This window comes from Mus musculus, chromosome 7 (genome assembly GCF_000001635.26).
Source record: "Mus musculus strain C57BL/6J chromosome 7, GRCm38.p6 C57BL/6J".
Taxonomy (NCBI): Eukaryota; Metazoa; Chordata; class Mammalia; order Rodentia; family Muridae; genus Mus; species Mus musculus.
The window spans coordinates 128,160,687-128,217,168 of NC_000073.6; the positions used below are offsets into that span (position 1 = coordinate 128,160,687).

The 56,482-nt window shown below is 46.0% G+C and overlaps 2 protein-coding genes and 2 long non-coding RNA genes across 6 annotated transcripts; 1 reads left to right on the top strand and 3 right to left on the bottom strand.

Annotated features, from left to right (window-relative positions):
- Positions 1 to 13,246: 13,246 nt before the first annotated feature.
- Positions 13,247 to 44,818, top strand: Itgad (integrin, alpha D). 3 transcript variants are annotated; one of them, XM_006507971.3, is made up of 31 exons: positions 13,247 to 13,338; positions 14,947 to 15,052; positions 17,151 to 17,254; positions 17,393 to 17,463; positions 17,597 to 17,711; positions 21,004 to 21,134; positions 22,287 to 22,432; positions 22,654 to 22,731; positions 24,964 to 25,117; positions 25,214 to 25,364; positions 25,545 to 25,618; positions 28,543 to 28,672; positions 28,759 to 28,901; positions 29,078 to 29,218; positions 29,306 to 29,515; positions 30,181 to 30,311; positions 30,405 to 30,562; positions 31,397 to 31,551; positions 31,784 to 31,912; positions 32,665 to 32,738; positions 32,911 to 33,052; positions 37,422 to 37,535; positions 37,652 to 37,731; positions 37,840 to 37,923; positions 42,269 to 42,347; positions 42,472 to 42,579; positions 42,660 to 42,737; positions 42,911 to 43,024; positions 43,164 to 43,265; positions 43,849 to 43,959; positions 44,376 to 44,818. In XM_006507971.3, exons 1-31 carry the CDS (start codon positions 13,287 to 13,289, stop codon positions 44,487 to 44,489), a joined length of 3,579 nt encoding a protein of 1,192 aa, XP_006508034.1. In that variant the 5' UTR covers positions 13,247 to 13,286; the 3' UTR covers positions 44,490 to 44,818. The 3 variants fall into 3 exon arrangements, with proteins under 3 accessions (XP_006508034.1, XP_006508035.1, NP_001025043.3); NM_001029872.3 differs by having other exon boundaries at positions 13,260 to 13,338; positions 22,654 to 22,761; XM_006507972.3 differs by lacking the exon at positions 22,654 to 22,731.
- Gm39091 lies at positions 19,271 to 23,410 on the bottom strand. Its single transcript, XR_869957.3, has 3 exons — positions 23,322 to 23,410; positions 22,331 to 22,550; positions 19,271 to 21,198 (listed from the first exon to the last, which is right to left on the bottom strand). It is a non-coding gene; the product is annotated as a predicted gene, 39091 (long non-coding RNA).
- 4931431B13Rik (RIKEN cDNA 4931431B13 gene) lies at positions 31,364 to 42,642 on the bottom strand. The gene is made up of 3 exons (NR_045183.1): positions 42,453 to 42,642; positions 32,653 to 32,775; positions 31,364 to 31,523 (listed from the first exon to the last, which is right to left on the bottom strand). It is a non-coding gene; the product is annotated as an RIKEN cDNA 4931431B13 gene (long non-coding RNA).
- On the bottom strand, positions 44,749 to 45,680 carry Cox6a2 (cytochrome c oxidase subunit 6A2). The gene is made up of 3 exons (NM_009943.2): positions 45,537 to 45,680; positions 45,214 to 45,350; positions 44,749 to 45,126 (listed from the first exon to the last, which is right to left on the bottom strand). Exons 1-3 carry the CDS (start codon positions 45,607 to 45,609, stop codon positions 45,043 to 45,045), a joined length of 294 nt encoding a protein of 97 aa, NP_034073.2. The 5' UTR covers positions 45,610 to 45,680; the 3' UTR covers positions 44,749 to 45,042.
- Between the last annotated feature and the right edge of the window lie 10,802 nt (positions 45,681 to 56,482).

The window sequence follows — 56,482 nt, forward strand, 5'->3', positions numbered from 1 at the left end:
TCAATGGCAGATCCTCCAGGATTCGCCACTGGAGAATTTAGATTTAATATGGCTTATAAGATTAGGATTCTAGTTGTTGCACTAAGTGATTGAGCTATCATTGTTTCTGAACTAAGTTTGTATTGTGTTTTCCTTCACATGGCAGCTCAACTGGGTTCCAGAGAGAAAGGTATGGAGGTAAAGTGTGGGTTTGCCTGAGGTGCACCACAAAGGCCGTGGGAGTTTTGAAGCATGGGGCTGGCGTGGTAGCGACCGACCATGGGAACTTAGTGAGCTGAGTGGAGAGATTTTGGAGCTCTGAGTCAGAAAGTCTCCACAAGATAAGATCAGGCCGGCCATTGCCCGCCGGTGCATGGCTGACCAGCCCGCGGGGCAGAGAGTAGCTGTGATTAGATTGGGATGGTGCCATTTATTTAATATTTCCTTCAACACGGAACCAGACCAACGACTCACTGCAATGATCACTTGCAAGGGTGGAAGTGTGGACAAAAGGGTATACTGTGGGACACATTGACATACTACAGCTTCCACAAATGAGATTCTTTTTTCTTTTGGGGGAAGGTTCCTTTCTTTTCTTCTTTCTTTCTTCCTTTCTTTCCTTCTTTCTTTCTTTCTTTCTTTCTTTCTTCTTTCTTTCTTTCTTTTCTTCTTTTTCTTTTCTTTTTTCTTTCTTAAAAGATATATATATATATATATATATATATATATATATATATATATATTTGGTTTTTTTTTTTTGAGACAGGGTTTCTCTGTGTAGCCTTGGCTGTCCTGGAACTCACTCTGTAGACCAGGCTGGCCTCGAACTCAGAAATCCGCCTGCCTCTGCCTCCTGAGTGCTGGGATTAAAGGCATGCACCACCAATGCCCAGCTTTTAAAGACATTTAATTAGGACTGGATTACAGGTTCAGAGGTTCAGTCCATTATCATCAAGGAGGGAACATGGGGGCATGTTACAAGAGGAGCTGAGAGTTCTACATCTTCATCTGAAAGATGCTAACAGAATACTCACTTCCAGGCAACTAGGACTAGGGTATTAAAGCCCACAGCTACAGCGACATACCTACTCCAACAAGGCCATATCTTCTAATAGTGCCATTCCCTGGCCCAAGCATATACAATCCACCACATTCCAATCCTTGGCCCTCCTAGGCTTGTTCAAACATATGAATCTTGGGGTCCATACATAAAAATAGCATAATGCAAAATACATTTGGTCCAACTTCCAGAGTCCCCATAGGCTATATCTGTCTTAACAATGTTAAAAGTCCAAAGTTCCAGGTTTTTTTCTGAGATTCATCTGATCACTTAACTGTAATTCCCCAAAGCAGACAGGAAACCAGCTGGACAAACTTCAAACTCTGCATCTCCACATCTGATGTCAGAGCAGTCTTCAGATTTGCAACTTTTACAGTTTCTTGTTCCAATGTCTGAGCTCCACACATGATCTTCTGGGCTCCTCCAAAGGGCTGGCATCACTTCTTCAGCTCTGCCCTCTGTAGCACTGTAAGCTCATGTTGATCCACTCCACTGCTGCTGCTGTCCTTAGTCCCATGGTACTAGCATCTCCAATACACTGGGTCTTCCACTGCAACTAGGCTTCACCAATGACCTCTTATAGGCTTTCTTCATGGTGCCCAGCCTCAACTCTTCTGCATGACCCCTTCCGTTCTGGGCCATCAACTGCAACTGAGGCTGCACCTTCACCAATGGCCTTCCCTGGCCTCTCACAGTACCAAGCCTCAGCTGTTCTTCATGACCCCTTCATGCCTCAAAACTTGTACCACTTGGGTGATTCTTAAACATTACCAAATACAGCCACAGCTGGAGGTACAACTGTGGCTCTCTCTGGAACACAGCTTTTTGTGCTCTCAGAAAACACTTCCCAGAAGATTTCACCTCAGTGATGCTAGTCTTTTCTTAATCACCACTAATTTCTTAGCTCCAGCTAACCAGCATCAAGAGTATTCCTTCTCTTGACTGTAAAGCCAGAGACACATGGCTGAAGCTGCCAAGTTCCGCTGCTTGCAGGAGCTGGAACATGGCCTCCTTGTTCTATTACTAGCTTTCGATTTTCTAACTCCTTCACTACCTTAGCTTGCCTGTCCTGGATCTTGCTCTGTAGATTGACCTTGAATTCAGCACACCTGTCTCCTAGGATTAACGGTGTATTCCACATGCCTGTATTTAAGCTTTTCCTTACCTAGAACTTGCTCTGTCTTAGGTTGTCCTTAAAATCTGAGATCTGCTTGGCTTTATCTCCTGGGACCAAAGGTGTGCACCATCATGCCTGAATCTTGCCCCAAGATCATGACTCCCTTAATTCAATTTAATATCCTTGAACACAGGATTTAGCTCCATTTCACTCCCTGGTGCCTTTAATACTATAACCATATATTTTATATTTTCCCTTTCTCAGATTGCTATGCTTGTTTAAAATGTTCTTCATGAGACTTCACCAGGGAACGAAATCTATGATGGGTGTCTCTGAGATTTCCTTTGTCAGTGCAATTAATCTGAGACTCTTCACCTTAGACTTAGGCAGACTCTTCATACAGGGTAAAAATTAGCCATATCTTTCACCCAAATACCACAAAAACAGTCTCTATTGAAATTCTCCACTGAAACCTCTTGGGCCAGGTCAGCACAATTCAAATCACTCATAGCAACAAAGTCTTATAGATTCCTACTAGGATGGCCTACTAAGCCCCATTTAAAGCATTCCACTGCTTTCTGCCTCCAAAGTCCTCAAGTCCACATTCTTCCAAACAAAAGCATGGTCAGGCCTATCACAGCAGTACCTCAGTCCTAGTAAAAATTTCTGGCTTACAGTTTTGCTGCTGTGAACAGAGAGCATGACAAGGCAACCCTAATAATTCAGTTGGGGCTGGCTTATAGGTTCAGTCCATTATCATCAAGGTGTGAACATGGCAGCATCAAGACAGGCATGGTACAGGAGGAGGGGGAAGATTTCAAGGTCAGAGGACAGGTATGAAGGGGTGGGAAGATGAGTGGGAATGGGATGCATGATGTGACAGTCACAAAGAATCCAAAAAAATGTTAAATTTAAAAAAAAAGAAAAAAATTGAAGAAAACATCAGAAGATGAGTCACCCATGTTCACGGATCAGTAGGATAAGACAGTGAAAATGGCCATCCTACTGAAAGCAATCTACAGATTCAGTAGAATCTCTACTGAAATTACTACACAATTCTTCACAGAAATTGAAAAATCAGCCTTCAATTTTGTATGGAAACACACACACACACACACACACACACACACACACACACACACCCCAAGATAGCTGAAACAATCCCCAATAATAAAAGAACCGAAATACTACTACCCCTGGTTTCAAGTTGTATTACAGAGCTATCGTAATAAGAACAGCTTGGCGTCGGCATAAAAAAGGCATGTTAATTCATGTAATTGGGCTGAAGACCAGGACATGAGCCCACATATATATGGACACCAAAAATACACTGGAGCAAAGGCAGCATCTTCAACAAATTGTGCTGTTCAAAATGGATGGCTGCACACAGAGGAATGCATATACATTTCTATTTATTTCCTGCTGAAGACTCAACTCCAAAATAGACTTGAACATAAGTCCACACACTCTGAGGATGTTAGAACAAAAAGTGGGAACAGGCTTGAGTTCACTGACACAGGAAAAGACTCTTTGAATAGCTACCCAATGCACAGGCACCAAGGCCAATAATCACGAAATGGGACCTCATGAAACTGAACAGCTCTCTAGGAAGGAACACCATCATTTGGGCAAAGTGGCAGCCTACATACAGAATGGGAACAGTTCTTCACCAGTTACACAATGACAGAGGGTTAGTATCTGCAATATATGAAGAAGTTAAAAATAGGGTACAAAACTAAGCAGAGATTTCAGAAGATGAAACTCAAATGACTGAAAAACACTTAAAGAAATGTTCAACATCCTTAGCCATCAGGGAAATGCAAATTAAAACTGCTTTGAATCTTCATCTTATGCCTGTGTGTATATTGTGGCATTTTTGCCCATTCTGAAGCTGTAGCATGAAGCTGTAAAACTTCTGAGTCATTTCAAAAGAAGAGAAAAATACCTCTCAGGAAAGGATCAGAAATGTGTTAAAATGGAATAACACAAAATGTAGCCCCTGAGCTCGGTTAGCATTAGTGCTAAGCATGGAGGGCCACAGAGCTGTAGCAGCCTAGAGCAGAGACGCTTCTCCAGCAAAAATAGGAAAAGTCGCACACCCCCAGCTCGGGAAGACTGCTTGTAGCTACAAGTGGCAGACAGACAAGTGAAGAAGAGTATAACTGCTTAATACATGGGTCTGTTAATGCGCTGGCTCAGGAGTGATGTTAAATGCAGACTGCCCCAAGTGCCCGTGGTTCCAGACATGTGGGAGGCTGAGGCTGGAAGGTTGCTTGAGTTCAGGGTTTGTGAGTCAGGCTGGGCAACCCTGGAAACCCTTTCATCCCCTCTCTCACCAAAAAGAAAAAAGAAAAAGAAAAAAAATACCACATTATTTCAATTTAAAAAATATTTTAAGATTTTTATTATTTTCTGTGTCTGCGTCTTTTGCCTGCATGTGTGGCTTGCACCACATGTGTGCACTGCTCACAGAAGCCAGAAAAGGGTGTGAGATTCCCTGGAACTGGTTTTATAGATGATTGTGGGCTGCCATGTGGGTGTTGGACTTGAACCTGTGTCCTCTGGAAGAGCAACCAGTGGTCTTAACCACTGAGCTACGTCTCTAGTCCTATTCCCAACGTTTAACCACCTTTTTTGTGAGCTTCTGTCCTCACCAGTCCACAAGAGCCACAATAGTTCCAGGCAACTAGTCTTAAAAACTGGACCATAGACAAGAGGAGCAGTTTCTCCTCTTTCCTCCTTCATCCGAGGTAATTTATTTGCATATATTCTCATATCCTCTAGGCCAGTATTAATTTTGTCCTCTTATTATGTGGAGTTCTGAGAAGGTGCTCATCTGATGTCTGTAGCCATAACTAGAGAGACCTGGGCAGACACCTCAGAGTTTGATCCCTAGCATCGTCTACAAATCCAGCGCTTGAGGGACAGACACTCAGAAGGTGCCTTGGGTTTATTGGCCAGGCGGCCTGACCTTAGTGGCCTCCAGGTCCCAATGAGAGACCGTGCCTCAAAAATTAATGAATGGTTCCTGAGGAACAGCAGCGGAGGCTGACTTCTGGCCTCTGTGTACATGCACATATGTGTACCCTCCTAACATGAACACATGCATACAACTGCATGTACACACTTGTGCACACACACACACACACACACACACTCACACTCTGTGTGTGTGTGAGAGAGAGAGAGAGAGAGAGGCAAATACACAATAAAAACAAGTTAAAGAGGCAGCTGTTTCTGGCAGGAAGAACGTAAGTGAGCTGATGGTGCAGTGATCACAAACACATCCTAGGCTTAACGTTATCTTAGTCAAATAGCAATGACTGCTGTTTGTGAGGGGACTGTAAATAAATGTGTTACTTCACACTGAAGTCTCAATCGGCTCAAAGCTTTCTGTCGAGCAGAAATGTGGGAGAAGGTAAAATGGTGGCCATTGGGCAGTCACATTTTCAGTGTTTTTGTGGAGCAATAAACAAATAGCAGACTACTTTTCACATTAATGTTAAAGAGAAAGATGGCCACTTGGGATTACAATATGGGGGACCTTTTTAGTTTGGCTTTATGTCTTATTTTATTAATTTTTTAGGAAGTATAGAAAACAGTGGTTTCATGACAATATTATCACTAATGTATAGAACTCCACTTTGCCCACACTCGCCCCACCCCCCGCCCCGCTACCCTCTCACCCGCCTCTTGCTCCCATTGCCTGCCTTCCTCACCTCTGATGTTATGACTCATATATGTAAATATGTCACATCCAGATACCGCACGCGAAAGAAACACATACCCTGCCTTTCTGTCAGCCTTTTACCAGTTCTGTTTCTCTCTCCTTCCCCAGAAGTGCCTTTCCTTCCACTAAAGTTTCTCTTCTATTCTCACTAAATGTTTGTAGGCAAGAGATCAGGGGTTCAGGGCCAGCCTTGACTAAATAGCAAATTTGAGGTCATCCTGGGTTACATGAGGTTCCACATAGGAGAGAATGCATTAGTTATCATTCTAAGTCTGGCTTATGTTGCTTAACTGAGAGTTTCCAGTTCCATTCATTCCCAGCAAATGGCATAATTTTGTTCTTCTTTAAGGCAGAATAAGACTCTGCTGTGTGTATATATACCACATAGTCTTTGCCCATTCATCTTCTGGTGGACATCTTGGTTTGATAGAGTGGCTCTTTCTCAGACCCACCAGTGATATGAATAATGACACAGAAGCCTATTAATGTTTTAAAGGTTAGGCCTTAGCTGGGCAATCTTCTAAGTTCTCTATTATGGCCAATCCTGGCCTATGTCCTGCCACATGGCCAGGTCTACCTTTCTGCTCCACTGTGGCCCATCTGTCCACCTACTTCCTTTGATTTCTTCTCCCTATCTCTAATCCACCTTCTAATTCCTGCCCAGCTATTGGCTGCCAGATCTTTATTGAAGCCAATCAGATAAAATTCTAGATTGCCTTAGGCAGGTGAGGAAGGAGCAGATATTTACAAAATATTGTGATCCATAGAAATAACAATACCAAGATCTGGCTAGTATTTAGCTCTCAGAAGGTGCAGAATTACCAATTGAATAGACAGAGACACACCTTCATACAACCTACCCCAATAGTTGTATTTTGGCTGTTGTGTAGAGAGCCACAGCTATTGTTCCTCTTCTGGGGCTGCAAACCCCTTCAGCTCCTTCGGTGGAGGAATACTCTCATAGAAGTGGGGGCGAGAGGGGGGATAAGGGGGCTTTCCAAGGGGAAAACAGGAAAGGTGATAGATAAGACTTGAAGTGTAAAAATAAATAAAATTTAAAGGGGGAGAGAGAGAGAGAGAGAGAGAGAGAGAGAGAGAGAGAGAGAGCAAGCCACAGCCACAGCTAACATGAATGTGAGGTGTCTTTGTGGTATGCTGACTTCAATTCATTCAGATACCTACCCAGACATGGTGAGACCAGAGCATGTATTGGTTAACTTACTGTATGCTGTTGGTGCAGTTATGGGTATGGTATATATGAATATATCAAGATGTACAATTGCTCTGTGTTAAACCTATTTTACAGAAGGAACCACCATACCACCTCCCATAAGGGCTACATAACTTCTCATTCTCTCTCACAGTGCTTGCATGTCTCTACCTGCTCAGGACACTTGTTGCCTCTGTTTCTTCTGCTTCAGTTGCTGCCTCCTAACAAGCAGAAGACATAACACTATAGTTTTGATCTGTGTTTCTCTAATGATTCATCAGGGCGAACATCTTTCTGCATGCTTGTTGGCTATTTGTATATTTTCTTTGAAGAAATGTCTAAGTCATTCCTCCATTTAAAAAATTATTTCTTCTTTTCTATATTACAATTCGATGGTAGCTTCCCCTCTCCCCTCCCCTCCCAGCTTTTCTCCCCCACCTCCTCTCTCTCTTTCATTTCCCTTCAGGAAAGGGGCAGGCTTCCCAGGGATAGCAACCAACGGTTGCTGTAAGACTAGACACACCCTCTCAGATTAAGGCTCTGTTTGTTTGTTTGATTGTTGTTGTTTTTGAGATTGGGTTTCTTTGTATAGAAGGGTTTTCTGGCTGTCCTGGAACTCACTCTGTAGAGGCTGGCCTTGAACCCAGAGAGCCACTCGCCTCTGACTCCTAAGTGCTGGAATTAAAAGCGTGTGCCACCATTGTCTGACCATTTGTCTATTTTTGAATCAGGTCGTTTTTGTTAAATTGTTGAGGTATTATGACTTTTAAAAATACTCTGCATATGAAGGTCGATCACATATCAAATTTGCAAACATCCCCTCATTCTGTTGAATCCTGTGAAGCGTAGATTTTTAGCTTTGATTTGCTCTAATTTATCTAGTTTTTCTTTCATTTCTTCTTGCCATATTTTTCTTGCATTAGCCATGAAATCATTGTCACACCTGACATTCTGAGGAACGGCTGAGCTTTTTAAAAGCTTAGTTTGCGATGCTTAAATCTTTGATCTGCCTTGAAGCATTTTTTTTTTTTTTGTAAAATGGGGTAAAGCAAGGATCCAACTCTAATGTTTTACATGGATTCCCATCCTCTTAATCTCTTGCTTCTAATTCTACATATCCAGGCAACCAATGTGTCTTCTATTGCTCTATATCTGTGTCTCTCAACCTTCCTAATGCTAAGACCCTTCAGTGTTGCGGCCGACCAGCAGCTCGCAACGAATGGTTCAACTGAGATGGCAGCTAGGGCTGAAAGAGAGAAACTAGACCGACGGAAGAAAGAACGGAGCCAAGTCAAGGTCAACTCTGATCAAAGCTCAATTTTACTAAATCAGCACACTGTTATGAAGGAGAGGAAGGGGGGGCAATTCCCGCCAAATAGTCCGGGGGACCAGTAGCAGGGTGACCATGTGGATGGCTCCGAACAGCAAAGCAGCAGGTTCCAGCAGTGGGTGTGGCAGAACGATTGAGCAGGCAAGCTCCATCCAGGTGTAAACAGTGGAACCCTAAGGCTGGGGGAGGGGAGGCTACACTTCAGTACAGTTCCTCATGTTGTGATGACTCCCCCATCATAAAATGATTTCATTGCTATTCATAATTATAATTTTGCTACTGTTATAAATTGTAATGTAAATATCTGATATTTGATATGTGACCCCTAGAAGGGTCATGACCACAGGTTGAGAATCACCACTCTATATTAATTTTCATTTTTTAGAAATTGTATTATTAGTATTAGATCACAAGGGCTGTTCCAGGGGAGGAGTCAGCCATACTTTGTCTAGAACTTTCTCTCAGCTGCCACACTCCCAGCATGTATTAGCCTCAAGGTAGGGTGGAATAACAAGATGAATTCTCTCAAGTACTGCTTGTTGTTTTATTTAATTCTTCCCTAATCTTCTAAGCTCACAGACCCTTGGCTTTCTGAAGTATATAAGCATAAGGGTTCTGTGTTATTCTGAGTTCTTGCTGTTGCTGGCTCTCCACATTCCAGCTCTCTTGCTGCAAGTGGCTGGTGTCATTAAAGGGCTGATTGCCTGAAATCTGTCTCAGAGCATCTATCTGTTGAATCTACACAGAATCTTTATTATTTAAACCCAAGCAGAATGATATGATATTTGCCCTTTTTGTTTTCCTTTTGTGTGATATATTTGAATTACGAGTCTGTAGTTTCTTCTGGGGTTGAAGAATTAGCTATGATTGACAGGAGACCTGAACCACTGACATGAAAGCTTAACTTTCCTGGGTCAATGTTTACCCTAACTTGCTGGTTACATGTTGTATGCACAGTTGAACTATTGTATGAATACTATATGTCAGAAAACAAGCAAAAGAGGGCAAATAAAAGAGAAGAAACAAAGCATTGAGCGTGGCCTTTAAGCTGTGGGAAACTTATGAATCAGACTTCCCACTGCTGGGCAGGCATGGCTCGTGCTGGTGAAAGGTTGCAAAAATACTCCCAAAGGTCATTAAATATGCTGTGTGCTATTAAAACTACTTCTGTGGCCAGGCTGTGGTGGGTCATGCCTTTATTCCAGCGCTCAGGAGGAGACTAGCCTGGTCTATAAAGTGAGTTCCTGGACAGCCAGGCCTACACAGAGAAACCCTGTCTCAAAAAAGAGAAGAGAAGAGAAGAGAAGAGAAGAGAAGAGAAGAGAAGAGAAGAGAAGAGAAGAGAAGAGAAGAGAAGAGAAGAGAAGAGACAAAACCATTCTTGTGCATTGGAGATTGAACTCAGGGCCTCGCATAGACCAGGCCAGTGCTGTACCAAGAGGTGCATCCAGTACTTGCCTTCTCTGTGACAATCTTCTGTGTAACTCAGACTGGCCTTGGATTTCCCATCTCCCTGCCCCAACTTCCTAATGACCAGGATTTCAGATATGTGCTCCTTACCTTGCTAGGGTTTGTGGCTCTCATGGTTATGGTGCCTCCTGAAGTTCCCTGAGGAGGCTGAGTCTGAGGGATAACGCTGGAATGGTTGTGGGCGTCAGACTCCTGCTTCTGGAGAGAGATGTTTTCACAGGGTATGTGGTGCCTGAGAGTATGTGAATATTACATTTCACTCTCGCTTTTTTTTTTTTTTTTTTTTTTTTGTCAACTTGACACAACTTAGACTCATCTGAAAGAGGGGGCCTTAATTGAGAAAATGTCCTTCCCAGACTGGCCTATGGGCACATCTATGGGGGATTTCTTTGATTACTGATTGATGTGGGAGGAGTCAGCTCACTGTGGGTGGTGGTGCTCCTGGGCTGTATAAGAAAGCAGGCTGAACCTGAAAAAATGTTCAACAACCTTAATCATCAGGGAAATGCAACTCAAAACAACCCTGAGATTCTACCTCACACCAGTCAGAATGGCTAAGATCAAAAATTCAGGTGACAGCAGATGCTGGCGAGGATGTGGAGAAAGAGGAACACTCCTCCATTGTTGGTGGGATTGCAAGCTTGTACAACCACTCTGGAAATCAGTTTGGTGGTTCCTCAGAAAATTGGACATAATACTACCAGAGGATCCAGCAATACCTCTCCTGGGCATATATCCAGAAGATGTTCCAACTGGTAAGAAGGACACATGCTCCACTATGTTCATAGCAGCCTTATTTATAATAGGCAGAAGCTGGAAAGAACCCAGATGCCCCTCAACAGAGGAATGGATGCAGAAAATGTGGTACATTTACACAATGGAGTACTACTCAGCTATTAAAAGGAACGAATTTATGAAATTCCTAGGCAAATGGATGGACCTGGAGGGCATCATCCTGAGTGAGGTAACACAATCACAAAGGAACTCACACAATATGTACTCACTGATAAGTGGATATTAGCCCAAAAACTTAGGATACCCAAGATATAAGATACAATTTGTTAAATGCATGAAACTCAAGAAGAACGAAGACCAAAGTGTGGACACTGTGCCCCTTCTTAGAATTGGGAACAAAACACCCATGGAAAGAGTTACAGAGATAAAGTTTGGAGCTGTGAAGAAAGGATGGACCATCTAAAGACTGCCATATCCAGGGATCCATCCCATAATCAGCATCCAAACGCTGACACCATTGCATACACTAGCAAGATTTTGCTGAAAGGATCCAGATATAGCTGTCTCTTGTGAGACAATGCTGGGGCCTAGCAAACACAGAAGTGGATGCTCACAGTCAGCTATTGGATGGATCACAGGGCCCCCAATGGAGGAGCTAGAGAAAGTACCCAAGGAGCTAAAGGGATCTGCAACCCTATAGGTGGAACAACATTGTGAACTAACCAGTAACCCAGAGCTCTTGACTCTAGCTGCATATGTATCAAAAGATGGCCTAGTCGGCCGTCACTGGAAAGAGAGGCCCATTGGACTTGCAAACTTTATATGCCCCAGTACAGGGGAACGCCAGGGCCAAAAAGTGGGAGTGGGTGGGTAGGGGAGTGGGGGGGGGGAGTGTATTGGGGACTTTTTGGATAGCATTGGAAATGTAAATGAGGAAAATACCTAATAAAAAAATTAATTCTAAAAAAAAAAAAGTTTAGTATAGTTTGGATAAAATCAACTAAATTCCAAACTAAACACACATTAATGGCAATTCTTGACTCACTTAGAAGTATTTTAAAAAAAAGAAAGAAAGAAAGCAGGCTGAGCAAACCATAAGGAGCTTGCCAGCGAGCAGCATCCCTGCATGGCCTCAGCTTCCGGGTTCCCACCCACAGTTCCAGCTCTGACCCCTTCGAGGATGTAATGAGACGTGGAACTGTAAGCTGAAACAAACCGTTTCCTCCCTAAGATGCGTTTACTGATGTCGTCTTATCGTGGCCATAGAAACCCTAAGACACTCTTGTTCTCTCAAAATGCTAGAAAACGAAACGCTTTTGCTGAGACAAGTGATAATATAGCCAAGGCAAAGGTGGACATTTGTACAGTTGTTGAAATCAACAAAATGTTGGCCTCAGGCCCAGTTTATAGAAGGAAGTCCAGAATAAACGGTTATGTGTGACGTGAGAACCATTCGGAACTGTGTCCCAAAGATGTGTCGACACAGGAGGAGACTAAGGGCTCTTCATATTTTCACATTAAAGAGAATATTGACCAGGTGTGGTGGTGCACACCTTCAGTCCCATCACTTGCAAGGCAGAGGCAGATGGATCTCCATGAGTTTAAGGCCAGCCTGGTCTACATAGCACATTGCAGGCCAGTCAGGGCTACATACTGAGACCTAGTCTCAAGAAAGGGGGCAAAGGTCGATAATAAAAAATATTTCATAGTTCCAAGCTCAGAAGTTCACCGACCCACAGAGCTGGTGATGAGCTGCGGCTATTGTAGCGAAGACCCAATGTAAGGAGGGACGCTTGTTGCTTTGACCAGAAGGAGCCTCACTGTCATCAGCCACAGTTCTTGGCCTGGTCCCCTGCAAGGGGATCATGCACACAGTTAAATAATCAACATTCTGGCGGTTAAATATCAGTCCAAGTAAGTTAAGGTAACGCTTTTGTTTAGGAAATGATTTTAATAGGTCAGTGAGATGGCTCAGGGGGGCTTGCCGTGCAAATGTAATGCCTGAGTTCAATCCCTAGGGCCCACATAAAGGTGAATGGAGAGAACCGCCACTATGGATATCCTCTGACTTCCACAGGGATGCTCAGCAGCACCCCTCCATCACGCATAATGATAATAGATAAAATTAAGTTTTAAAAAGGGAAGTGGTCGTAGGGGCTGGGTGTATACTAGGTTAGGGCATACTTGTCTCAGACTCACGAGGGCCTGGGGTCAGTCTCCAGCAGAGCAAAACAAAACAAACAACCCCAAGGAAAACAATTTTATACTGCTTATATCTGACACTGAAATAGTCAACTAGGCACACAAAACATAAGGTGTGCTACGGGCAGAGAGAGACCTCTTCACGTGAAAACCCTGAGGCCCCGGAGATCTACACCCCTTTAGTATCAAATCCCACTACCACCTGTCTAACTACAACTGGAAGAGGACAGTTTCCAGGAGAAGGAAGCAAGCTTCTAGTGGGCAACGAGAGGGAAAGCATTGGGCACTTCTTCATGGGGTGTCTTTTGCCTCTGCCCTGCATATCTCTTCTATTAACCAAAGCCCTTTCCCCCACTGAGTCCCTCCTACCACCCCTTGAGGTCCTGAGTCATCATTTTAATTACCCCCAAGGAGGTTTAGCACCGTGCAGGCTCTACAGCTCTCTACTTCCTAATGCACTGCTCAGCTATGGTCCGTGGAGTTGTGATCCTCCTGTGTGGCTGGGGTAAGCCTTACAGCAGGGCAGGGGGTCTGTGGGTCTGCCTGGCAGGTTAACTGGGCACTGTTGGGCATCTCCAACAGCTCTGAGGAAGAGTCAAGGACAAGGCAGGAGTCTGAATCAAAGGGAGGATAGGTAACTTGCTTTCATGAGCAGAGTCTGTGAGCAGAGCAAATGGTCGAGGCACATATACAGAGGTATATAGGAAAGGATGCAGAAGCCAGGGAGGAGACAAGGTTGGATCCCACCTCCCAGGACCTGGGTGTTCTTCAAGTCTTGACTTCCAGTAGGTAGGTCTCACTGCTATCAAGAGAGTAGCCCACAATTTGCAGTCTGTATTGGGACCACTTTCATGTGTCATTTAAAAATCAGATTCATACAGAAGCTCTTATTTGTGGCTTCTCTTTAGAGATGTCAGGTCTGGGTACTGGGCCTGCTCATGGATGCACCCTTAGAAATAGCTCTGTTGGTTCTCTGCTTTCTGGTGCCTGCTGACTTCATCCTTCCATGAGGGGTTCAGTCTGGCTAAAAAGGGGAGAGGCAGGATGGAACATGAAGCCATTGAGTCCCAGTTCTCCAAACATCTGCACTCCAGGTTCATGTGTCTCTCTGGCACCTACTCAGACAAATAAGCGTTTTGGAGTGTCCTTGTTCCTAACTTCGTGGAGTAGACTCCAGAATCCAGAGACGGTTGGGAATTCTGGTGGAGCATGGAGGAAAGATTCTTGCTTAGGGATATGAGGGAGCAGAAAGACTTTCTGAAAGGTAGAGGCCCACTGAGGCTTTGGGCTTAGTCATCAGAAAGGGGAGTTCGACTTAAGGATCAGGAGAGCATGCTGAGATCCTGCACGCACTAGCAAGTGGCTGTCATGTTGAGCTGCATGTAGAGCCTAGCATGTCCAAAGCTCTAACTCAGTCTCCAGCCCCAGAAGAGGGAGTGAGGCATTCCAGAGCTAGCACAGTAGATGGCCTAATTTCAGATCCTGATGTCCTTTGAAATGGCTTGGAGGGGACATTTCCCTGAACTGTTGCCATCTATGATGGGTTTATTCATTGTTTTGTCTCCTTGAGACAAGGTCTTGGGTGTCTCTGGCTGGCTGGAAATGCCCTATGTCAGCCAGGCCATGAAATTTACAGTATCTTCATGAGCCTGCCTCCCAAGTGCTGAGATGAGACACATAAGCTACCACATCTGTTGGGTGCTTTTATTGGTTTATTTTTTAAGCGTTACATCTTTATTTAGTTTGTGTGCGTGCACGTGTTGGGGGCGCTCAGGAGTGTGGATGTGGTATTCAGGTGAGAGTCAGAGGATAACTTACCGAGTTAGTTCGCTCCTTCCACTGTGGGGTCAATCCCTGGGGTTGAATTCAGGTCGTCAGACTTGGTGGCAGCTGAGCCATCTCATTGGCCTGGGTTTTGGTTAATTTGGAGGGAGGAAGGAGGTTGAGGACCACCCAAATGGCTAGCCTAGAACCACAGTGGAGGTGCAGTGGGAGGAGACGGGGTGGTTCTCTTGTGCAGCTGACATCCAAAACTGGAGTGGGGTGGAGACCAGGAGATCCCTGGGATCTGGCTATGTTGATGGCTTCCAACCTTCCTACTTGTACTCCCCAGCCCTGGCTTCCTGTCATGGGTCTAACCTGGATGTGGAGAAGCCCGTCGTGTTCAAAGAGGATGCAGCCAGCTTCGGACAGACTGTGGTGCAGTTTGGTGGATCTCGGTAGGAAGGCCCCGTCAACTCCCTGTAGCTTTCAGGTCATGTAGGCAGGTAGCTGCTGGTGGTAGCTGGGAGAAATGCACCTTGGGTAAGAGAGAAATCCTTCTATGTCTCTTTTGGGGGTTCCTGACACCTTCATTTATTGTTAATGGGCCCAGAAAAGGCCATCAAAGTAGAGGTAAGACCTGGCCTTGAACAGGAGCCTTTGAACCTGCCTCTAACTGGGGCATCTCTGTGTGTGGCTGGTGTAACCACACCACACCCACACTTGATTCACCCACAGTTTAGTGTTCTAGTGTCAGGCTCCTAGCATTGCTTATGCTTTCACCTCCGAATTTGTGTTTTGGAAGGAAAGAATGGAATACTGGGAGTTGGAGGTCTTAGCCCACCAAAGCCACTTAGCTCCCAGCATCTCTGCAGAGCTCCTCCATTTCTGCCTGGTGGCCACTGTGCTATGCTCTTCTGGCATGAGCCAGGCATGGTTAAGGTTGATGAAGTTACCCCAAAAGTATTTAGAGCTTGAGGAATGGGGGGAGGGGTGCTTAGAAACCTCCAAGAGACTAGGAGACTGGGAAAAAAATATCTCCAACCCCAGGAAGCCCCACATTTTAATTCTGCATCGACAGCCACAAGTTACACAGCTGGCCCCACCTCGGAGAACTCCTGTTCTTTGGTCCTAGAAATAGGACCAAAGGATTTCAAGTCACTTGTGACACAGGTATAATCAAAGTGTGAGAGGCTAGGGATGCGGGGTGCAAACCCAGGCAGGGAATTCCAGGCCCTGCCACAGAGGTGCTGGCAGAGTCAACAGGGAGCCATAGAGATCCCTGAGTTCTGGACGCACAGTCGCCTCTTCAGCTAGCTGGCAGTCTGGGGAGATAAGAAAAGGCTTCAGGCACAGACTCCAGATTCCAGGGTTTGCTTTTCTTTCTTTCTTTGTTTAAAATCTAACACTAGTGCAGGAATCTAAAGGATCCAACTAAAAGACACTTTTACACTCGTGCTTCTTGCTTGCCGGCACAGCTGCTGTTTAGATTAACAAGAGTCCTGTCCCAGCAGACCCACCCTACCTCCGCTAGACACCAACACCAAAGGTAGCCATTTTATCCTCACATCTATCACCAGAAAGAAGTCTGTTTTAAGGCTCAATTGGTAATTTTCTGATTGCTACAAAGCTGTGTTTGTCCTAACTTTAAGAACAAAAACAAAAACAAAAACAAAAAAAAAAAACCACAATGGAAACAGGAAAAACACCAAGTTACTATAGAAACAACGAGGTCAGCAAAGAAGAGTCATGTTTGCTCTTCGTTTGTGTCATCCGGTCACAAACCCTGGAGTCACCTGGGGGCAGTGGGGGGGTTGTCTCAAGGAACTCTTGTCTCCCCTGAATTATGGATGTCACACAGAATTGTAACATTCTGTCAAGTTGAGAGGAACTTTAGAAGCCTATTGACTTAAGGCTTGCTTGGCCGATGAAAAGACACCAATATTTGATTAATTTTCTCGTTTGGGTCAGGAGACTGTTGGTAGTGATAAAATGTTTCCAGTTTAAAAAAAAAGACCCTTGGGGTGTTTTACAAGTAAACTATTTACATTTCTATCATGAGAATTAGATACAGAGTCTCATATAATCGTGTTAAATTGTCCAATTTAAATTGCTTACATTGTATTTACATCTTTTCTAATTGGTTATAATCACTTTGCTTGCAAAACTTATGACCTCAGGAAGTTGTTCCATTTAACTCAATGGGACTATTTCACAGGTGGCTCAGAATGTTAGATTTATAAAGTGATGGGAAATGTCATTTTGGTGCAAATTTTTTTTGAGGGAAAATCCAAACTAGTTATTCACTCAGATACACACATATCTACACATTCATGAATATGAAAGAATACACATATGAATGTACATGCACATAAAAACCATACCAGTGAGCACCCCTTACATGCATGTGGATAAAACACAGGACTGGTTCCGAAACGGCCCTTCGAGAAGCCCAGACCTTCCCCACAAAGTCTTACATCCTCATGGCAAGATGGTTCCTTGCACTCAGCGTTCCCCAGTTCCTACGCCGACAGTGTATTGTGATTGTTCCTCTAGACTCGTGGTGGGAGCCCCTCTGGAGGCGGTGGCAGTCAACCAAACAGGACAGTTGTATGACTGTGCGCCTGCCACTGGCGTGTGCCAGCCCATCTTACTGCACAGTGAGTGATTATCCCAGCTCTCCTAATATGTTCCTCTTAGCGGATTCCAGCTAAGACTATCCCCCTCCATGAAGTTGTGTGGTTGAGTGTGACTATGTGTATGTGGCTGAGTGTAACTATGTGTACCTGCCTTCTCAGTTCCCCTAGAGGCAGTGAACATGTCCCTGGGCCTGTCTCTGGTGGCTGACACCAATAACTCCCAGTTGCTGGTGAGTTCTCTGGGTCACAGAAAGGTTGTGAGAGGCATGGCAGGGACTGGAGGAGGCTGGGATTAGGAATGGGAGTTGGGGAGGAAGACTATGGCCTGGAAGCAATGCTCACAGAGATGGCCCCTGTTTTCAGGCTTGTGGTCCAACTGCACAGAGAGCTTGTGCAAAGAACATGTATGCAAAAGGTTCCTGCCTCCTTCTGGGCTCCAGCTTGCAGTTCATCCAGGCAATCCCTGCTACCATGCCAGGTGGGTTTGTTGAAGAAGAGGCTTCTGAGGAGCAGAGCTGGCTTCCTGTGGTTAGAGAATTAAGCCTTCTCCTGTTCCCTTTTGGAGGGCTGCCTGTGGCTTAAAAGAAGCCTTGGCAAGCCCAAAAGGTGGGTGGGAGCACATTCTGGTTAGCAAAGAGGACAGGAACTCCCAGTTGGTTGTGACTGGATCAGAGGAGAGCTTGTGTGTTGGCCAAGCAGGGTGTGAAGGTCTCACAGTTGCTACAGTTGTCTAGACACTCCTCGGATTTCCTCTTTTGGCAAAAACCTATCTAAAGGGAGGGAAATCTGTGAGGAAGACTGTGGGTGGCTCCTGACTAAGTCGCCAAGACTCTCCAAACTCTCTCTCTATGTGGGGTGGGGGTGGGGATGACAGAGCTGCAGAAAGTGTGATGCACAGTTGTGGGTGTGCCAACATTGTCCATGGGAAAAAAATGGGGCCTTGGTGTTGTCTCATTGAGAGTCAGTCTGCATAATGGTGATGTATCTAGGTTCAAGCTTTTTCATGTACCCAGGTGATAACACCTTTCTTTGGGCTTTAGCTTACTCATTAATAAAATGGGGTGATTGTTCATGTAGTTATAAAGATGAAAGGGTTTAAGGTACACAAAATGACTGGATCTCTGCCTGGCACGTAGCATGTGATGACCCTGATTAGTAATATTCTATCACACAACTACATTTGCATTGAGGGGAGGGTACAGATAAAGTGCCTCGTCTCTAACCTATGAATGGAAACCAGGAGCCATACAGGATGATCCGTGAGAGCAATGCTTTATACTGCAGAGGCCATGATGCCACCAACAGTCAACATCTTGTCCATGTTAGAGCAGCAGCAGCAGCAGCAATGACACCAGCCCACAGAGGTCATTGTCTATTCATAGATGTCCCTGGATGTCACAAGGTTGGCTGCTAAGAACATAGGAGCATAAGCTAGGTACAAGAGAGGCGGGTTTGGTAGAGTTGGAAAGAACTGTCTACCATCTGGGACCAGGAAGTGCTGGGTGCTGGCAGTGGGGGTTGGGGTCCTCCTCTAGTTGCCTCTCTATAAGGCCAATGGCTGGTGGGCAGGTTTAACTGGTGAGAAAACCACCATCAGAGGGACCCCACTGATAGACGAGGCCACAGAGCTCAGTCAACCTTCACCTGGTTGGTTTATTGCTTTGCGAGATGACCAGCTCTATTCAGGCACTTGCTGATGGAGAGGATGCATTTAGTCCTGCTGCAACTTGATATCCCAGAGATGGATGGAACCCAAGGGAGGCTTCCCCTTCTAGGAGGTGATGGGGAAGGGTAATGCGAGGAGAGAAATTTGTGATGGTGGGATTGGGAGGAGAGGAGGGAGGTGAGGGCTTTGATCAGGATGTAAAGTGAAGAGAGAAAGAAAGAAAGAAAGAAAGAAAGAAAGAAAGAAAGAAAGAAAGAAAGAAAGAAAGAGGGGGAGGGAGAGAGGAAGGAAAGAAGGAAGGAAGGAAGGAAGGAGGAAGGAAGGAAGGAAGGAAGGAAGGAAGGAAGGAAGAACAGGGTAAAGAAACAGACATTTGACAGAGCTTGCCATAAACCTGATAGAAAAAAAGGATGGCTACTTTATTATAGGCTGAAAGCATAAGCAGAAATACAGGACAATGGCTACTCAGGTGTGTGGGGGGTAATGCAGTAGTGTCTACTGCATTAGGTTACTGCAACAATAAAATTAATTAGTATGTATATGAGATGATGAGTACAGGGTCTGGCGGCTCTCTGTAACGGTTGGCTGTTGTCACCTACGCCACACGCACCAGACATCCCTAGGCCCACAGGAGAGGAGATACCCAAGACTGTGGTCACTGCAGAAGCAGAAGGGGAAGTGGCGATCCCCCACTTCTCCCAGCATGCTTGAGGCTCTGGTGAGAGGAGCAGACAAAGTGGGGGGTGGGGGAGCAGAGAGAGGAAAAAGCCTTTTCACTTTGAGGGCAGGTGGGAGGCAGGTTGTAGCTTTGAGGCCTGGGTGTGACACCTCAGTGTTGTGCTGGTCAGCTTGCTCGCCACCCCGTGCCTCACACAGGATGTAGGTGTTAGTGGAGGCAACAGCAGGGTCCTGCACACAGTCCATGACCTCTGTGTGAATGAGGGGACAATCTGAAAGGCCCTGCTTATGTATGTGCATGCAGTACGTCTTTCTCCTTACAGTGTGAACTCCATGAGGCCAGAGGTAGTATCTTGTTGAAAGTTAGGGCTATGCAGCCAGGTCTTCCCAGAAACAGATTCTGAGGTTTGAGAATATTCTTGAGAGCCATGTCGGTAAGCAGGAGGAGAGCAGTCTGGGTGGAAGGCAAGGTTAGCACTTCCCTTCCCACGCAAGCATTCTCTGCAGGAAGGGGTGAGAGGCTCGTAAGCTGCCTGCAACGTGGGCAGAGAGCTCAAAGCCTGAAGCTTTCATGTGCTCTCTGGGACCTGTGCTTGGGTGGGCTTTTTGGTGGCACAGTGGCTTTTGAGTCACCTTTGCTCCTGTCAGGGACCACTCACCATGCTCCCGTTAGAAACTCTAAACTAGACTGTGATGCAATTGCTACTTTGGTCTCATGTGGTTCCCTATCTGGGGGTGACTCTGGGTTGCATCTGGAAAGGCTTGTCACACAACAGCAAGGTGAATGGTAATGTGGTTCTTATAGATGCTTCCAGGACCTGGGAGCTTGGACACCGGTTGACCCCATATGCAGGGCGTAACCCTAGCAACACACCTGTCCAGAGGGATTCTTGGGATGCTGAGAGCTATAGCTGGCTGGCTCCATGTAGCTGGAAATGAAGGCCTTAGTGTTGGAAGGGGATGGACCTGGTGGCTAACCCATTATTCTCTGCTGGTGCATTCTGCAAGCCTTGAGAATTCCTGCCACGTACGATTGTAGGGACAATAATCCTTACAGAAGGCCATCCATCCCCTGTGCTAATGTAGATATTTGCTGTTGTAATAATCTGATGTGGTAGGCACTACTGTGATCCTCATCTTAGAGACAGGAAGCTGAAGGCCAGAGAAATTAAGCTACTTGCCTAAATTCATCAGCTCGGAAGCGGCAGAGCTGGGGTTCAGGGACAGGCACTTTGGTGCCAGAATGTAACCCTGAACCAGCTTTCCTCCTGTGCTTTATAACGCCCGAGAGAGTGTGTATTTAATGAGGATTTGAGTGAATGATTGCAGAGTTGGGGATCCTTCCTCTGTTGAGTAAGAAGGTATTTGGGACCCCAGGACACAGTTGAGGCCCATGCATGCATCTGACTCTTCTCTCTCACCGCAGAGTGTCCAGGACAAGAGATGGACATTGCTTTCCTGATTGATGGCTCCGGCAGCATTGATCAAAGTGACTTTACCCAGATGAAGGACTTCGTCAAAGCTTTGATGGGCCAGTTGGCGAGCACCAGCACCTCGGTGAATACTGTACACTGTGGCCTGTGGTAGGGTGACACAGGTGCAGGGAGGAGGCCCGGCACAACTGGTGGGGGAGGAAGTGGAAGAGATCAGTGACAGGGCTAAGCCAAGTACAGTGTGCCAGTTCAGGGCTCATTTAAGCTCTAACCCACAAGGTCCTCCTGTGGCATTTAATGTATATCCATATGGTCCACGCTTTTTAAAAACATTGAAAGAAGCCGGGTGTGGTGGCGCACGCCTTTAATCCCAGCACTCGGGAGGCAGAGGCAGGTGGATTTCTGAGTTCAAGGCCAGCCTGGTCTACAAAGTGAGTTCCAGGACAGCCAGAGCTACACAGAGAAACCCTGTCTCAAAAAACCAAAAAAAAAAAAAAAAAAAAAAAAAAAAAATTGAAAGAGCTGAGAGCATGATCACACACGCCTGTAATCCCAGCACTTGGGAGATTGAGGCAGCCGGGTCATGGGAGTTCAGGTTCCATTGGACAATATAACATGACTTTTTCCAGACCCTCCCCCCTCACAACCAATTTAACAAATAAACATACAACAGCAGCAAAAGGATTTTTAAAACAATTTAACAATTTAACTCTGAAACCTCACTATAGAAAATTCAAGCAAGTGAGTGAGGTTTTCTATATAATCAATGATATCTTCAACTTAAACTACATGGGTAATGAATTATAAATCCAAAATTATTCCAAGAGAAAAGGCCAATTAAGAATAACAGAGGGCCCCTGGTGAGATGCTCAGTGGGTAAAGGCACTTGCTGCACTGCCTGAGGACCTGAGTTCCAGCCCTGGAACCTGTAGTGGAAGGGGAGAATCAACGCCTGAGTGTTTTTCTCTAACCTCCACATGCACATTATCGTACACCGCACACAAGCGTGCGCACATGCACACAACACAGTACACACATACACACCACACACACACACACACAAAACTACCACCTACCTCCCTCACATACAACACACACACCCCACACACCCCACAGCCCCCTCACTCACACACACACACACACACACACACACACACACACATGCCTCAGAGAAGGGGTGAGAACGAAGGAGAAAGGCAGGGAGGGCAGATGGAGGGACGAAGGAGGGAAGGAATGGTGGGGAGTCCTGAACCTGAGGCTTCCCTGGCTTTTGCAGTTCTCCCTGATGCAATACTCAAACATCCTGAAGACTCATTTTACCTTCACGGAATTCAAGAGCAGCCTGAGCCCTCAGAGCCTGGTGGATGCCATCGTCCAGCTCCAAGGCCTGACGTACACAGCCTCGGGCATCCAGAAAGTGGTGTGAGTCCCCTCCTGCCTGCTGCTGTCTCAGACGTGGTCTCCAAATTACTTCTTAGTACTGAGTCAACAGAGTTCTTTAGTTCTTCTCTGGAGGCCACAGGAGGCTCTGGAGGGCGGGCTGATGGGGAGGGAAGGCGGTGTAGGCAGAATCCTTTGCAGAGCCCAGTTCCCAGATGTGAGACCAGACTCCTTGGCATTTATTTTCCCTTGCCTGGTTCTAGAGACAGCAACAGGCTCCTTCTTCTACGTGTCTGGTCAGCACTGAAGCCAGGTTGCCACTACAACACTCACATGCCATGGTGGGTCTGGCAGAGGGTACGGTTCTCCTGGTAAGCAGTGAGTCTGAGTGTCTGGGACCCTTGGCTTCCTGCACACCCCTGGGGTCCCTGCCCACCCCTGGGCGCTGCAATAGAATCACCCCAAACAAGAGATAGTCTGGCTAAATGCACTCACTCTCCTTTGTGGTGACTCTTGTACCTTGAACACAGTTGGAAAATGTAAGGGGTTTAAAACCATATGGTAGCGCCCTTCCTGGAGTCCTTCCTTAAGCACTCAATGCTTTTCTACCGGTAGGAACTGTGAAGGGAAATTATATGAGGCAAAGAGACCATGGCTGGCTTCCCATGTGCTGGGATGCACTGTCTCTCTCCAGCAGCCTGGATCCCAGAGCCAGCCTCATCTTTGGCTTAAACTTGGTTACAGCCTGTTTCTATCCAGTGCTGAGTTCATTTTCTTCTCTCCTTCCTCCCCTTCCTCCTCCTCCTTCCCGTGAAACAAATGGCAAATCCGGTAACAAGGCTTAGTCGGCGGAGTGTTTCATAGGTAGTGGTGCCCCCCCTCATCCTAGCACCTGGAGGTGGACACAGGAAGATAAAAAGATCAAGCTCACCCCAGGCTGATGTTCAGATCCAACTCAGGCCAACCTAAGACCTCATGTCAAACAACAACTCACAACCTCAAAACAGTGGCAACAGCATTACAGGAACTTAAGGGTTACCCATAATCCCCTTAGACATTCTACCATATGGTTTGTTAAAATAGGAAGTGGTGCATTCAGATGAATCAATAAACCCCACCTGCCTGGCCCAGTCCAAATTCGATTACTTGCCTTTATGCACACTGATGGTATATGATCACAACAGGGAAAAATAGATTTCCTTTATTTTTAAAGAAAATCTAAATGTATAGAACATCCCATATTGTGCTATAGTTATGACTTCTCCTTTTCAATAAAGGAGCTGAAGAAGAGAAGTTACAATTTGCTGAATTCCCTCCCTAATGTTGGGCCCTGCTTTGGTCAAGTGCTCTTGGTGTGTTCTGACTTAAGAGTGTCGGCTTCACTGTTACATTTTAAGCAGTTGTTAGAGCTACCACCTGTAGGACATTCCTCCACATTCACTGTCATGTAATATTCCCAATGACCAGACACCGTTTGTTTCAGTCACCAAATCTGGTGGCTTCAACAACAACTTTTTCCTAATCCAAGTGAGGCTGGCAGGTCCAGCTGTTTCTGCAGATGTTCTTTCATGGAGCCAGAACCCAGAGAGCTCCTTCACAGACCTGGTGCTCAGGAAGGACTGGGGAGAAAGGGCTCAGGTGGAATAGTTGGACCTACATCTATATGTGGTCTCTCTCCGTGGGCTGTTCCTCGCACCTCTAGCAGAGTAGCTGGTCTTTGCTTGCTCTGGCTCAAACTGTGGCTATGAACCTAGATCTAAGATAAGAGTGGTTGCCTGGCAATGCAAAATTAAGCCACCACATTGTGAAGGATGAATGTGAGTCAGGGGCAGGCCAGGTTCTCTGTGGGAGAAGAGTTATTTAGAACCATTTTAGAGAACAGTTATGGCACATTTACTATTATTTTGCTTGGAGAGCATCAGAAGCTCAGAGAACTGAAGTGGCACATACAAAGGATGTCTGACTCCAAAGCTTCTGCCCCAAGCCATACTGCCTCCTAGGAATGAAGCTCATTGGTATAGACTTTAGTAAATATCTAATATAAAATACCTGTATTTGTTAGTCTTTGTTTCTAGTATAGTATTCCAAAAGGGAATTCTTCCTCTTTTCCTTCCTTCCTCCCCACCTTTTTTGGGGTGGTGATAATGGAGCTGGTAAGAGTTAAGGGGATAGGTATTAGAGTCAGGGTATGTGAGTGAGAGAGAGAGAGAGAGAGAGAGAGAGAGAGAGAGAATGTGTGTGTGTGTGTGAGAGAGAGAGAGAGAGAGTGTGTGTGTGTGTGTGTGTGTGTATGAGAGAGAGAGAGAGAGAGAGAGAGAGAGAGAGAGAGAGAATGTGTGTGTCCCATATCTCACTATGTAGCTTAGCCTGGTCTAGAACTCATTCTCCTCCTACTTCCGCCTCCAAAGACTTGGACTGCACACCTGTGCCACCATTGTCAACTCTGAATAATTTTTACAGCATGCTTATATGTCCTGGGCTTCCAAACATATTCAGAAGAACTAAAGCCTTTGCAAATTGTCTTTCCAGAATCAATTATGTCTCCACAGTAATTTTTCTTTATTCTCTGACAGGAAAGAGCTATTTCATAGCAAGAATGGGGCCCGAAAAAGTGCCAAGAAGATACTAATTGTCATCACAGATGGGCAGAAATTCAGAGACCCCCTGGAGTATAGACATGTCATCCCTGAAGCAGAGAAAGCTGGGATCATTCGCTATGCTATAGGGGTACAGTCTCTTCCTCCTGGGGTTCACAGATCCTGCCTTCTCCTTACCCAGTGAAGCTCAGGGGGCTTCTACTGTTCAGCAGCCTCTCTGTTGCAGGTGGGAGATGCCTTCCGGGAACCCACTGCCCTACAGGAGCTGAACACCATTGGCTCAGCTCCCTCGCAGGACCACGTGTTCAAGGTGGGCAATTTTGTAGCACTTCGCAGCATCCAGCGGCAAATTCAGGAGAAAATCTTTGCCATTGAAGGTAAGTGGGATCAAGCTCTAGCCTTAGAGCTGAGGGGATTGCTAGCCTGTAGTCCTGATGATCACCATTATTTACAAGTCACCCCAGATTGCTCTATAGAGCTCGGGCCCCAAACTCATTTTCCTTCTGTCTGACTCCTCATGATGTCATCGAGAATCTAAGTGACATGTTTACCCACAGGAACCGAATCAAGGTCAAGTAGTTCCTTTCAGCACGAGATGTCACAAGAAGGTTTCAGCTCAGCTCTCTCAATGGTGGGTGGAATGTGTGCCTGATGAATGGGCATCGATTCTGGGCCTTCTGTGGGCAGGATGGGGCTCAGAGACATATTGTCCTTAAGCTCTCTGATTGATCATTGCCATTCACAATCTGGGGATAAAGAAGACCAGGGCACAGCCGAAGCTCTTTCACGGAACACACATTCTAGTGGGTAGAGGCCACATAGGGAGAATTCGCAGAGGTGCTGGGTATTGGGATAGAAAAACAAAGATGGTCAGATGCACTGAGAGACGAAAAAGGACCAGCCCTGGGAAACTCTCAGAAACGGTTTCTGCAGTTAAAGGGGAAAGCAACGAAAAAGGTGCTGGGGCAGAAGTAAAGCCGTTGTGCATGCAAAGATAAGAAAGATGGCATGGATACAGCAGGAGCAGAGTGAGTGAGTGTGGATACAGCAGGAGCAGAGTGAGTGAGTGTGGATACAGCAGGAGCAGAGTGAGTGAGTGTGGATACAGCAGGAGCAGAGTGAGCGTGGATACAGCAGGAGCAGAGTGAGTGAGCATGGATACAGCAGGAGCAGAGTGAGTGAGCGTGGATACAGCAGGAGCAGAGTGAGTGAGTGTGGATACAGCAGGAGCAGAGTGAGTGAGCGTGGATACAGCAGGAGCAGAGTGAGCGTGGATACAGCAGGAGCAGAGTGAGTGAGCGTGGATACAGCAGGAGCAGAGTGAGTGAGCGTGGATACAGCAGGAGCAGAGTGAATGAGCGTGGATACAGCAGGAGCAGAGTGAGTGAGCGTGGATACAGCAGGAAGCAGAGTGAGTGAGTGTGGATACAGCAGGCGCAGAGTGAGTGAGTGTGGATACAGCAGGAGCAGAGTGAGTGAGCGTGGATACAGCAGGAGCAGAGTGAATGAGCGTGGATACAGCAGGAGCAGAGTGAGTGAGCGTGGATACAGCAGGAGCAGAGTGAGTGTGGATCCAGCACGAGCAGAGTGAGTGAGTGTGGATCCAGCACGAGCAGATTGAGTGTGGATACAGCAGGAGCAGAGTGAGTGAGCGTGGATCCAGCAGGAGCAGAGTGAGTGAGTGTGGATCCAGCAGGAGCAGAGTGAGTGAGCGTGGATCCAGCACGAGCAGAGTGAGCGTGGATACAGCAGGAGCAGAGTGAGTGAGCGTGGATACAGCAGGAGCAGAGTGAGTGAGCGTGGATACAGCAGGAGCAGAGTGAATGAGTGTGGAGTGAGTGAGCGTGGATACAGCAGGAGCAGAGTGAGTGTGGATACAGCAGGAGCAGAGTTGAGTGAGCGTGGATACAGCAGGAGCAGAGTGAGTGAGCGTGGATACAGCAGGAGCAGAGTGAATGAGCGTGGATACAGCAGGAGCAGAGTGAGTGAGCGTGGATACAGCAGGAGCAGAGTGAGTGAGCATGGATACAGCAGGAGCAGAGTGAGTGTGGATACAGCAGGAGCAGAGTGAGTGAGTGTGGATACAGCAGGAGCAGAGTGAGTGTGGATACAGCAGGAGCAGAGTGAGTGAGTGTGGATACAGCAGGAGCAGATTGAGTGTGGATACAGCAGGAGCAGAGTGAGTGAGCGTGGATACAGCAGGAGCAGAGTGAGTGAGTGTGGATACAGCAGGAGCAGAGTGAGTGAGCGTGGATACAGCAGGAGCAGAGTGAGCGTGGATACAGCAGGAGCAGAGTGAGTGAGCGTGGATACAGCAGGAGCAGAGTGAGTGAGCGTGGATACAGCAGGAGCAGAGTTAGTGTTGATACAGCAAGAGCAGAGTGGGTGAGTGTGGATGCATCAGGAGCAGATTGAGTGTGGATACAGCAGGGGCAGAGTGAGTGTGGATGCAGCAGGAGCAGATTGAGTGAGCATGGATACAGCAGGAGCAGAGTGAGTGAGTGTGGATACAGCAGGAGCAGAGTGAGTGAGTGTGGATACAGCAGGAGCAGAGTGAGCGTGGATACAGCAGGAGCAGAGTGAGTGAGCGTGGATACAGCAGGAGCAGAGTGAGTGAGCGTGGATACAGCAGGAGCAGAGTGAGTGAGCGTGGATACAGCAGGAGCAGAGTGAGTGAGCGTGGATACAGCAGGAGCAGAGTGAGTGAGTGTGGATACAGCAGGAGCAAAGTGAGTGTGGATACAGCAGGAGCAGAGTGAGTGTGGATACAGCAGGAGCAGAGTGAGTGAGCGTGGATACAGCAGGAGCAGAGTGAGTGAGTGTGGATACAGCAGGAGCAGAGTGAGCAAAGGGCAGTGAGCAGAGGTAGGAGAGTCTGGACCACACGGACCAGAGAGCTAACAGTGCAGCAACAGAAATTTTCTTCTAATAATTTTGGGCTGAGCAGAGTATGGCAGAAATGAAACCAGGTTGGTTTTGAACTGATCACAGGAATTATGTCAGAGGTGCTTGGAAGGTCATTAAACACTTCTTTCGGTGTTTTTATGTTTCTAAGTTCTCTATAAGCAAAAGTTTAAAGATGTAAGTAAGGAATGCTGGACAGCGTGAGATATTGGTACCCAAGGGCACTGAAGATGGGGCTGACTTTGTCATAGAAGAGCTGAGAGAGGATGAGGGCTGCGGATGAACGTTCCCTACGTTTGGGAACAGAGATAAATGGCCGGGGTTCAACTGGGAAAGGACTCAGGTGACATTCCAAGAGGACTGGTTTTCAGCAGAATGGTACCTACATATTGGGTTTGAGCAGGCCTGATGCTGGGATGGGAGAAAGTAGATCACATGCCAGGAACTGAGGAGGCAGGAGAGGCAGAAGGGAAACAGGGCTGACAAGGGCAAGGGCAATGTATCGAGAGACAGGAGTTAAAGTGCAGACACTGCCGGTGAAAACTAAGGAAGAAAATGATGAGAGGAGTTGGGGACAGGCTTCTCTGGATTAGGACAGCATCCTGCCCCAGCCTGTCCTCGCCTGCTCAGCCCTGGGATCCTTCCCTCCAGGATGGACCAGTTCTGGGGGCTGTGGGAAGCTTCAGCTGGTCTGGAGGTGCCTTCTTGTACCCCTCAAATATGAGATCCACCTTCATCAACATGTCTCAGGAGAACGAGGATATGAGGGACGCTTACCTGGGTAAGAGGCGGCTGTGAGGGGGGGGGGGCAGGATGAGCTGCCTGGAGACAGGTCTGGACCTTGGTGCTGAGGCCTGGACCCCTCAGGTTACTCCACCGCACTGGCCTTTTGGAAGGGGGTCCACAGCCTGATCCTGGGGGCCCCTCGCCACCAGCACACGGGGAAGGTTGTCATCTTTACCCAGGAATCCAGGCACTGGAGGCCCAAGTCTGAAGTCAGAGGGACACAGGTTGGTATGGAAGAAGCCAGAGCGGAGCGTGAGACTGGGCAGTGTGGCCAGGGTGGAGAAGGGGATGGCAGGGCTTGGGGCCTATGGAGGAGGTTGTGATGCTGGGAGAGAGGCAGGACCTGCCCAGAGGGGGCATCTTTAGATGACTTCAGACTTGTGCCTCCCCTCTGCCCCAGATCGGCTCCTACTTTGGGGCATCTCTCTGTTCTGTGGACATGGATAGAGATGGCAGCACTGACCTGGTCCTGATTGGAGTCCCCCATTACTATGAGCACACCCGAGGGGGGCAGGTGTCGGTGTGCCCCATGCCTGGTGTGGTAAGTGGTTAAGGGGCCTGGCTGGTGGCATCTGGGTATGGGTGGAGGTCTGCCCAGGTTGGGTCTGACACTGCCTTTGCTGTGCAGAGGAGCAGGTGGCATTGTGGGACCACCCTCCATGGGGAGCAGGGCCATCCTTGGGGCCGCTTTGGGGCGGCTCTGACAGTGCTAGGGGACGTGAATGGGGACAGTCTGGCGGATGTGGCTATTGGTGCACCCGGAGAGGAGGAGAACAGAGGTGCTGTCTACATATTTCATGGAGCCTCGAGACAGGACATCGCTCCCTCGCCTAGCCAGGTGAGGCCATGTCAGCCTGCTCTAGCTCCTTCTCCCTCTCCATGTCTTGGGTTGGCTGAATTCAGCCCCTGGATTCTGGCAGAGCACGGTTGCTTTTCCCTGTTTCTTTGAAGTCTGTTTCCCTGAGCTAAGTACCAAGCATCCTCGCATCCACACAACCTCCACTGTGTTATGGACAGCTTTCTGAGTAGCAGACTAAGCTTGGACATCAAGGTCTTGAGTCACATCCCTAGCAATAGCAGCCTTCATTTGCTGTGTGTTCTTTGTCTAAATGATTAACAAACATTCCGCAAGCTTTGGTGTTTTGCTCTTTTTGTTTGTTTTTTGTTTTGTTGTTTTGTTTTCCTGTGAAATAAAACTGGCGAGGCCAGTTACTTCCTGTAAAGATAAGTGAGTATATTAAGCACTCCATGTATCAAATATTTTCTGGGTGACTGTACAAGTGATGAACAAATAAATCTATCTTAATCCTGTGGCTGTAGTTCTATGTCATTACTGGTCCCTCAGGACAAGCTGGACTTGTAAGAGGGTCCCCTTCTCTTTTTCTAATCGTCTCCTAAGACCCCTCCCCACTGCTTGCTTTAACTCCAGACTCTCCCTTTATTTTTCCAATCCCTGGATACCATCATCTAATGGTTTTTATTTTCCTTTCCCTTCTTGATCAGCGGGTCACTGGCTCCCAGCTCTTCCTGAGGCTCCAATATTTTGGGCAGTCATTAAGTGGGGGTCAGGACCTTACACAGGATGGCCTGGTGGACCTGGCCGTGGGAGCCCAGGGGCACGTGCTGCTGCTTAGGTGAGAGGTCACCCACCTACCACCCTTGCCCACCCCGTCCACTGTGCTGACCCTTTCTCAGCGTCATGTCTTCACCATTGTTTATATCCCCAGGAGTCTGCCTTTGCTGAAAGTGGGGATCTCCATTAGATTTGCCCCCTCAGAGGTGGCAAAGACTGTGTACCAGTGCTGGGGAAGGACTCCCACTGTCCTCGAAGCTGGAGAGGCCACCGTCTGTCTCACTGTCCGCAAAGGTTCACCTGACCTGTTAGGCGAGTGTTTTCCTAAACGTGGGTCCAGCATCACCCTGTTTGAAGCCTCTAAGGCTATGCTCAGAACAGAGCAAGCCCAGGAACGCACATCTCTCAACCCTTCTTCAATTGCCTGAATCAGGCCCAAGATCTTTTCTTCACCTTCTTCATGCATCTAGGTCTCTGGGCTCCTGTCCAGGAAAACCTGCAGCTGCTTCCTCTCCTCCCTGCCTCAGCCTCTGTCCCTGCTTAAGCTACCACCTCTTTGGTTAGGTCCACCGAGGCAGAGACTCTCTCAGCGGCCCTTACACTTGTTCTTATACCGTCTCACCCACTTTCTGATGAGAAACTAGACTTGATCCCAAAATGTGAGACTAGGCTTCTCACCCAACCCTAACCCCCTTAAGTGGCTTTGTCTTAAGTTATAGAAATCCAAATCCTTTCCTGTAGTTCCATCCCAACTTTGGTCCATCCTTGAATCCTCCACCTCAGTCTACCCCTCCTCCTCCACATGCTTTTGTGAATGTACCAGGCATAACCCTCCCCAAGAGTCTGAGGTCTACCCGACTTTGGGGACATTCTTTTCCCTACACTTCATTCATGGACCATGTGTTTAGCTCCTTTATTAGACTGAGATTCATGAGTCAAGTGACAGTCAGTCTATCTGTCTGTCTATCGGTCATCTATTTATCCATCTTATCTATTGTCTAGCTAACATCTATTATTGTTTCCATGTATATTCCCCAAAATTTGATGCAGCCATGGAAAGTGCTCAACAAGTATAAACAAATAAACATAAATAGGAAGTTCTAGGTTCTAGTTGGTTTTACATTTTTCCTTTCCCCTTTATTTCAGGTGATGTCCAAAGCTCTGTCAGGTATGATCTGGCGTTGGATCCGGGCCGTCTGATTTCTCGTGCCATTTTTGATGAGACGAAGAACTGCACTTTGACCCGAAGGAAGACTCTGGGGCTTGGTGATCACTGCGAAACAATGAAGCTGCTTTTGCCAGTGAGGATTTGGGTTTGGGGAAAGCCAGGGGCTGGAGATTGGTGGGGGAGGAACCAAGACTAGCTCCCTAGTGTGTGACTTTGGAAGAGTGAGGACAGTGAAGCCAGAGAGAACAGGACCCTGAGGACAGCCTGGCTCCGCAGCCTGGATGTGGTGCTGTCTGGAGGCAGAGAAGGAGGAGCCCATGATGGAGAAGACCGATGGTGGTTCTGCAAAGTTCCTTCTTCCTCAGGACTGTGTGGAGGATGCAGTGACCCCTATCATCCTGCGCCTTAACTTATCCCTGGCAGGGGACTCTGCTCCATCCAGGAACCTTCGTCCTGTGCTGGCTGTGGGCTCACAAGACCATGTAACAGCTTCTGTGAGTAGCTTCCAACGAGTCCAGGGAACAGGATCGCTACAGTGTGTCTCCACATGCTTAGCATCCCACAATAGATCCTCATTGTCCACCTCTGGCAACAAATCCAACCCCCCACCCCCAGCTTCTCAGGCCCAGTGTGGCTTGTATCCTTGCGCTTACCCAGCTAGTCCCATTATGTCGGGACATAAACATTCTACACACTGGCTCTCTTCTCTCATGCTTACCTCGGAGCCTTTGTCTGCTGTAATTCTCCTTTGAAAACTATTTCCTTCTCCCTGTCTGAAGTTAAGTGCCAACCTGATCACTCTTGGTGTCTCTCATCTTCCACATTTTCTCCAGCCCCCCAAGTCCGCTATGACGATCCCATTTCAAAGCGATGTCACTAGGGACAAAAATGATCTGCATCTGCACTGGTGACTGTCCTGGACCCCACATTTCTTGAGCACTGTAGCCATATCTAAGTCACCTGAAGTTTTCACTTCTCCAGACTTCCACCCAGTGGAAAACTTGCGTCTATTACTGGCATTTAATGTCTACTGAATAGCTGCTGGGGTGCATATTGATCCAACTAAAGCTTGGTGTGGTGAAGTCAGGATCTTGTGCTGTCATTCTTTCACATTCCAGCCTTCAGCCTCTGTCCATTCCTTGCTAGTGTCTGTGAGAACCACGGGAGGGGAGGCGTGCTAATAGTCCAAGGAGGTCAGAGACTTATACTAGACTTGCATGAAAAAGGAGCAAACCTTTTGTTTCAGTTCCCGTTTGAGAAGAACTGTAAGCAGGAGCTCCTGTGTGAGGGGAACCTGGGCGTCAGCTTCAACTTCTCAGGGTGAGTTTGATCTCCTTCCATGTGATGCCCCGGCTCTCTAAGAAAATGAATTCTGTTGGAATACTATCAGCTCACAGGTCAAGGGTTCTCACCATCTTGCCTCTGCCCCTGATTCAATTTTCAACTTGTCTCCAATGGAGTCACGCCTTTAGGCTTGACCTTCCCTCCTCAGCCTGCAGGTCTTGGAGGTAGGAAGCTCCCCAGAGCTCACTGTGACAGTAACAGTTTGGAATGAGGGTGAGGACAGCTATGGAACCTTAATCAAGTTCTACTACCCAGCAGAGCTATCTTACCGACGGGTGACAAGAGCCCAGGTAAGTCAGTTCCTTGGACTCAACTAGACAGGTAGGGCCTTTTCTGTTCCTGATACCAAAATACCATAGGCTGAATAAGTTATAAAGAGTTATTTTGAAAAGAAATATTAAAAGATAATTATTTTGGCTTATGATTCTGGAAGTACAAACCTAAGAGATGCATCTGGTGGCAGTCTCAAGACAGACTCTCAAGGCAATTCAAGGAATGATATAGCAAAGACGTCTGTGGGGGTTTTCTTTCATCTTCTATCATGGGGTACCACATTAATGACCTTGTATAATGTTAATCACTTCCCAAAGGCTCCACTTTTAAATCTCACAGTCTGGTTAAGTTTCTGCTTTCTTAATATCTCACAATAGGGATTATGTCCACTCACACATAAAAACTTCACACACAAAATCTTGCAACGCTCAGGCGATTTTCAAACCAAAATGCTTCACCCCCGCCCTATAACCTCCTGTCTTGTAAATTCTCCTACCACATATGTGATATTAAATGCCATCATAGATAATAGAAAACTACACAGATAAAGGTATATTAAACCTATGTATCAATTAATAAACAATACTGAGCAAATATCCATCAATTAGTACCTAGTCAAAAGTAGAAAACTACCAGCATTCTCAAAGCACCCCGACTTTCTATCTTTCCCTATCTATAACTCCATTCTCTCTCCTAAGATAATCATATATTTAACTTCCTGTTAGTCATTTCCAGGTGTCTGTAGATTTGTCATCCATGAGTGTGTCCCTAGATCACACTGTTCAGTTTTGCCGGTGCCTAAACTTCATGTGAATGGAAGCATGCTGTGTTTGCTCTTCTGTGCCTTAACCCTTCCCTTCAGCATTGTGAGATCCAGCCATGTTGCCGGATGTAGCTTGTGGTAGCTACCCTGCTGTGTCCAAACACCTGCCAGAAACAACCTAAAAGAGGAAGGCATATTGGCTTCACAGTTTAGAAGGTGTATCTATTAGTCAAGGTTCTTTAAAGAAATGGAACTGATATAATGAATATATATTAAAGGAGAGTGTATTAGACTAGTTTCTAGCATGTTGTACAGGAAGTCCAGCGATGGCTGACTTGGGACATCCAGGAAGACAATATGGGAATTTCAGTCATGAAAGTGATATCTCTGGAGTCTCGATCTGGTGCTAGTGTTCTGGAGGACTCCTTGGAGAGCTGCCGGTCTCCAGTCTGTGCTGGAATTCTGAAAAAGATGGGTTTGGTACAAGCCACAGCAACAGATGGGTGAACATGCTACCTAGTGCTGTGAGGTAATTTCACCAGAGAGCATACTTACGCTCTTAAAGCCAAAAGAAAGTCGGGATTGTTGACCAGTGGCTGCACAGGAAACTTGCCAAAATCATGCAGCCATGAGGTTTACTGTTTTTTGTTTGTTTGTTTGTTTTGCCTTTTTGTCTTTTGTGAACAAAACCCACATCCTGGCTATCACACTTTGGTTAGCCAGAATAGTTAGCAAAGAAGCAAACTACAGGAGCCATAAAACAAAGTCAGCCCATTTAGAGACCTTTCTGGACCCTGAAACTATGGCCTAGGTCTTCAGTGGGTTAGTCCTTTGTTCTGGTTTGGTCAGGTGTGGGGGCTATGTGCTGGGTTTTAAGGTCAGAATGTTGCCTTTAACCTGGCATCAGTGGTACTCAGGTCTCAGGGCCTGTTACACTGGAGTGAGGGCAAGCAGACAAAGAGCAAAGGTTCCTTCTTCAATTTCCTTTTCTGTCAACTACCAGTATAAGTGTGTCCCAGATTTAGGGTGGGACTTCCTACCTCAATCATATTAAGTAAGTCACATCACGGATGTGCCCATCAGCCTGGCATTTAGTTGATTCCATGTGTAATCAAGTTGACAACCAAGATTAGCAGCCATCACAGAAGGCAAGGTCTGTTTGTGGCAGGGGAGGCACAGGGGCTGCAGTGTGGTCTCTGTGGTGTAAGGAACCGGTTTTGCCTCTGCAGTAAAGAAACGGAGCTAAGGCAGGATGCTGCATTCTGCAAGACCCGTTCCAAAGAACCTGTGTCATCCAGCTAGGTTCTATGCCCCCAGCATTCTACGACCCCCCAAACACAGCATCATCCCTGAGGACAAAGTACACAAGCAGATGCCATTCAAACCCTAACACAACAGTAGAGCAGCTTCACTGCTGTGTGGGGCCTCTGTGTGAACATGGCCACAGTTTAGCCTCTGTGTGAACATGGCCACAGTTTAGCCTCTGTATGAACATGGCCACAGTTTAGCCTCTGTATGAACATGGCCACAGTTTAGCCTCTGTATGAACATGGCCACAGTTTAGCCTCTGTATGAACATGGCCACAGTTTAGCCTCTATATGAACATGGCCAGTTTAGCCGTTCTACAGCTGATAGGTGCTTTCCTGATTTGAGACACAATGGATAATATTTTGGAAGGTTTACATCACACATGGATTCTATAACATTTTAGAAGTATTTTTTTAACCCATTTATACTCTGTGAGCAGCACATAAGAGTGCCTGTCTGTCAGACTTTTCAATCATCAATGTGTTCTCGGTCTTTTTTTTTTTTTTTTTTTTTTTTTTTGCAGCTTTTGTTTGGAATATTCTAGAGAGGTTGTGCAACTTTATATATATTTTATGATCCTTTGGGTCTTTCCTTTTGGGATGAGTCTATCTACATATTCTTTTCTGTTCTTTCCTGTATTTAAAAAATTGGCCAGCACAGTGGCACATGCCTTTAATTCTAGTACTCATGAGGCAGAGACAGGAAGATCTCTGTGAGTTTGAAGTCAGTCTAGTCTACATAATGAGTTCCAGGCCAATCAGAGCTACATAGTGAGATCCTGTCTATAAAAAAATGACAAAAAACCCTGGGTGTTGTGGCAATCACCCTTAATGTCAGAACTCTTGGGAGGCAGAGGCAAAAGGATCCCTGTGAGTTTGAGGCTAGCCTGGTCTACATAGTGAGTTCTAGGCCATTCCAGACTACCTAGGGAGACCCATTCTCAAACACTGATTTGGATGGGGCCTTTACAGACTATAATGGTCCTATTTTAGTGATGTGCTAATGATAGTGTTTCAGTCTCTGTACTGTGTCTTTTAGTACTATAAAGGATGTCTTAATTCAACCAGAATTGAGTTTATCGGTCTTTCCCTTTGTTCTTAGTATTTTTGTTTATGAGTCATGTTTAAGAAATACTTCGTCACATCCCAATACCCCAGTGTGTGTCTTCCTACCTGCCCCTTAGACCTCAGGCCCCCCCTCCCCAAGTCCATACTTTCTCCCAGGCTTATACACCAAGAGTCACTGCCCCCCATCCTATAGCCACTGTCTCCTTGTTCCTGCCAACTCCAGCAAGATCTGACTCCAGTCAAGAACTCAGTGACTACAAGGTGTCATGGTCCCAGGCTGACCTTGAACTTTTGAAGTCGAGGGTTACAGACATGTGCTATTAAACCCAATTATGAGGTTCTAGGAATCGACCATGAAACAACTATACAACATCGCCAGCCCAGAAAAGGAGGTTGAGGGCACTCGCTACCAAGATTAATGGCCTGAGCTCAATCTCCAAGACTCTGAGTCTCACGCACACGTGTGGGATATGCTCGTAATAAAAGATTATTTAAATGTAAAAAAGTGTTTCCTAGGGAAGGGATGTAGTTTGGTGTTAGAGAATGCACCTAACATGTATGAGTGGGGTTATAACAAGCTATATTCCCTTTAAAACCCTTTATTGTTTCACTTTTGTACAGACAAGTCTTTTAAAGTACTACTAGAGTCTATTTTAATGCATAAAATAAGGTAGGGATCCAATTTCGTTTTTCTTTCTGTACTTTTGTTTTTCAATATGGGATGATTTTTCTTGGTATCATTTACTGAGAAATGTGTTGTCCCCCGACTGCTCTGCAATGCCACCTCGGTCATATGCCAGTCCTATCTATCTATCTATCTATCTATCTATCTATCTATCTATCTATCTATCTATCTATCTCTATCTGGCTAACTGTGCTGGTTTGGATTAACAATACCTCCCCCTGCCCGCTCCCCCCCTCCCCGCCGCATAGTCCTAAGAGTTGTAACACTTGGTCCTCAGTTGGTGGCACCGTCTGGGAGGTTAGGGGCTGCAACCTTGCTTTTGGCTGTTTGCAGTTTACACCTGCAGCTTCACACTTGCGGTTGAGGTTGTGAGCCCTCAGTTTGTGCTCTGGCCACCATGCCTGCTGTTTTCTGTCAAACCTCCCCGCCATGGTGGACTCATTTCCCTCTCGAACTGTACCAAGTAAACTCTCTATATTTAAGTTGTCTTGCCCATAGGGTTTTTTAGCATAGCCACAGGAAAGCAACTAATGCAATAACTCAAATTCTCCTCTCCTATAAGCAACCTCATCCGTACCCACTACGCCTGGCATGTGAGGCTGAGCCCACGGGCCAGGAGAGCCTGAGGAGCAGCAGCTGTAGCATCAATCACCCCATCTTCCGAGAAGGTGCCAAGGTCGGTGCTGTCTGCCCCTCCCCCCAACCCCCGCGGCCCTGGCCTCAGCACCGGCCTCCCTGACTTTCCCGTGAGCCTCTCCATTTCCATGCCTTCTTTTCTCTCATGTCTCTCAGGCCACCTTCATGATCACATTTGATGTCTCCTACAAGGCCTTCCTGGGAGACAGGTTGCTTCTGAGGGCCAGCGCAAGCAGGTGAGCCCAGGAGAGCTAGGGTATGTCACTCCTACGCCAGTTTTATGTCCCAGCTGGGTATCAGGTTCCTGGATTCCTTCACAGTTGTCTTCCTTTCTTTTTCTCCAGTGAGAATAATAAGCCTGAAACCAGCAAGACTGCCTTCCAGCTGGAGCTTCCGGTGAAGTACACGGTCTATACCGTGATCAGTAGGTAAGAATCCTTAGCTCTAACCTTGCGCCTTTGACCTCCCTCCAAGCCGGGAACCTCTTAGCTGGCTCTTTGTGTAATGGGCTTCAGAATCAGCCTGTTCCATGATGGTGACTGAGGCAGGATCCTTATAAAGAAGAGGTTTTCTTTAGCTCACAGTCGGGAGGGTGACAGTCTAAGCAGCATAGTGCCAAATTTGACCAGAGTCCCCTGGACCACAGATGGCAGAGGGCGTGCCAATGACAGAACGGTGAGCTAGAAGATGATCACACAGCTAGAATAGGGAGGCAAAGCAAAGGGGAGGTTCCAGTCGGGCAACTTCCCCCTAGGTTCTCCCCTCATAAAGGTCTCGCCCCTTCCCAACATGGTCACCTGATGGCCAAACTCCCAACATACAAACCCTCGGAGAACACACTCAAACTGTGTCCAGTCTGGAGCAGCCGCTCAGCTTCCTCCCATGGAAAGTCTTGTGTGGGTTTCCAGCCATATGTCTGTGTGTCTGTGTCTGTGTCTGTGTCTGTGTCTGTCTGTGCCTGTGCCTGTGCCTGTGCCTGTGCCTGTGCCTGTGCCTGTGCCTGTGCCTGTGTCTGTGTCTGTGTCTGTGTCTGTGACTGTGCCTGTGCCTGTGCCTGTGCCTGTGCCTGTGCCTGTGCCTGTGTCTGTGTGTGTGTCTGTGTCTGTGTCTGTCTGTGTCTGTGTCTGTCTGTGTCTGTGTCTGTGTCTGTGTCTGTGTCTGTGTCTGTGTCTGTGTCTGTCTGTGTCTGTGTCTGTGTCTGTGTCTGTGTCTGTGTCCTGTGTCCTGTGGCCTGTGGCCTGTGGCCTGTGGCCTGTGGCCTGTGGCCTGTGTCCTGTGTCCTGTGTCCTGTGTCCTGTGTCCTGTGTCCTGTGTCCTGTGTCCTGTGTCCTGTGGCCTGTGTCCTGTGGCCTGTGCCTGTGCCTGTGCCTGTGCCTGTGCCTGTGCCTGTGCCTGTGCCTGTGCCTGTGCCTGTGCCTGTGCCTGTGCCTGCCTGTGCCTGTGCCTGTGCCTGTGCCTGTGCCTGTGCCTGTGCCTGTGCCTGTGCCTGTGCCTGTCTGTGTCTGTGTCTGTGTCTGTGCCTGTGCCTGTGCCTGTGCCTGTGCCTGTGCCTGTGCCTGTGCCTGTGCCTGTGTCTGTGTCTGTGTCTGTGTCTGTGTCTATGTCTGTGTCTCTATGTGTCTGTTTCTGTGTCTGTGTGAGTCTGAGTCTGAGTCTGAGTCTGAGTCTGTGTCTGTGTGTCTGTGTGTCTGTGTGTCTGTGTCTGTGTCTGTGAGTCTGTGTGTCTGTGTGTCTGTGTGTCTGTGTGTCTGTGTGTCTGTGTGTCTGTGTGTCTGTGTGTCTGTGTGTCTGTGTCTGTGTCTGTGAGTCTGTGTGTCTGTGTGTCTGTGTGTCTGTGTGTCTGTGTGTCTGTGTGTCTGTGTGTCTGTGTGTCTGTGTGTCTGTGTGTCTGTGTCTGTGTCTGTGTCTGTGTCTGGTCTGTGTCTAATCATCTGTAACACACCATGAAAAGCTGTATACTGCTCTGGTATACTGGTCTGCTGGTGGCACATGGCTTTGCCACATTGTTTAACTCTTCTTCTTCCAGTGCTGTCTTCCTTTCCCAGGAAGCTTCCCTCAGTGCTAGATGTGGTATCAGACACTGCGTGAAGCTAGGCTATCGAGGGCAAGACTTTTCTGGGCATTGTGTGCTCAGGAGCCTGACCCAACAGGATAGGTCTGCTCTGCACAGGGGCCAAGCAAGGTCAGAGGAGGGTAGAGCTGGTGGGAGAGTCAGGGCAAAGCTGCTGCTATGGGGTTTGAAGGTGCGTAGGTGAATGCAGGGGCAGGGTAAGCTAGAAGCAAGCAAGGGACTTTCCAGAGTGGACGGTTACTCCGCAGAGTGGAGAGCTGTTGGGACACCATTGAGAGATCCATTTGGTGGGGTTTGTGGCTGTAGCCACTGAGTGCATGGGAGGACTGGAGGGGGATCAAATGTGTCATTTTCAGTGACATGACCCATGGATTGTATGTATGAATTTCCTCTTTCTCCCTAGGAAAACACAGCTTACAGTTAAATATACTATTGTTTTTATTTTAGTGAGGATTGGGAAGAGTTACTTGTTCCTCTTCCTCTTCCTCCTCTTCCTCTTCCTCCTCTTCCTCCTCTTCCTCCTCTTCCTCCTTCCTCCTTCCTCCTCCTCCTCCTCCTCCTCTTCCTCTTCCTCTTCTTCCTCTTCCTCTTCTTCCTCCTCCTCCTCCTCCTCCTCCTCCTCCTCCTCCTCCTCTTCTTCTTCTTCTTCTTCTTCTTCTTCTTCTTCCTCGTAGTAATTTCACTTAATCCTCTGGATAACCACATTGTTATCTCTATTTTTACCAATAAAAAAATTCAAGAGGTTTAATAACCTGCCCCTGTATTCACCAGGTAAGCCACACTGAATGTCTTGTACAAGGCCACCCTGTGTGACAGGGCTGCTTATGTGGTCCAAAGCAAGCAGGAGGGCCCAGGGGCTTCTTCCAGAGAGGGTTTGTGTCCTCTCAAGATGGAGGAAGGCTGAGAGCTCTACTCAGCTTTGAAAAGATGTTTAAGCCTGAGGAGATGGCTCAGAGAGTGAAGCCACTGGCAAGCCTGATGCCCACATGGTAGAGTCAGGGAACATTAAATGTGCACAGTGGCACATGCCTTCCCCCAGATAAACAAATCCATGTAAAATAATTGTTTTTAAAAGGAAAGAGGCTTAGAGCTGGAGATGTTAAAGTAAGAAAAGGGAAGCAGAGACAGAAGAGGTTTGGGAGGCACAGAGGAATCCCAGCTAAGAGAAAACTCCCAACGGTTATAGAGAGCTCATGTGTGGGGGGTGCCGCGACAGCCTTCTGCGGGACTCTAATGAGGTTAAATGACTTATGCTCCAAGTTACTTTGTTGAGTAGGAAGTGGTGGGTCTGAGATGCGAACTTGGGCAATTCTTCAGCAGTGCCTGAGGACTGAACCTGGGGCCTAGAGCTTGCTAAGCAAGTGCCCGGCACAGCCACACCCCCAGTCTCCTCTGTGTTCTTAAATGTCCAGTTGATAGCGTGAAACGGGGCGGGGGGGGGGCTCTGCAGAGGTTTTGGGTGCTGATGAAGCATGTTGGCCCTTCTTAGAGCTCAATTCTTTTTTAAAAAAATCAAAAACAAAAAGCAAGGTCTCACTATGCGGCCCTGGCTGTCCTGGAACTCACTGTGTAGACCAGGCTGGCCCTGAACTCACAGGGATCTGCCTGCCTCTGCCTCCCGAGTGCTGGAACCACTGTGCCTTCCTGCTTAATTCTGCTGAGATCAGAGACATCATCAAGCATTGGGAAGGCGGGGACCACGGCTTAACTTCTGAAATCCCCAGGACTGTCCAAACGCCCCACAAAAAGACTTGTGTGTGTGAAACATTTTACTCATATGAGCAGTGGTATTAGATAATACATTTTCAAAGGTAAATATGTTCTTCGTTATTTAATTTACATTTTTATTTTTGATAATTTCATACATGAGTAATGTATTTACACATCCTACTCCCTCACTCTCTCTCCCCTCCTATTCCTCCTGTGCCCCTCCCACCATCTTTTGTAACATAGCAAATGTCTACTGAAAGCCATGGGTAAGCCAGATGTGTCATAATCTTTGCATCTGGAAGGCAGGTGTAGGAAGATCGCTGTGAATTTAAGGCGTGTCTAGGCTATGACTTGAGCCTATCTCACAAATACAACCAGTAGATAGGAACCTGTCGGCATTTAGGGACCCTCTTGGCTTGAGTTCCTGGGCCAACTCCTTCCATATGTGTTTGCCTGCCCCAACACGACTATATCTGCTTTCATGCCTGCCACCAGAGACAGGGTCACTCCATTTGTCCCAAGTAATCTAGCCTTCCCTTTGTAGAGTCCCATAGGCTTATTTATTCTGGCAGAAGACTTTGTAGGCGTTCCTGAGGCCACCTCCCATCTGATGGACTACCAGCTAGAGGGGGCATACAAGCGCTTTCTCACCACTGGGAAATGGCGATCAATCAGTACAAGGAATGTGCAGATGCTGGGTCTCTGAGTGAAAATCCCTGGAACTCGGTTAAGAACATTTCCTGCCAAAGAAAGCTGGAACAGATCTTTGGGGGCATAAAGAAGTCAGCGCATCAAGGGAAGAGCTGGTAACTCCGGTGCCTGGCAAGGCTCTGTGGGGAGAGGAGTGGAAGCTGGCACCGAGGCTGCAGATGCATTTGAAGACCATCGTTGTTTCCCTGCATCAGCTGCTGGACCCAGTACTGTACAGCGAGCTGGGATTCAAACGGAGATGGCGTCGGAGCGGTTTCTCACTAACATGTCATTCTCTCCAGGCAGGAAGATTCTACCAAGCATTTCAACTTCTCATCTTCCCACGGGGAGAGACAGAAAGAGGCCGAACATCGATATCGTGTGAGAAGCTAGAGAATACGTGTGTTGGTCTCAGCTCAAGATGGAGAAGACTAGAGAACTATGGGTAGGAAATAAATGGGGGTGTTCTAGGGATCATACCAATACCTGGTCTCCACTCCTGCAGGTGAATAACCTGAGTCCATTGACGCTGGCCATCAGCGTTAACTTCTGGGTCCCCATCCTTCTGAATGGTGTGGCCGTGTGGGATGTGACTCTGAGGAGCCCAGCACAGGTACACAGCCCGTAGCAGTTCTCTCTCCAGAATCCCTCTCTATAAGGATGCCATGCTCTGATCACCTCCCCCACTCCTAGGGTGTCTCCTGTGTGTCACAGAGGGAACCTCCTCAACATTCCGACCTTCTGACCCAGATCCAAGGACGCTCTGTGCTGGTGAGAAAAGCCCGTGTGCTGGGGACACGCACGGAATGCACTGATGACTCTGACTGTGTAGTCAGCCTGCGATTGTATATTCTCTACTCAATGCCAGCCTTTGTTTCATCTTTTTGTCTCTTTCTAAGTAAAGGCCCTCCTCCTCCTCAGCTTTATCCCCCTCCTGCCCCCAGGACTGCGCCATCGCCGACTGCCTGCACCTCCGCTGTGACATCCCCTCCTTGGGCACCCTGGATGAGCTTGACTTCATTCTGAAGGGCAACCTCAGCTTCGGCTGGATCAGTCAGGTGCGTGGCCAATAGCAGAAGTCCTCCCCTGGACCATGTGTGCCCGATGGGTCTGGGGCATCCTTGGGTCAGGGCAGTCCTTGAACCCTGAGCTTCCCCAGATCTAATTCCCAGCTCTGCCCCACCCCATCTTTTGCAGACATTGCAGAAAAAGGTGTTGCTCCTGAGTGAGGCTGAAATCACATTCAACACATCTGTGTATTCCCAGCTGCCGGGACAGGAGGCATTTCTGAGAGCCCAGGTAGTGATTGTGGCAGGCAGCTGCCAGGCTGGTGAGAGGGCTCTGAATGTTCTTCAGTCTGTAGTGCTGGCTGCGGATCTGCCAGCCTGGACGGAGGGTAGAGGTTCCTAGACCCTCAGAATGCATGAATGCTTCTGTGGCTCAATGCTTGGAAGCATTCATGGGCATTGGCAAGGGAGGGGGAATAGTAAAGGGGTGTGTTTGTGTGTGTGTGTGTGTGTGTGTGTGTGTGTGTGTGTGAGCACATGTGTGTGCATGTGTGTGGGTGTATATGAGTGTGTGTGTGGACATATGAGTGTGTGCGTGCCTGTGTGTGTATATATGAGTGCGCATATGTACATGTGTATATGACTGTGTGTGTGCATGTGTGCGCACATGCATGCACATGTGTGTGTTTGTGTGTATTGTGTGCCTGTGTGCATGAGTGTTTGTGTGCACATGTGTGTATATGAGTGCGCATATGTGCATATGTATATGACTGTGTGTGTGCGTGTGTGTGTGTTTGTGTGTACTGTGTGCCTGTGTGTATGAGTGTTTGTGTGCATGTGTGAGAAGAATGAGCATTCACTGATTTTCAAATCAGGTGTCAACGATGCTAGAAGAATACGTGGTCTATGAGCCCGTCTTCCTCATGGTGTTCAGCTCAGTGGGAGGTCTGCTGTTACTGGCTCTCATCACTGTGGCGCTGTACAAGGTAAATTGTTTTCACATCATTTTCCTAACACTACTAGTGTTCACTACCAGTTCTGTCGTGCACACCATACGACAGTAAGAACACAGATCGTAGTTGTAGGGCAGGCTTGGCCACATATTCTGTTCCTATCACATTTGCTTGGTCTTTTTCCATCTCTCCTTTTTGAAATAACAATGAAAGTTATATCACAGAATGGCTAAACTGAAGCAGACATGCCATATGTACAAATCTGCCCGACAATGAGCCTGTGGCTTCCTCCCACAACTAAGAGTGTAACGACTGCTTGGCACATGGCCTTTCTCTGTACGTGAGGGCCATTCACATGGCTGCCCTGACACACAGCTGGAAGTTATTTTAGTTCTCTCATCTTCAACTTCCCTCTTACCCAGTTTTTCTGACTTTACTACATTTTATAGCTTGGCTTCTTCAAACGTCAGTATAAAGAGATGCTGGATCTACCATCTGCAGATCCTGACCCAGCCGGCCAGGCAGATTCCAACCATGAGACTCCTCCACATCTCACGTCCTAGGAATCTACTTTCCTGTATATCTCCACAATTACGAGATTGGTTTTGCTTTTGCCTATGAATCTACTGGCATGGGAACAAGTTCTCTTCAGCTCTGGGCTAGCCTGGGAAACTTCCCAGAAATGATGCCCTACCTCCTGAGCTGGGAGATTTTTATGGTTTGCCCATGTGTCAGATTTCAGTGCTGATCCACTTTTTTTGCAAGAGCAGGAATGGGGTCAGCATAAATTTACATATGGATAAGAACTAACACAAGACTGAGTAATATGCTCAATATTCAATGTATTGCTTGTATAAATTTTTAAAAAATAAAATGAAAATGCAGGTGGAAACATCACATTTTCCTTATATAAAAAAAAATAACTGGAACCCAGATACCAACTGCCCAAGAGCCTGCCCAGCCCCTTCCACCATGCTGTTCCCAAAGAGCCAGAGGACACAAAACTTCCACACCTTTATTGAGCTTGGAACTGTCCACTGGAACCTCAGGGGCTCTCAGAGCCGGTGTGCAGAAGGCCAATTTGAAGATTGCTGGCAGAGCGTGTCTGCTGAGACATCAAGGGTGCTCATAACCGGTGGGCAAAGGATTGACGTGGGGATTGTGGAAAAGCGTGTGGTTGCCGTCCCCCCAGGCGAAGGGCTGCAGAGAGAAGGCAGACAGGTCACCCACCACAGTCCCTCCCCGCAATCCCCCTGCATGCTCTCACTCGCTCATCCTCTGGCGTACCTTGGTTCGGATGCGGAGGTGGTGATACGGGATGAACTCTGGGCGCTCGTGGTGGCCAGCGTGCATCCAGCAGTTAAGGGAGCAGAGGGCTACGCCGGGAAGAGCCAGCACAAAGGTCAGGAGGCGCCAGGTGTTGGCTGGAGGAGCAAAGGTGGGGTGTGAGTAGATTCATAGGCAAAAACTATCCCTGGGCCTAGAGGTCTGAAAGATCAGTGCCTGGTAGATCAGGAGAGAGGAGCCAGGAGACAGAAGGAGGGGGAAGCCGGGCAAAGAGAACAGATCGGCTAGGCTACTAAATCAGAGTCAGGCCTGGCCCCACTTACCTCCTGCCCCTCCATGGTCTCCTTTGGCTGCGCTGGCCATGCTCCGGCTCAGGACCTTTAGAGGCAGAGCCATTGTCAAAGGGAGGCTAGGAATGGCACTGTCCTTCTCTGTCTCCTTCACCCAGTCGAGAGGCTCTCCTCCCCTCTCAGAGCCAATCACCTGTTGAGCCCGCACATGGATGGCTATTTTTAGGGGCTTTCTCTATCTAAAGTGGGTCTTGACTGGCAGGAGATCCTCTTCAGGCAGCTGATGCAATGTGCCTTTTATTTTGGCAAGAGAAGATTTAAAGTGATACAAACTTGAAATATGTAAGCTGGAGGATCAGAGTTCAAGGCCACTGTTATCAACTTAATGAGTTTGATCACAGCTTGAACTACCTAAGATCTTGTCTTTAAAACAAATTTTACAGTGGGGTGGGGTGGGGGTGGGAGTGTAGCTCAGTTGGTAGACTGCCTGCAGTGTCTGCCTACCAAGTACCCATAATGTCCTGAGTTCTTTCCCTATTCCTACACAATCTCAGTGTGGTGCACTTATTTATAATGCCAGCCAGCACTTGGGACATGGAGGCAGAAGGGTCAGGAGTTCAAGGCCATCTTGGACTACGTACCAAGGTCAAAGCTATCCTGGGCTACACTGGACTGTCTATCTAAAGATTTATTTGTTTTATATATGTGAGTATACAGTAGCTCTACAGATGGTTGTGAGCCTTCATGTGGTTGTTGTGGATTGAATTTTTAGGACCTTTGCTCGCTCTGGTCAACTCCGATCACTAAGTCCCTGCTTGCTCCAGCCCAAAGCTTCATTTATTATTATACATAAGTACACTGTAGCTGACTTCTAGCACCAGAAGAGGGCATCAGATCTCATTACGGGTGGTTGTGAGCCACCATGTGGTTGCTGAGATTTGAACTCAGGACCTTTGGAAGAGCAGTCAGTGCTCTTAACCACTGAGCCATCTTGCCAGCCCTGGACTGTCTATCTAAATAAATATGTACTAAAGCTATCCTGGGCAACTCTGGACTGTCTATCTAAATAAATATGCACCATTTTTTCACAGTGGCACGGAATGACTTCATTTAATATTCTGTTCTCAATAGCTAGCACAGAGTAGACAAGTAATATGCTTAAAACTAGTTAGGTGCCCATTTAAAAAATTATCTGGGAATTGAATCCCAGGGCTGTGTGCATGCTAATTAAATGTTCCCCCACTGAGCTCAGGCTCGGTTGTTGCTGTGTTTCACTTGGTATTGGTGTGTGCTCATATGTGACACGGATGTGGCGCTCAGAGGACAACTTTATGATGCATACTCTCCTGGGAGCCGAGAGCAGGCCACCAGGCTTGTATAGTGAGCACCTTTGCCCACTGATACATCTAGCCAACCCAAGAAGCTTAAAGGCAAAGGGGGAGAGAAGATTGTAAGAGCCGGAGCTCTGTAGCCCAAGCTATATTCTCAGCCACAGGACTTTCTGTTCTTTCTCTCTGTGATAGGCTCTCACGATGTAGGCTAGGCTGGAATTGAACTCATGACCCTTCTGCATTCGTTCCATAAGTGCTATGGTCTAGGTGTGGATTGTACTGTACTCAGGTTTACAGTCTAACAGGATGCCTCTAGCTCTGAGCAAAGTTTGATGTATCTAATCCACTTATAAAAGGAAAGTAATAAGGGCTCTACACCTATACCTCTCATTTACTTTAAACTTGGGCTAGTAAGATGGCTCAGTAGGTAAGGGTGCTTGCTGGTAAGCCTGACAAACTGTGTTTGATCCCTAAGACCCACAAGGTAAAAGATATTCATGCTTCCAGGCCCCACAAGTAAATAAATGTCATAGAAATGGAATAGTTCCATCTACCCAGGTTCCTCTTTCTGTAATGAATTCTTCCCATAGTCATTTTTGTCCTGTTGGATTTTGGGACTGCTGTGGAAATGTGACTTTAAAATTTCCTGTCACCCCACCTCCATACACAGTTTCCTCTAATCTCCTCCCTATTTAGTTCCATTATGGCTACTGAAGAAAACAGTAAGAGGAACATTTGTACTTACAGAGGCTCTAGGTCTCCCTTTCCTCCTAAGTAGCCTCTCAGAGGTTTGCTGAGAATTCCCATCCTTGCCTTCTCTGCTCTTTGCAGCCACTCAGTGAATGCTGCAAAGGTCACTACTGTCCTCTACCGCCATCGTGTGGTACACTTGAGCACCTACATGGAGGTTTTTACTTAACCAATTTTCTACAGGTTTCTGTGTTATGATGTTGATTTTTGTGCTGCTGGGGACGGAACCCAGAGGCTAGGTACACAAGGCAAACTCGCACTCCCAGCTGCTGTTTTCTTTCTTTTTCTTTTGTTTGGCTTTCACTGAGTACCCCTGCCTGGCTTGGATTGTAAGTCCTCCTTGGTGCTGTTTTTCCAGGTGCATACCACCACATTTAGCAGGGTTTTGTCATAACTGTTTCCTTGTGAGAACTGTAGCATCTGCATCTGTAACATCTGTAGCAATTGTAGCATCCTTGCACCATGCATAAGTTAGATTCCAATTACTGGAAGGGTTTTTTTTTTCTTCTTCTTCTTCAGGCGGAGAAAAAACAAACTCACCTGTACCTGTCTTTGCTACTTTGTGGGTTCTTCTCTGCTCCCCTCTTTTATCCCCTGGTTTTAACTCCAACACTGGGTAAAAGAGAAACAAGGTTAGAAGGGAGAGAAGAATTAGGGAAATCTCTGAATCTAATGTCCTCCCTTTTGTTTCTTCTTTAACCACAGCTACTAACAACCCCTCCACCCCCCCCCACCCCCAAGTGACCAACACTCCCAGCCTGCCTCTGGGGCCCTCACATTTATGTATCCTCCGAAAAGTTCCCAGGATTCCAAAAGGTTACAATGGTAGAAAATATCTGCAGCTGGCAAAACCGTGCCTCTGCCAGAGCATGAGGCAAATCATAGTCAGCTGCTGCGGACTGTCGGAAGCAGCCTCACACCCCTACGCCTGGGAATAAAACAAATCACAGTCATGTAATTTTTCTGTGTTTTAAAAAAGAAATCAAAATTTCAGAATTCTTTTTTTTTTTAATTTTAAAACGGAGTTTATTTAGCCCCAATTAAGTCTAGTTTTATAAATTCCATCTGACTCCTCCACAGGAGAAAACTCATTGTTGTTTATTATTGTTGTTGTTGTTGTTATCATTACACACTAAGCCTGTCTGGGTGGCTATGTGTGAACTATCTGGGTGAGTCATAGGGTCTCCAGGAAGGTTGTCAGAGTTCTATGATTTCTTCTAAAAAGCGAAAAGGATTTATGTGATATAACTAAGTACCAGGAAGAGGTTATTTTTAAGCAGTTATCAGAAAATAAAGTGAAAGATGTGAAATGGGAAAAAAGATCTTTGAAGAGAAGTACTTGAGTAATCCAAGAAGCACAAATCAAAAGAGAAAAGGTTTCTTTTTCTTTGTCCTCACATCTTTAGCAGCAACCAGTTTTAACCAGTCAGGGATAGCCAGTGAGTATTAGGGGCATTATAACAGCTTGTGATTAAAGCAATTTAAAAAAGAGTATCCCAGATAGAGTCTCCCGGGCAGTCTTTTAGCTGCTGAACAGGTCACCAACACCCAGGCATTGCATGCACTGGGATTTCCCAGCATGAATCTTCCTCCCAGTTCCTTTTTTACCCTGGAGACAATTGCAATGACCAAGACAGGGAACATAGGAGCAATCTGTCTGTAACTTACAGACAGCCTCAGAGCCACCCTGGCTGTTGCTCCATTTTTCTACCCGTTCAGTCCAAGCAGCCAGGCCTGCCCTTCTTCCTTGGACTTTGCCTGACCTCGTCACCTCTCCAGAGTCCAACAGACACTTGTGTAGAACAAACCCCCAGGCTCTAGACTGGCTATTGACAAGAAGTCTTGCACTGAACTACAGTTGCAAATTCCTAGAGTCTATGGCACCATCCATTACAAAACACCATTAATGTAGAAATAGCTTCGAGAAGAGCAAACACCACAGGGAAAGATGGACCTGCTTTGATCATTATTCATCCTTATCTTATGGTTAGTAACTCTCTTATCCTCTCAGTTTCAGTAACATAATTGAATCTTTAGGGTAAATGTTTTTCTAAATAACTTTTGTCTGAATTATTTCTGGCTGGTAGTAACTATGTAACATCACACTGGCTGCTTTCTGAGGTAGGACTTTTGATGTTTGTGATGTCTTCCATACTGTTAGAGATGCCCAGTAATATAAATTTTGAGTTGCATAAGATATTCTTGTTTGAATTTTTCTTTCTTTCTTTCTTTCTAATCTGATTTTTTTTATTTCCTCCGTTTCTGTTGTTATGTCTCCCTTTTCATTTCTGATTTTGTTAATTTGGATACTGTCTCTATGCCCTCCAGTTAGTCTGGCTAAGGGTTTATCTATCCTGTTGATTTTCCCAAAGAACCAGCTCCTGGTTTTGTTGATTCTTTGTATAGTTCTTTTTGTTTCTACTTGGTTGATTCAGCCCAGAGATTGATTATTTCCTGCCATCTACTCCTCTTGGGTGTATTTGCTTCTTTTCGTTCTAAAGCTTTCAGCTGTGCTGTCAAGCTGCTAGTGTAAGCTTTCTCCAGTTTCTTTTTGGAGGCACTCAAGAGTTATGAGTTTTCCTCTTAGCACTGCTTTCATTGTGTCCCATAAGTTTGGGTATGTTGTAGCTTCATTTTCTTTAAACTCTAAAAAGTCCTTAATTTCTTCCTTGACCAAGTTATCATTGAGTAGAGTGTTGTTCAGCTTCCACATGTATGTGGGTTTTCTATTCTTTATGCTGTTATTGAAGACCAACATTAGTCCATGGTGACCTGATAGGATGCATGGGATTATTTCAATCTTCTGTATCTGTTGAGGCCTGTTTTGTGGCCAATTATATGGTCAATTTTGGAGGAGGTACTGTGAGGTGCTTAGAGGAAGAAAGTATATTCTTTTGTTTTAGAATAAAATGTTCTATAGAGATCTGTTAAATCCATTTGCTTCATAACTTCTGTTAGTTTCACTGTGTCTCTGTTTAGTTTCTGTTTCCATGATCTGTCCATTGATGAGAGTGGGGTGTTGAAGTCTCCCACTATTATTGTGTGAGGTGCAATGTGTGCTTTGAGCTTTAGTAAAGTTTCTTTAATGAATGTGGGTGCCCTTGCATTTGGAGCATAAATGTTCAGAATTGAGAGTTCATCTTGGTAAATTTTACCTCTAATGAGAATAAAGTATCCTTATCTTTTTTGATAACTTTAGGTTGAAAGTCGATTTTGTTCAATATTAGAATGGCTACTCCAGCTTGTTTCTTAGGACCATTTGCTTGGAGAATTGTTTTCCAGCCTTTTACTCTGAGGTCGTGTCTGCCTTTGTCACTGAGGTGGGTTTCCTGTATGTAGCAAAATGTTGAGTCTTGTTTATGTATCCATTCTGTTAGTCTATGTCTTTTTATTGGGGAATTGAGTTCATTGATATTAAGAGATATTACGTAAAAGTGATTGTTTCTTCCTGTTACTTTTGTTGTTAGAGGTGGAATTATGTTTATGTAGCCATCTTCTTTTTGTTTTGTTAAAAATTTATTTTCTTGCTTTTTCTAAGGTGTAGTTTCCCTTTTTGTGTTGGAGTTTTCCATTTTATTATCCTTTGAAAGGCTGGATTGTGGAAAGATATTGTATAAATTTGGTTTTGTCTTGGTTTCTCCATCTATGGTAATTGAGAGTTTTGTTGGGTATAGTAGCCTGGGCTGGCATTTGTATTCTCTTAGGGTCTATATGATGTCTGCCCAGGATCTTCCGGCTTTTACAGTCTCTGCCAAGAAGTCTGGTATAATTCTGATAGGCCTGCCTTTATATGTTACTAGACCTTTTTTCCTTACTGCTTTTAATATTCTTTGTTTTGTGCACTCGGTGTTTTGGTTATTATGTGATGGGAGGAGTTTCTTTTCTGATCCAATCTATTTGGTGTTCTGTAGGTTTCTTGTATGTTCATGGACATCTCTTTCTTTAGGTTAGGGAAGTTTTCTTCTATAATTTTGTTGAAGATATTTACTGGCCCTTTAAGTTGGGAATCTTCGCTCTCTACTATACCTATTATCCTTAGGTTTGGTCTTCTCATTTTGTTCTGGATTTCCTGGATGTTTTGGGTTAGGACCTTTTTGCATTTTGCATTTTCTTTGACTGTTGTGTCAATGGTTTCTATGGTATCTTCTGCACCTGAGATTCTCTCTTCTATTTCTTGTATTCTGTTGGTGATGCTTGCAACTATTATTCCTGATATCTTTCCTAGGTTTTCTATCTCCAGAATTGTCTCCCTTTGTGATTTCTTTATTGTTTCTACTTCCATTTTTAGATCCTGGATGGTTTTGTTCAATTCCTTCACCTGTTTGGTTGTATTTTCCTGTAACTATTTAAGGGATTTTTGTGTTTCCTCTCTAAGGGTTTCTACCTGTTTACCTGTGTTCTTCTATATCTCTTTAAAGGAGTTATTTATGTCCTCCTTAAAATCCTCTATCAGCATCATGAGATGTGATTTTTAAATCCAAATCTTGCTTTTCCAGTGTTGGGGTATCCAGGGCTTGCTGTGGTGGGAGAACTGTGTTCTGATGATGCCAAGTAGCGTTGCTTTCTGTTGTTAAGGCATTTGCACTTGCCTTTCACCATCTGGTTATCTCTGGTGTTAGTTGGCCTTGCTGTCTCTGGCTGGAACTTGACCCTCCTGTGGGACTGTAATCGTGTGTCTGCACTCCTGGGAGAACAGCTCTTTCCTGGTGGGACCTGTGTCAAATTCCAGAATTCTTTCTTTTTTTTTTTTTTAGATTTATTTATTTATTATATGTAAGTACACTGTAGCTGTCTTCAGACAGCACCAGAAGAGGGCATCAGGTCTCTTTATGGGTGGTTGTGAGCCACCATGTGGTTGCTGGGATTTGAACTTCGGACCTTCAGAAGAGCAGTCGGGTGCTCTTACCCACTGAGCCATCTCACCAGCCCCAAATTCCAGAATTCTTAAAAGTGTCACTACATTCACCAATTTCTAAGCCCCGTTGTGCAGCATCCAAGCCTCTTGTTAGACATTTGCCAAGTGGTAGTGATGCAGGGCATGGAGGGATGAACCATGTCAATCTTCCTTATGCTTGTACCTTGGGGCACTACATAGTATTGTTAGCAGAAGTGTTGTAGGTTTTTGTAAAAGTCATCACGTTAGTGGGAAAATCAGACTCAGAAGAAAAGGCAGATGTGGCACACACACACACACATACACACACTGTCCCATGTCATTTTTAGAGAACATTCATCTTCAATGACAGGCTGTTATTTGGATGTGTAGCCAGGCATAAATCATTAATGAAAGTAAATAATTTCCACAGAATGTTTTGTTTTGTTTTGTTTTGTTTTTGTTTGTTTTGTTGTTTTTTTGTTTTGTTTTGTTTTGTTTTGGCTTTTCGACACAGGGTTTCTCTATGTAGCCCTAGCTGTCCTGGAACTCACTCTGTAGACCAGGATGGCCTCAAACCCAGAAATCCACCTGCCTCTGCCTCCTAAGTGCTGGGATTAAAGGCGTGTGCCGGGCCTCCACAGAATGTCTTGTCATCCACAGATACAGCAAGGCTAATGTAATTCTTTGAGCCGGGCTTCACACCTTGGAGCTATGGTGACTAGGCCTATAGAAAAGATTAAAGTCAACAATACTGTGAGTCCAAAGGGAAGAAGAAGGCACCGTGATTACCATCTCCAACTGTTCCCTGTTGAACTCCTCAAGATCCTACCGTGCAGAGACCCATCAGCTTCCAGGTTTGCAAAAAGAGCAGGGCTGTATAGTTCTCCAAAGTCTGCCATGTGTTAGCCAACTAGCTTCTGGGTGAGGTGGGAGCAGGGCTGCCCTCATCTCTGGATGGTGACCTGGAGAAGCTGGTCTGAGTGGGCTTTTGCAGTCCCAGTCTTTCCTTCCTCAGTTGGGGTTGCTGTCTTTACCCAGGCATGATGGGTCCACATGACACCCGTGACTTAGGGCTTAAATGAGTGTCCAGAGGTCATCCTGTTGTGCTGGCTGGTCCTATGCAGAGCATCTATGTTATACTTATTTGGAACTGCCCTGGGGACTCCTTATAATATCAGGTATCGGGCTCTCAGCCTGGGGATAACCTTTGCTAAGGGGAGGGGAACTGAATGCATATTGGAGAGTACAGCAATTGAACTACACACAGGTTCCATACAAGCTGGGCGGTAGGTACCACATTCCTCAGTTTACAGTGTCATCGTGTGACAGTTCAAAAAACAAACTTCTGTTTGATGCTTCATTGCTTGAGATCTTTAGGATGTAGGTAGAGACGCCAAGATCCTCCACTATGCAAGAGAATCCATCCCCCCATCATGTGAGGCATGAGGAGTAATTCATCTTCCCTCCAGATAGGAGGCAGTTTCTCTGGTCCAGCATCTTCCCTACAGATAGGAGGCAGTTTCTCTGGTCCAGCATCTTCCCTACAGATAGGAGGCAGTTTCTCTGGTCCAGCATCTTCCCTACAGATAGGAGGACAGGAGCAATACACTCTGGCAAGTCTTGTTTCCCTGTGCTTCCGTGTCTCTCATTAAGGCTAGAACACAACCTAACTCTGATGGAGTCTGTCCCATGCAAAGGAAAGGCTACTACTTGAACTTGGGGACGGCCTGCCGTGAAAGTGTACCAGTCAATTACTCTTACACAGCACACATGTTGTAAATTTAACCCACTTTATTCAAGTATCCAATTCTCCAAAACGGGTTTTATTTTTATAACTTCATTGCTAAAATATTCGATTTTAAATATTATTTCATATTGGCAAGCTTCACGTTTACTCTCAGACTTGCTCTGCCGTGCCAGCTTTGGGCTTCACCCTGGCATTTACCTTGACAGTTACTGAAGACTGTTTAATGGGAGATTCAAATTGGCTCTGCCTCCTATCTTTTCTCTGTAAACAAATTGCATTTATATTTAGAATGACTACAAACACGGTTCTAGGTATATTAAAAGCATTTAATCACTTGTGAGGTGATTGATCATTAATCCATACTTTAATTATCTTTGTTTTAAGAGTTAATAATAAGCTAGATGCTCCCATGAGATTACTATTTTATAAATTGGGGTAATTTATCCTTGTCAAGATTTTGAGCCTTAGTAAGTAACAAATTTTGAATTGAACCTCTGTTTATTAGTACCCAAATAAACTTTAAACCATAAGTATAAGCTACAGAGTAACTTGGAACCTCATTTTAACAATTCTTTTATAGTGTGCCTGTATGAAACAGTTTACTAGATCATACATTAAGTATGTGTTTTTCTTTAATTATATAAATTTTATGTTGTTAGTTTCCATCATAAAAATCATTTCAGAAACAACGTTGGAAGTTATTTTAATTTTTTTTATATTATCAAACTGAAAGGTGACTTTATTCCTTCTTAGCATTTATTTCTCCCCAAATGAGCATTTTCTTTTATTTTGGAATCCTCCTTTCTAAAGTGAGATTTCCTGGAATGTTAGCATCTGACATTATTTTCATCTCAAGCAAGTTCATTCTCTTCATAATTCAGGAGAGCAGGCCAGACTGATTTCTTAAGGAGACATTCATAGGATGAAACTGTGTGCAATGAATCATTACTATCTCTATTGCTGGGACCCAGTTTTCCCAGATAGCAAGGCTTAACAAAACGAGCAAAGATATAAGTGATTAGACAAACACTTTAAATCTTTACTATCATGACTAGATTGTTATAGCCTCGGGAACATTAATAAACTCTTATCAGTAAATATATCACTAAGTCCCGTTCCTCATAAACTTTATATTACTTTTTCAGACCTTCTGTAACTTGGCTTTAATTTTGCATTGCTTCGCCCATTATTATATTGTTGTCTTAGTTTTTTTCAAAGCCTACTTTTAATATGGGTTCTTAAATGCTTTAACCTTCCTTCTAGCCCACCACCCATCAGAGGTAGTGGAAAGGAAAGATTAATAGCATATGGGGAAGTGGACTTGTTTGGAAATTGTTCTTTGGAGCAAATCTCATCTGCATTGTCAGGAAATCAGCAGTTCAGTTTACAGGATTCAGCAGTGGCAGCTCGATCCACTTGCAAATACTTCATGAATATACCAGCATTCCAGTTCAGTAGTGTCAGTATAGCAAACACGAATCAGCTGTAGTGGCATGACCTAGCAGAGACAGCCAGGCCTCAGCCAAATTGGCACAAGTCAGCAGGAGCAACCAGGATCACCAAGAACATCAGGATAAGTTCTTGACTGTGCTTCTCTCAATGAACCAAAGATCAGGGGAGACATGAGACCAAGAAGTTTTGCAAAGATAGCTATGTAAGCAAGCCTCTCTCACAGTTCGTTGAGTCCCATTAATACTCCCTCCAAACATCATGTGTCCTCCATGGGTCTTGCTTCACCACGTGTCTTGCCTCAGCAAGTGAGTCTGTCTTAGCAAAACTCCATGTGAATCTGTATCAGCTGACATCACTCTGCCAATCAGCCCAAGTCCGTGGAGGCGGCAAGAAGCTGCCAGAACACCACCAGAAGTTTTTTTGGTGCATTTCTCTCTATGGGGTCACAACAGATGGAGCTCAACAACACAGTGTAAGATGAACCAATACATGTGTGTCATTAGTGAAGAATCCTTCATCACCTGTCCTTTCATGTGCTTGCTTTAGCAAAACATCCTTTCACCTGTGTCCACTTCAGGAAAACACTCCTTCATGTGTTTGCTCCAGCAAACCACCATCCGACATAACTGACTTTCCAAAAACCCATAAGTTTCCACATCATTATAGTTTTACTTTTAGAATGAAACTTATAGATTGTATATATAGTCATATATATTGTATATTATCATATGCATTGTATAGTGTAATATATGTACTATATCATATTGTAGTATAATAATATATTGTATATATGATTCACTTTTATCTAAAACATTTAAATTAT

Bases quoted from the DNA above. Each gene is read 5' to 3' on its own strand.
- Itgad (NM_001029872.3), top strand. From the start codon at position 13,287: ATGCACTGCTCAGCTATGGTCCGTGGAGTTGTGATCCTCCTGTGTGGC. The intron at 31,552-31,783 runs GTGAGGATTTGG...CTTCTTCCTCAG, and splicing joins CAATGAAGCTGCTTTTGCCA to GACTGTGTGGAGGATGCAGT. The intron at 33,053-37,421 runs GTAAGTCAGTTC...CTCTCCTATAAG, and splicing joins GACGGGTGACAAGAGCCCAG to CAACCTCATCCGTACCCACT.
- Cox6a2 (NM_009943.2), bottom strand. From the start codon at position 45,609: ATGGCTCTGCCTCTAAAGGTCCTGAGCCGGAGCATGGCCAGCGCAGCC. The intron at 45,351-45,536 runs GTAAGTGGGGCC...TTGCTCCTCCAG, and splicing joins AGACCATGGAGGGGCAGGAG to CCAACACCTGGCGCCTCCTG. The intron at 45,127-45,213 runs GTACGCCAGAGG...TTCTCTCTGCAG, and splicing joins ACCTCCGCATCCGAACCAAG to CCCTTCGCCTGGGGGGACGG.